The sequence below is a fragment of the Zingiber officinale genome, chromosome 4B (genome assembly GCF_018446385.1).
Source record: "Zingiber officinale cultivar Zhangliang chromosome 4B, Zo_v1.1, whole genome shotgun sequence".
Lineage (NCBI taxonomy): Eukaryota > Viridiplantae > Streptophyta > Magnoliopsida > Zingiberales > Zingiberaceae > Zingiber > Zingiber officinale.
In genome coordinates this window covers 99,761,623-99,833,711 of record NC_055993.1, presented here as the reverse complement: position 1 = coordinate 99,833,711, position 72,089 = coordinate 99,761,623, and the positions used below count along the sequence as shown (strand labels likewise).

The 72,089-nt window shown below is 41.5% G+C and overlaps 3 protein-coding genes and 1 pseudogene across 3 annotated transcripts; 1 reads left to right on the top strand and 3 right to left on the bottom strand.

The window, feature by feature from the left end:
* Nucleotides 1-50,478: 50,478 nt before the first annotated feature.
* On the bottom strand, nucleotides 50,479-52,407 carry LOC121978452 (L-type lectin-domain containing receptor kinase IX.1-like). The gene has a single exon (XM_042530793.1). The coding sequence runs from the start codon at nucleotides 52,405-52,407 to the stop codon at nucleotides 50,494-50,496; it is 1,914 nt and encodes a 637-aa protein (XP_042386727.1). The 3' UTR covers nucleotides 50,479-50,493.
* A 1,166-nt stretch (nucleotides 52,408-53,573) lies between these two features.
* Nucleotides 53,574-55,761, top strand: LOC121975709 (L-type lectin-domain containing receptor kinase IX.1-like). Its single transcript, XM_042527528.1, has one exon. The coding sequence runs from the start codon at nucleotides 53,620-53,622 to the stop codon at nucleotides 55,642-55,644; it is 2,025 nt and encodes a 674-aa protein (XP_042383462.1). The 5' UTR covers nucleotides 53,574-53,619; the 3' UTR covers nucleotides 55,645-55,761.
* LOC121975708 (protein MICRORCHIDIA 6-like) lies at nucleotides 55,731-65,034 on the bottom strand. The gene is made up of 20 exons (XM_042527527.1): nucleotides 64,979-65,034; nucleotides 62,698-63,019; nucleotides 62,543-62,620; nucleotides 62,415-62,449; nucleotides 62,270-62,348; nucleotides 62,079-62,168; nucleotides 59,844-59,919; nucleotides 59,680-59,758; nucleotides 59,453-59,587; nucleotides 59,278-59,376; nucleotides 59,105-59,206; nucleotides 58,886-59,032; nucleotides 58,660-58,752; nucleotides 58,482-58,533; nucleotides 58,057-58,168; nucleotides 57,548-57,813; nucleotides 57,337-57,434; nucleotides 56,361-56,437; nucleotides 56,226-56,268; nucleotides 55,731-56,113 (listed from the first exon to the last, which is right to left on the bottom strand). Exons 1-20 carry the CDS (start codon nucleotides 64,985-64,987, stop codon nucleotides 56,012-56,014), a joined length of 2,094 nt encoding a protein of 697 aa, XP_042383461.1. The 5' UTR covers nucleotides 64,988-65,034; the 3' UTR covers nucleotides 55,731-56,011.
* Nucleotides 61,510-61,683, bottom strand: LOC121978947 (annotated as a pseudogene).
* Nucleotides 65,035-72,089: the final 7,055 nt, after the last annotated feature.

Here is a 72,089-nt window from a genome sequence, read left to right as displayed (position 1 = left end):
AGAAATTTCCTTTATCAACCATGAAGAGATTTTAAAGAGAAATTTTATTTTTTAAAATTTTCCGAAACAAATTAGGAAGTTTTAATTTGTTGATTAAAACTTGTCTAATTTATTTCCTCTAGAAGTGGCGCCATTAGAGATTAAATTGGGAAATTTTATTTAATTTTTCTCAATTAAATCATGTCAAGGAAATTAAGGAAATTTTATTGTAATTAAATTTCCTAGTTTGCCTAGGCCAAGGAATATAAAAGAAGGGGTGAGGGTGCCTTCACAAGACACAACATCTATTATTCCTCTCCTCTTTTGTTCCTTGGGCCGGCCAATCTCTTCCTCTCTTCCTCTTGTGGTGGCCGAACCCTACCCTTCTATTGGAGCTCTTGTGGTGGCGGATACTACTCGGAGAAGAAGAAGAAGAAGGAGAGAAAGCTAGCATCTCTTGGAGCTTGGTTAGTATTTTGTTTTTCTTCCTTGGTGAAGCTTCCTCTTTGTTGGCCGAACCTAGCTAGGAGGAGAAGAAGGTGATTGGTGGTTTCTCGTCTCGGAAGATCGTTGCCCACACAACGTCCGAGGTTAGAAGAGGAATACGGTAGAAGATCAAGAGATTTTTCTACAAGGTATAACTAGTAAATTTTATTTCCGCATCATGCTAGTTATTTATGGAAATAATACCAAATACAAGAGGCTTACGCTCTAGAATTTCAATATGTTTTTCGAAGTTGTGTTCTTTGTTTCTTGCTTTTCCTTGTGATTTGATTGTTCTCTTTGGTTAACCTAAAGTTATTTTAGGAAATTAAATATTAGCTTTCTATTAAAGGTTTTGTCTAGTCGGTGGTGGTTGCTCCCATATCCAAGAAGGCCATGTGCCTCGCCACGTCACTACTGGGAACCTTTTATGGAAATTAATATTTAATGGAATTAATAACTTAAGGAGACTTGGGTCGAACGTGTTAAGTTCCGCAGGAGATCCAAGTCAAAACCTAAAAGAACAAATAGATTAAGTTTTGGATCAAACGTGTTAAGTTCCGCAGGCGATCCAAAATTTAATTTAAAAGAACACATGGTAGCTAGGAAAAGGTTCAGACCTTTGTACAAAATTTTTGTACAGTGGAACCTCTAGGTTTTCCGAGTAGCAACCAACAATTGGTATCAGAGCTAGGGTTTTGCCTCTGTGTATTTGGTATTTAGTTTAATTATGCACATGTCATACATAATTTAGGCAGGATAATAGTAGGATGTGCTAACTTTGTGGATGCAGAATCCAACTATTATGGCTTTTAGTTAATTATGTGTGTGATTGGACCCTTGGACATGTCAAGGGCAATTTATATGTGTGTGCATGATTGTATTAAAATACAGCAGGAGCTGTATTTAGTTTTATTAGGATTTTATTTTTGATCTAGATACATGTACATTCCTTTTATGGAATATAGGATCAAAAATGTAAAATTCTATTTATGTCGCGGATCGAATCTTGCAAAGCGTGGAACCTTCTAAGGACCAGAGGCGCAGCGGAACTAGGAGCAAGATGGATGCGACAGCTAGACCCGGTGGCGGTGGCCAAATATGGCAGCAGCTTGGGATGACAACACACGGAGAACAACTAGAGATAAAAGCCATAATAGTTGAAAATTAGATTTTCTATTTATTGCTTTTATATTGTGCTGTGTGTGCATGTTAGTATACATGACTAGTAGGCTAGCATAGTTAAAATTCCTCGTTTATAAATAACTAAGTGGGAGAGGGATTTTTAAATAAATCCCATGGTCTCCATTACTGGTTTGTAAGTGATACAAACAAGCTTGCGCGTTGGCTCTGAGTGCCTTCCTCCATAACGGATGAGCTTGTTTGTGGATCACTAGAACAGACTTCCATTTTTGGATGACTATAGGAAGTTAATTAAGAGCGTGTGATCTTCCCCAACGGAAGGGGCATAATCTTATTAATGGACTTAGTGTCAAGTAATGGTATACACTTAGACACATCTAATAGTATCCTCCCCATCGGAGTCACTGCTATTATTTGTGTGACCAAATGAAACCAACTATTAATTTGTCATAAAACTAGGTTGACAAGATAATAAAATTAAAGGGTTAAAACCCCTCTTACAAATGATTGATTTTGTATACGTCCACACTAACGTGGCATACAAAATTAACGATGTTTGAGATAATTTTATTTGTCATAAAGATACGTTGACAAGATAGTTAATGGGTAAAACCCTCCTTTTACAAATGTTGAATTTGTATACGTCCACACTAACGTGGCATGCAAAATTCACGGTGTTTGAGGTGTTGGTGAATTTAAATAATATTGTTTGAGGAATCAATATTTTATTTTAAATTCAAAGAGTTTTGACCAAATATTTGATCAAAGACAGATCAACTATTAATTTTATTCGTCATAAAGTAAAGTTGACGAGATAATAAAATTAATGAATAAAATCTCTTCTTCGATTTTGTATACACAAAAATTCATGGAGATTTTAAGGAGTTGATCTTGACCAAATATTTTTGTGATTCTTAGGATGTCTGTCAATCCCTAGTAGTCATACTATAGAAAAAGACTTATTAGTCCCAATTGTAATGATTGGAAATAGGACTTGGACATTAAGGTAGACTGTCTTCTTAGAACTAAGAACAATTTAGATGTATTTAATTCATTAGTTGAAACATGTCCAGTGATGTTATCTACCAGAACCTGGAGTGTAGATACAAGATGCCATTAATCATGTCTGCAATTCATTGCAGGGTTCCAGGAAACCCGACAACTAAATGAAAGGTAAATCACCGTCCACATGGGCACTACTGTAAAAGTGGTAGCTGTTGCAGTGGGAGATGTTTATCCTTTGATAAGAATAAAATATGAATTTTAAGTAATTGTCTTTACGTACCAAGTTTGGAAAGAACCTGATTTCAGTTTCTAAACTATTATAGATATTGTGTCTATTTTGATAACAAAGTTGTTATCAAGAAAAATAGGAAAGTTATCTATTCTGGTATGATGGTTGACAATTTATAATCCAATAACTCCCACGATGCAACAAATGGAAATTAGTAACACATCTTCTAATTTTAAGAGAAAGCAACCTTCGGAAATGAACCAATTATATCTTTGACATATAAAGCTAGGTTATACTTGAGTAGGATTCATTGGTAGCTGATGAACTTTTGGGTTCATTGGTAGTGGAAATCTTTCCAACCTGCGAGTCTTACTTGGAAGAAAAATAACCAAGAAGCTTTTAAGTCCAAGGGGTATGGAGTCAAAGATATGTTGAAATCGGTTCATTCTAATTTGTGTGATCCTATGACTATCCAGTCAAGAGGTAGTATTGAATATTTTGTCTAATTTATAGACAACTATTCAAGATACAAATAAATTTACTTAATGTACCGCAAGACTAAGTACTTTGATTAGTTCAAAGAGTACAAGGTTGATGTGGAGGAATAAAGTAAAAAAGTCACTATGGAAGATCGTAGTGGCAAGTACCTCTTGAGAGATTTTAGGAGTCACTTATCAGAAGTTGATTTCAATCCCAACTAACTGCATCTGGTACACCCCAACAGAATGGTGTAGTAGAAAGAAGGTAAAGAACTCTTATGGAATAATTAGATAGATGATGAGTTATTCAGAAAATTACCAAATTTGTTTTAAGGATAAACTCTGAAAATGAAAGTGAACATAGTGTCTTCCAAGTCATAACTCTCTACTCATATAGAATTGCTGAATAGGCGTAAGCTTATTTTGAAGCATATTCGGATTCAGGTAATCCAACATATATGTTAAAAAGAGATAATGATAAGTTAGATAGGAGTTCACTTGTTTGTAAGTTATCCTAGATAAACAAAAGTAGGTTTATAGTCTTAAAAATCAGAAGGTCATTGATAACATCAATGACTAATTTTTAGAAAAGGACTATATAATGAACCACGTGCTCATAAGTAAATTTGTTCTTAAGAAAATAATAAAAGACATGTCTAATCTAGTACCAACTGTACAAGATGAGATACCACAAGAAAACTGCAACACGTATCACAAATGATACACAATTGCAGAAAATGCCTTGTCGTAGTGGGAGGGTTGTTAAGCAACCTTAAAAGATTCATGTTTTGGGAGAGTTTTGAACTCGATCCCTGAAGGACATGAACCTGATCTCCGGACATATGACGAAGCACTCCAAGATAAATATGAAGCATATTGGCATAGAGTAATGAATAATAGAATTAGAATATATGTATTCTAATAAAATCTGGAAGCTTGTAGAACCACCAAGTGGTGTAAAAGCCTTTGGGTGTAAAAGGTCTATAATAGAAAAAGAGGGATAGCAGGAAGGTAGAAACCTTCAAAGCAAGGCTTGATGAAAAGGAAACCTTTTCACCGGTAGCCATGCTTAAGTCTATCCGGATTCTTTATCTATTTGGAAAGTGGATGTCAAGACAAGATTCCTTAATAGAAGTCTTGAAGAAAGCATCCATATAAAGCAACCGAAGGGTTCATTGCAAAGTGCTAAGAGCATCTTGTGTGCAAGCTCAATCGCCTATGGACTGATACAAAGCTTCAAGGTCTTGGAACATCCAGTTTATCAAAGTAATCCACACCTATGGATTTATTGAGTAAACGGATAAAGTTTTGTGTATACAAAAGATGTGATGGAAACGTGATGGTATTTCTTGTACTATACGTAGATAACATTTTTGGTAGTTGGAAACAATATCAAAATGTTGTCAGAAGTAGGGGTATGGTTGTCCAAATAATTCGATATAAAGGACTTGGGAGAATGTATATATTTTTTTAAGATCAAAGTAATAAGGGATCACAAGAAAAAATATATTTATTCCAAGCTTGATACATCGAAAAAATCCTTGCTCGTTTTAAGCATGCAAAACTCCTCAAAGGTTTCTTACTTTTTAAGCATGGAGTATCTTTATCTAAAGAGATGTCTCCGATGACATTAAAGGAGATTGAGGACATGTAGGCAGTTCTTTATGCTTCGGCAGTTAGACAACCTAATGTATGCTATGCACGAGATCAGAAATCTGTTTTGCTAAGAGCATAATTAGCAGATATCAAAGTAACCCTAGACAAGGACATTGGACTGCAGTAAAGTATATATTAAAGTACCTTAGAGGCACTAAAGATTATATGCTAGCTTACAAGGCAGTTAATTTGGTTCCTATGGGTTGTATGGATTTTGACCTCCAATCGGATAGGGACAATAATAAGTCAACTTCAGGGTTTTTGTGTTTATTTTAGGAGGTAAAGTCATAACTATGGAAGAGTGATAAGCATAGGTGTTTTTCTGGACTCCACCATAGAAGCTTAGTATATGGCAAGCCTCTGAGGTAGCCATTAAAAGTTGTATGACTCAATAACCTCAAGATAGACTTAGATATGATTTCTGGTTTGTCCAAAGATTATTACAATTTATTGTAATAATGTTGGTGCAAACTCGAAGAAACCATAAGTCTATAAGGCAAGTAAACACAATAGAGCGCAAGTACCACCCAATACGAGAAATCGTATAAACGAGGAGAAGTTGTTGCCGCCTAGATTACATCAGGTGATGACCTATTGATCCTTCCACTGAGGTCCTTAAGGCAAGAGCTTTTGATAGGCATGTTGAAGGGTTAGGAATCAGATGTATGGCAGCAGATATAGCAGTCTTTTTAGTATAAGTGGGAGATTTGTTGAGTGTATACTAAAAGCCTAGCTTTTGGTATAAACATTTATCTAGAAATAAGAATCACATTGGTCAAATGTCTACATTTATGATAAATGTAGTTGTTCAATTAATTTATATTGTAGATGACATGGTGTGTGGTGTCACACACAGAAGATCATGTTATCAGTAGCTTATAAATTATAAACAGTAGCTCACGACCATGATGGAAAGGAACAAACCATTGGAAGGTCGTAGTGTAATTAGGTATTAGTTTATCTTGACTATATAATTACACTAGTACACTCAGAGTGTATTGAGTAGGACCATTTGAGGTCGTTTCTTTTATACTGACTTTATAAAGAAACAAAGACCTCGGTTATTATGGAAGTGTGTGCTCTTAATCCTAATGTAATAACAAGCACATATATTTGATATTTATTTCTTTAATTTATCAATGGGTGAGATTTAGTTCGTTGAATCAATAAACCCGATAAGTTGAGAAATGATATCACTTATAGTGTGTGTTGTTGATTATAGAAGGAAACTGTGTCCTAGAGATACTAGGTTGATAATGTCCTCAAGAGGAGCTCATAAAGATTGTCATGTTAAACCCTGCAGGTGGACTTAGTCCGACATGATAATAAGGTTGAGTGGTACTACTCTTGGACTTAGATATTAATTAAATGAGTTGTCAGTAACTCACTTAATTAGTGGACATTTGATATCTTAAACATAGGGAGACTAACACACTCATAATAAGAAGGAGCCCAAAAATGTAATTTGGGATTGGTGCGGTAGTTCAATGATAATTCTCTAGTGGAATGAATTATCATTGATAAAATTAAGTTGTGTGTTAGCACGGGATGCTTAATTTTATCGGAGCCCAAAACCAATTCCCCCTCTCGGTCCCTATCGTAGCCTCTTATTTGTAGAAGTTTTATACCCACCTATACCCACCTTCTATACCCACTAATAAGGGGCCGGCCAAGCTAGCTTGGGAACCAAGCTAGGGCCGGCCTAGGTATATTGGGTGGTCGGCCTAGCTTGAACCCAAGCTAGTGGGCCGGCCAAATTAAATTAAAAAGGGATTTTAATTTTAGTTTTATTATGTGGAAGAAATAATTTTTAAAGAGAATTAAAATTAAAATATCTCTCTTGTAAAAGATCTACAAAGATTAAAGAAAGAGATTAGATCTCTTTCCTTATTTGTAGATTGATGAGTTATTTTATTTTCTCTTTAAAAATTATCCACATGTTGATAAAATTAAAATTATAGAAATTTCCTTTATCAACCATGAAGAGATTTTAAAGAGAAATTTTATTTTAAAATTTCCGGAAACAAATTAGGAAGTTTTAATTTGTTGATTAAAACTTGTCTAATTTATTTCCTCTAGAAGTGGCCGGCCATTAGAGATTAAATTGGGAAATTTTATTTAATTTTTCTCAATTAAATCATGTCAAGGAAATTAAGGAAATTTTATTGTAATTAAATTTCCTAGTTTGCCTAGGCCAAGGAATATAAAAGAAGGGGTGAGGGTGCCTTCACAAGACACAACATCTATTATTCCTCTCCCTCTTTTGTTCCTTGGTGTGGCCGGCCAATCTCTCCCTCTCTTCCTCTTGTGGTGGCCGAACCCTACCCTTCTATTGGAGCTCTTGTGGTGGCCGGATACTACTCGGAGAAGAAGAAGAAGAAGGAGAGAAAGCTAGCATCTCTTGGAGCTTGGTTAGTATTTTGTTTTTCTTCCTTGGTGAAGCTTCCTCTTTGTTGGCCGAACCTAGCTAGGAGGAGAAGAAGGTGATTGGTGGTTTCTCGTCTCGGAAGATCGTTGCCCACACAACGTCCGAGGTTAGAAGAGGAATACGGTAGAAGATCAAGAGATTTTTCTACAAGGTATAACTAGTAAATTTTATTTCCGCATCATGCTAGTTATTTATGGAAATAATACCAAATACAAGAGGCTTACGTTCTAGAATTTCGAATATATTTTTTCGAAGTTGTGTTCTTTTGTTTCTTTCTTTTTCCTTGTGATTTGATTGTTCTCTTTGGTTAACCTAAAGTTATTTTAGGAAATTAAATATTAGCTTTCTATTAAAGGTTTTGTCTAGTCGGTGGTGGTTGCTCCCATATCCAAGAAGGCCATGTGCCTCGCCACGTCAGTACTGGGAACCTTTTATGGAAATTAATATTTAATGGAATTAATAACTTAAGGAGACTTGGGTCGAACGTGTTAAGTTCCGCAGGAGATCCAAGTCAAAACCTAAAAGAACAAATAGATTAAGTTTTGGATCAAACGTGTTAAGTTCCGCAGGCGATCCAAAATTTAATTTAAAAGAACACATGGTAGCTAGGAAAAGGTTCAGACCTTTGTACAAAATTTTTGTACAGTGGAACCTATAGGTTTTCCGAGTAGCAACCAACACCTTGGTTGGTGGCTGACCCCTCTCTTCCTCTCCTTCTCCTATTCTTCTTCCTTAGCCGACGACATTTTCATCTCAAGGAGCTTGGTTGGTGGCCGGATCTTGCTAAAGGAAGAAGGAGAGATAGGAGACTTTGTTTCTTAGCATCCCTTGGAGCTTGGTGGTGGCCGAACCTCATCTTCTCTTGGATTTCTTGTGGTGGCCGAAACTTGTTTGGAGAAGAAGGAAGCTTGGGTGGTTCTCGTCTCGGTAGATTGTCGCCCACACGACGTCCGAAATAAGAAGAGAAATACGATAGAAGATCAAGAGGTTGTTGCTTACAAAGAAAGGTATAACTAGTAATTCTTTTCCGCATCATACTAGTTTTCTTTGTATGGATTTTAAAATACCAAACACAAGAGGCATATGATTCTAGGTTTCAAATTTGTGATTCGAGTTTGTATTCTTTTATTTTTTTTTTTTTTTGATCTTGTGATTCGATTGTTCCTTTTAGTTAAACCTAGGGTTACTATAAGGAAATTAAATATTAAATTTCATTAAAAGGCTTTGTCTAGGAAGTGGTGGATGCTCCCATACCCAAGAAGGCCTAGTGCCTCGCCATGTTTAACCTGGAAGCCAATCTCTGAAATTAATATTTAATTAAATTTGTAACATGGGTAGATTTGGATCAATAATGTTAAGTATTATTTGCGATCCAAGTCTAAACCTCTAAGAACAAATAAGTTAAATTTGGAATCAATAATATTAAGTTCCGTTTGCGATTTCTAATTTAATTTCTAAAAAACACAATAGGTTGTTAGGAATGGTTCAGGACTTGTACAAAATTTTTGTACAGGGGAACCGGTATGATATTCCCAGTATCAACCAACAGAGGCTCCCCCTGATTTGGCAGGAGCTTGACATTAGGATCCATAGGGTTGTCGACTGTCTTTGAGTTTAACATTCCTGTTTAGACTGCGCTACTTCTATCCCCAAGAAATATTTGAGTTTGTCGAGGTCCTTTGTATGGAAATGTTTAAAAAGATATTGTTTCACCTATAAAATCCCAAGATGATCACTACCTGTGATGACAATATCATCAACATAAACCACTATGTAGATGCAACTTGTAGATGAGTGGCGATAAAAGACAGAATGGTCAACCTCGCTCCAAGTCATGCCAAACTGTTGAATTACAAAACTAAATCTACCGAACCATGCTCTAGGTGATTGCTTAAGGCCATATAAAGATTTCCACAGGCGACATATAGGACCAGAAGACTCCCCCTAAGCGAAAAAATACGGAGGTTGCTCCATGTAGACTTCCTCGAGCAGATCACCATATAAGAATGCATTTTTGATGTCCAATTGATAAAGAGGCCAATGACGAATCGCAGTAATTGACAGGAATAGGCGTACAGAAGACATGTTTGCAACAGGAGAAAAAATATCCCCATAATCCAATCTGAAGATCTGAGTATATCCTTTAGCGACGAGACGTGCCTTAAGTCTGTCAACCATACCATCTGGACCAACCTTCACCGTATACACCCATTGACAACCAACAACTAACTTCCTAGGTGGTAGAGGAACGAGATCCCAAGTCTCACTACTCTGTAAAGCACAAATTTCATCGAGTATAGCTTGTTTCCATCCTGGATGGGCAAAGGTATCACCTGCAGTCTTAGAAAGAGAAACAGACGATAAGGAAGAAAGACAAGAATAATAGGAAGGAGAAAGACGATGATAACTCAAAGAAACATAGTGAGGAGAAGGATTACGAGTGGAATGCATACCCTTTCGAAGTGCAATAGGAATATCAGAGTCAGGACATCGGACCGGAGGAAACGGTGAAGGACTTGGCTCTAAAGATATGTCCATGGCAATGTCAGGGTCGGTCGGCGTCAAAGCGGGACGAGGACAACGCTAATAAACCTGCAAAGGAGGAGACGAGGTTGGGGATGATAGAGGCGCCTCCGGAGGATAAAAGATAGTCAATGGTGCAGGTGGAGAGGGAGTAACCTTAGACTGGGAAGCAGGAGGCCCAAAAAATGAAACCGAATCAAAGAATGTGACATCAGCAGAGATGAAGTATCGACAAAGAGTAGGGGAATAACACTTGTACCCTTTCTAAGACCGTGGGTACCCAAGGAAAACACACTTATGTGATCGGGGAGAGAGTTTATCAATGCTAGGATCAAGATCATGACCAAAACATACAGAACCAAAGACCTGATCTGGTAAAGGATGAAGAGGATGATGAGAATAGAGGATATAATGAGGTATTTTACCCTAGAGAGTGGAGGAAGGCATACGATTGATGAGATAACATGCAGTAAGTACAACATCACCCCAAAACTAATGAGAAACATGAGAATGAAGAAGAAGAGTTCGAATGATCTCAAGAAGATGACGATTCTTGCGTTTTGCAACCTCATTCTGTTGAGGAGGATGAGGGCAAGACATACGATGCAGTACACCATGAGATGCCAAGAAGGAACGAAACTGAGTAGAAAGATACTCGCGTGCATTATCACTTTACAAAGTTTGAAACGAAATACCAAACTGAGTTTTGATTTCATGAAAAAAAAAGATTGAAAAATAGAAAACAATTCTGAACGTTCCTTCATCAGATATAACCATGTACAATGGAAAAAATCATCTATAAAAGTAACAAAATATCGTGATCCCAATGTAGAAGAAACATGACTCGGACCCCAAACATCATAATGAACCAAAGCAAAGGGGCATGTAGTCCGACATACGAACATGCTTACCTAACTGACACGACTCACAAGACAAAGACTCTAAGTGAGAAAGACTAGGATGTAATTATTTTAACTTATCAAGACATGGATGCCCCAACTGAGCATGAATAAGAAGTGGAGATGCTACCGCCGAACCAATAAGAGAGGGTTGTTGAAGCTGATAAAGTCTATGAGACTCACATCCGAAGCCAATCATCCTCCCCGTACTCCGGTCCTGTAAGGAAACAAACGTTTTAGTAAAAGAAATAACACAATCAAGAGATCGAGTAAGTTGACTTATTGAAAATAGATTAAAGGGAGCTCCGAGAATATAAAGAACATTATGAATGGAAAGAGACAAAGAAGGATGAACAATACCAATACCCTTGGACTAAGTTTGGGAACCATTGGCCATGGTGACAATTGGTAAATAACCAGAAGTAGTGAGAGAAGAAAATAGAGATTTATTACCAGTAATATGATCAGTGGCCCAAGAATTAAGAACCCAAGGACCAAAAGAGTGAGATATACCAGCAAAGGGATTACCAATGTGTACAACAACAGCAGTGGAATAAGAAGCCTGACGATCCTCAAACCATTTTAGAAAGTCATTATAGGAAGGTTGTGGGGTCGGATCCAGTGGCGACTATCAACAGAAGCTGAAGAAGCGACAGAATTCTGAACGACCTGAGCAGCACGAGGAGGTCAACCATGTAGACTCCAACACTTATCATTTGTGTGTCCTGGTCGGTGGCAGTGATCACACCAAGGACATCCTTTGCCACCCTTACGAGGTGGAGGTCTGTTGTTGTTTCGAGAGATCAAAGCAGACAAGTCACTAGGAACGGAAGGAGACAACATCAAGACTTTGGCAGGGACATCGAGGAGAGTCGCCCAGGTACTGTCCATGATAGCTTCTGTGGGGATGCCCAGGATCTGATCACGAACATGAGAATAATCAGAGAGCAGACCATATAAAGCCAGAGACATAAAAAACTTCTTTCGATTTTCAAGCTCTGCAACAGGAGTGGCTGCAGGTGGAAGTAGTTCATTGAAGTCACACAGAAGGCTAGAGACCGACCCCAGATAAGTTGACATTGAATCCTTAATTTGATGGGCACTGAGGATGGTCATGAGATCTTCACAAACTTGATAGAGTCGTCGAGAGGTGTTTGTAAAGAATTGTTGAGCCTGTGTCCAAACATCTTTATAGATTTTGTGAGTGCGGAAGACATCCTTAAGAGATGGATGGATGGTGGCTCAGATAATGCAACACAACTAGGTGTCAACCTTTTTCCATAGAGAACAATCGGTGACTTGGACATCCTCTTCGGTTTGAGAGAGATGTGTCTTATAACCCTGTCCAACAAGCCAAAGCTCAATGTGAGAGGCCCCAGAGTAGTTCTTACCATCCAATTGCTCGGAGGAGAGTGGTGCAGTGATGTGGTTGGTAAAGATCGAAATATCCGGCTTTGGAGTGCTGGAGATAGCCATTGATCAGCTCGATGAAAGAGGGCAGCAGTCCAACCCTTCGGCAACGTCGCAGCACCTCGGAGACAGACACAGAGTTTCTCTCCGTTGTCAGACTGCAGGAGAATTAAGGGTTTGCTGCGGCGCTGGAAAATTTAGGGTTTACTGTGGCACAAGGATGCTGCGACGCAAGGATATTCCATGCAGAAGGAAGAGCAACAACGGCTTGTGCTAACGATCGAGAAAGAGATGCCTCTGCTGGCACGCAAGGAATGGAGGCGGTGGCTTGTGCTCGCGAGCGATGTGAGAGGGAGAAGCAGGCGACACGCGAGGGAGAAGCAACGGCTTGTGCTTGTGGACAACACGAGAGGGAGCAACTTTCTCGAGACCGAGGAGCAAATCATGGTTGCGGAGGCAGGCGTCGGCGTCAACGGCAACCACGGAGGAAGCGGGCGACGCAAGAGGGAGAAGAGGGATCGGGAGAGATTTTCGCCCGTCCAGGCCTGACTAATGGTGGCAAGAATTGGTGGTGGCGGTGAAAAAATTAGGGTTTGGCTCTGATACCATGTTAAGAGAAAATCGTGTATTAGACACCACGAAATTATTGACTTATATAAAGAAGGATATACAACATAATTACAATAATACCCCTAGTTATTATGTTTACAATATTCTAATAAAAATAATTTAAAAGATACCAAACAAGAAATAGATAAAGTATCATTCCATATGCACTAATAAAAATCTTTGCTTATTGCCATCCAAGAAGAAATGTGCCATTAATAACAACAAAAATCTAAAATTCCAAAACTAGCATGCTTACAAGTTTTTTTTTTTTTTTGGTACCATATTCTCCAATGTTTGTCTATCATAAAGTAGCTTGAATTCTCTATTTGAGGGGTTACTTAAATTGTAAAGTCAACTCAAAAATAAGATAGATAGGAGAGGCAAATGATTGGAAGAGTTGTATCAAAAAAATGAAAAGTTGAGAAGTTAGCATTTGTAGTTTTGTGTCATTCTTCCTTGGTTGGAAAATAAAAATTGTCCCTGAATCTTTATTTAATAATAAGACACAAGTTAAAGATAAATGAAATACAAATTTTCTTAAAACATTGTCTTGTAAGTATTTTCATTAATTATTTAAAGAATTATGAACGTCAATTTACTTGAGGCTTGAGTTTGCCATGATGACTGGAGGAAAGAATTCCTACATGGAATCCAAATAAAATCTTTCTGTGTAAGCATTAGGCTCCATAGAGATTGTTTTTACTTGTCTTTTGGCATTACTGATAATGTTTTGAGTAATAGAAAGAAAAGTTGGATCAAGAAAGTAGTTGAATTGCAAAAATACACCACCTCAAAGAGTCCAAATGGTTATTTGACTTGCCTAAGGAAACAAATTTAGCATGAGTCAACAAAAAATTATATTGACAAAGATTTTTATCAACTAAGTGTCTTGAGATATTTCTCAAACTGACGGTGACAACTAAATTGAAGTAAAGAACTATGTTTAATACATAATATGTGTAAAAATGACCAACTTGGGATCATGGTAAGATCAAATATTTTGTGAAACTCTATAGTTTCACTATTTTTAAAAATAAAGATTGACTACATTAGAAAGTACCCAAATTATTCTTCAAACAATTACAATTTAAGCTATCTTAGACAACCTTCACCATAATATAATCATTCTACCTTTGAGTGCGTAGTAACTAGTCAAAGACAAAAACAATTCTAACTTCTTCCATGGTGCATTAGATATTGGCAAGGGTGATTAAGGGTAAAGATTTGAAATGTCCTTTAGCAACATGGCAAGTTTGATATCTTTAGGTAAAAAGGGCATATAAAAATATTTCTGCAACAAAGTCAAAATTTTATCTATCCAAAAATTTCATTAAGTCTTTCTTCACATGTTTATTGATAACAATTATTAAATCACATCAATTATTAAACCTAAGAGAAGGCAATTAAGGGGCAAGTACTGGTAGCAATGCAAATATTCCTTCAGGGCAGGTTCACTTGGGCTTGGGGCATCCGGATCTACCATGATCTGCAAAATAAGCATGCATGAACAATAACACACTGGAAACTAGATGGTATTTAATTAATCAGTGGTCATAAAGTACCATGACTTGATGTAGATCAAGAATAAGAAATGCCCCCATAAATTCTCCATAGAGCCAAAAGAAAACCATTACAAGAAGAAATAAAATTTATAAAAACAATTAACATTGCCAAATATTCATGTCTCCATAATCTAACTAAATGTAGACGATGAAGTGTTGGTCTACGGAAGCATCATTATGATCAAAATATAGCTCAATATAGAGAAACAAAGAAATAAGACAAATTCCCAATGAGAGCATCTAACTTTTACTATTTTTTTACAAATCACACACCATACTTAATTTTTCCCCCAAAATCATGTTATGGTATCTCATAATTTATCTCACCTAAGAAAAAACAACAGCAGAAAAAAAAAAACAAAAGGTAACAAGGAAATACCTTCCATCGTATGCTTCCTAGCTTCAGTCCCTTTTGCCTCTACCGTTCCTGCAATTGAAGAGGTTTTAAGGTTGCGGAGGAATCGCGGTGGATGCAGTGCTGCGGAGGAATCATGGAGGAGAAGCGCAATGGAGGCCGGCGGAGGTTGTTCTCTCACTGGTCGAGATAGGAAGGTGTCGGCCGGCAGTTGGCAGCGCAGGCGACAGGGATGCGTGGGCGATGAAGATTAGGAACGACGGCGATGAGTGCAGGTTAGGGATCGAGGAGAAAAAGAATTGGCACAACAAGTGGAAAAAAAGCAGCGAGTGCGGGTTAGGGATCAGGAGAAAAAATCGGCACATGGAGAAAAAATAGAATGGGAGGTAATTAGGTTATTAGGGTGTTTATAAACTTATATACGGTGACATTGATAAAGTTCGTCGTGATAAACAGTTTAATATGATGTTTAATTTTTAAAATAAATGTCATTAAAAATTATTTATAATGACATTTCAAATCAAATGTCATTAAGAAAGTATAATAATAGGTCATATTTCTAATAGTATCGATTGACTATTCCAGACTCTCATCACGGCTATGAGTTATAAGTGTACGTGACTCACACGCCCAACGACCATTTGGTCGACTATTCCAGACTCTAGCCATAGATGGAAGTTATAAGTGTGCATGGCTCATATGCTCTCAATGATTACTTAGTTGGTTGATTTAAACTCTCGTCACAGCTATAAGTTATAAGTGTGCATAGCTCACGAGCCCAACGACCATTCAGTCAACTATTCCGGACTCTCGCTATAATTGAGTTATAAGCATGCATGGTCTGCACGCCCAACGAACATCTGGTCGGTTGTTCTAGACTCTTGCCACAACTACAAGTTATAAATGTGCATAGCCCACACGCCCAAGGACCATCCGGTCGGCTGTTCCAAACTCTCGCCACAGCTGCAAGTTATAAGTGTGCATGACCCATGCATCCAACAATTATCCGATCGGATGTTCACGACTCTCGCCATAACTACAGGTTATAATTGGGCATGTCTCCTAGTACCAATTCACTTGGGTATGACTCCCAGCACCAATTCACCTGGGCATAGCTCCCAGCACCACTTCATTTGGGCATGGCTCCCACCTGACCGACACCTTACCTTGCATTTCAAGCGCTTAACATGCATTTTTTGAGAAAGATAACATTAATGGTAACATTGAGGGCAATAGTTAGAGTCGTCGGCCGATCGGATTATCAGACGATAGTAGAACTCGAGTCTAGTCAGTCGATCATGAACCTCCTTCGACTAGATTTAAAGGGGAGGCTTGTGATATGGAGTGTTGAGAGTGGCCTCAATAGTCAAGACAATGTGACAATCAAAGTTAAGGTGAGATGGCAGTGAAAGTCAAGGTGTACATATCCGAACAGACCACTTTCAATGGGACTTAGCTCCCCACTCCTCACGGTCATGACTGTAGGAGTCAGGCGGCCGGCAAGAGAGGGGTGAATTATCTGAAATCTACATTTAAAAAAATATCTTACTTTTGCTTAGCAAGGATGCACAATTAGATTGAGAAAATATATATAATTAACATTAAAGAAAATAACTTTAAAAAATAGATTAAAATGCCAGAATTTACTTGATTATAATCTAAGTGGTTGTTAATCCAAGACATTGAAAAACTCACTAAAAATTTCTTTGTTGAAGGTAGATAAGCCTTTTGCATACGTTAACAACTCAGAAAGACTAAGAAAGTTAATACAAAAGTTGTTGATTAATTTCTAAATCTAGGGGGTTTTTATAGCCTACTGAGATGAACTATTCGTTGTTTTTCGTCGCTCGAAGGCGTCTCTAAGGAGGTCTAAGGTGCCTCAAAGAAGATAAACTTTATCCATTGACGATAAAGCTTTATCTTCTTCCAACGGTAGTCTAATGGCTATTGAAGGTGCCTCCAAGAGACTTAAGGGCACCTTCCATGAAGGTTATAGGGTACCTCTAACCTTGTTAGAGGCCCCTTCCACAGAAAGGCGCGAGGGTACCTCCAACCTTTTTGGAGGCGCCTTCCACAAGGCAGCTCGCCCAGTTAACCTTCAGAAAATGGTTAACTCTTCCTCACTTGCTTGGGCGATGCTCCAGGCATTTGGAGTTGAGCTCATTCGAACTCAACTCCGACCTTCTCTTCGAATAGTCTTTCGCTCCGGCTTCTCGTCCCTCAAAAATGTTGTGCGCTTCCTTCTCGTCTATCAGCGTACTCTTCCACAGCACCTCGTCCCTGGGACGCACCGAGCTTGTCGACTCCCTTCCCATGTCATCCTTCTTGCTAGCTGCATCTTCCGCTCAACTTCTTTTGTTAGTAAGCTCCTGCATATTTAGACACAAGGATCAAAAACAATAGGACCTAACTTAATCCAGTTGACCACATCAAAATCAACCTGGGGTACTTTCAATGACTTCCAACATAAACCCGATCTGCTTCAGAGCAAATCGAACATCTAGGGCTCAGTTGCCCACTTCTCATGGGCATGACTCCCAGCATAAACCCGATCAGCTCCAAAACCGGTTGAATCTCCTGAGTTCAGCTCCCCAATTCCCATTGGCATGACTTCCAACATAAACTCAATCAGCCCTAAATCCAGTCGGATCTTCGGAGCTCAGATCCTCACTTCTCATGGGCATAACTCACAGCATAAACCTGGTCGACCCTAAATCCAATTAAACCTCCAAGGCTCAACCCCCGACTTCTTATGGGTGTAACTCCCAGCATAAATCTGATTGGTCTAGAGTCGGTCGGACCTCCGAAGCTCAGCTCCCCACTTCTCATAGGCATGACTTCCAGTATAAACCCGATCGACCCCAAAGGCGGTCAGATCTCCCAGGCTCAACTCCTCGCTTCTCATGCATAACTCCCAATGTAAAATACCGAAAAATGACGATTAATGATAAGGTAATTTTCTAGAATTTTTAGGATTTTTTCTGGAATTTTTCGGAGACCATATTGACGAGTTTACGGGGATAAAATTAGGCCCCAGGAGAGCATGTTTAGACTACCCATTTAAGCGAGAAAAAGTTTAATTTTTCTTTTCCTTTTTATTTTTCTATTTCTTTTCTTTTTCCCCGTGCTAGTGCCGAACCCCTTCTCCTCTCACGCTCGATCTTTTCCTAACCGACGCTGCACGGCGGTTCCTTCTTCCCCTGAGCCCGATCGACTTCCTCTCCCACACAAACAAAGTCTCGGCAAAGGGGAGAAACCGAGCGCTCTCCCTTCTTCCCTTTGTGCTGCAGCCGACGTCGATTCACAGCCCAAGCGCCAGCGACGCTCGAGTCACCGTCGGTTAAGCCCTTTGCCCTCTTCTGATTTGCTGCGCGCCGACGCCACTGTGCGCCGCTCACCGCCGACATCTACTGGTGCCGACCTTCCCTTGTGCCCTTGCGCCGGCTGCCACCACTGTGCCTGCTGATGCCGCCGCCGTCTCTCGACCCAGCGCCGGCCTTCTCCACGCTGTGCCCTAGGTTTCTTCTTACTGCTGGATCCAAACAAGATAGCAGTAAGGTGAGCAAGCATCAGTGATTTCATTAGGAAGGTGTCACGGTTCCGATCGGTTGGTGCCACTGTCGTTTTCGTGAGGCCGACATCGTTCACAGGCGAGCCACGACTCTGATCACCCTGTTCAGGCAGAGAACCCTTCGATCGTGAGTTAACAGAAGGATATTTGGATTTAGGTAAGTGTTGGTTGGGGTTCGACTTTGTTATGTGATATTGTCTAATTGTGATGATTGTACTATAGGGTACTTGATTTGGGAAATCAGTGGATCCACCTAGCTCAGGCCAGCAGTAGGGTTCTTTGGTTGCGAGTCCTATAGCAGAGCATTTAAATTTGGGTGAGTTGTTTGGTTTGGTTTGATTCATTATGTAGTTATTGATAATTTAGGGATGGATTGGTTATTGGTTAATTGATCGATGGATTAAGGTTTCCTGGTTTAATAGGATTAGCTAATCGAGTTAGACTTACTCATACTGAGATTAGCTATGCAGGAAAATATGGACAATCCAATGGAAATAAAAACATAGTTTTTTATTTGGATTAGGATTTTTAGTTTAGCTATTTTATTTATAATAAAACTTAGCTAAACCGTACGGTTCATTACAGGATTCGGATTCGGGACGAGCACATTGACATAGAGGTTAATTAGCTCGATATACATTGGAGGCGGGTACCTTGACTTATCTTTGATAATGTCATGTTGATATGTTTAGTAGGTTATAACCTTTAGTAATGATTATGTTCGTCTTTGCTTCGGTTGGTCACTACCCGATACCTGTCACATGCTTGTTTTGTTTACCTATTATGCACTTTTATGTTAGTACCTACCTGATTATACATGCTTATAGGGGTAGTGACACAATCATGTTATTTATCATGTTCATGACCTAGGGTTTTTGATACCTTATCTGATCTGTGTACCTTTGATTTGGTTCATTGTCCTATGGTACACATTTTATATATATATGGATATTTCTATGCTGTTTAGGATATTGTCATGTTTAGTGTCATGCATCATCTCGCATGATTGCATGCTGTGTGATAGTCTGCTCCATTATTGTCGAGCACATCGCCAGTTACATGTATCTGCACACACAACCACTCATGGGTTAGTGGTATATCAGACAGGTGTGTGGCAGTTCTGTTGTTTGGCTCCGTTGGTCTGGTGACTCAGCGTGGTAGCCGGCAGACAGTTCTGCTCTATTTGGCTCCACTGGTTTAGTGTAGCAGCGTGGTAGCCGGCAGGCGGTTGGACTTTGTTTGGCTCCGTTGGTCCGCTCATGGGTAGTGTGACGTAGCGTGGTAGCCAACAAAGATTCCTTCCCGTCATCGTGTACCGGGAGATGAGAGCATTGAGCTCCCCCATTTATGATTTGGGGTAGGAGGATAGGTGTACTCCGACAGCATCCCGTCTACTCGGTCACTCATCAGGAGCAGTGATGTCAGAGTGCACGGTTGTCACAGCCCTACTCACTCGGTCTCACCATTGTGTGTGAGATGGCTGGTTGGCGTCAGGGGTGACCATGTCATTGACATCATATGCATTGATGCATATACTGATTGTGTTTGTTGCACTTATATGCTGCATTTGGATGGATGCATATGTTTGACATGCATAGAGGATTTAAGATACTCTCGGTCTGACGACCTGACTATTCTAATAGGAGGCCCTAGTGAGTACAGTTCTCTTCAGCCTATTCTATTGTGCATTTCCAGCTTTTGTCCAGGAGACTGTACTCCATAGTTATTACTGTCTGTTATATCTTATTATACATGTCAACTGGTATTTGCTGAGTTGTTGAACTCATCCCCGTGGACACTATCTTTTTCAGGTACCTGGTTGTTTATGGAGTTACTTGGAGTATCCTACCTGCCGGTCCTCACGTCATATTAGAAGATCAGTCTCCGAAATTTTGTTTATTTTTATCTTGGTATATGATATGTGTGTATTTGGCTTTGTGTTCCGGTTTTATTTCCGAAGTATTGTGTTGTTGTGTGGTGTAAGCCTAGTAGGCTAGCAGTCTTCGTTTATAGTTGAATGTGTTGTCTATTGGATTTCCGTTGTGTTTGGTTTTGGTACAACCTAGTGGGCTATTAGATTTACATATAACTGCGTGGTTGTATTTTTGTGGTATTAGCCGAGTAGGTGCATATAAACTGCGTGGTTGTGTGTATGTTCCAGCCACCTGTGGCTGATGTATATTGTGTCTGTAGAAATATTTCATATTATCACCCGTATAAGGGAGGTGCTGCCGAAATTTATTCGGACAGGGACTTCCCCGGGGCGTGACAATTTAGTGGTATCAGAGCCAGGTTTACGATACTTGCTATGTGTTCTGGATTTTTAAGATTTATCTGATACCAATTTATTTGTATCAGAGCTCGGTTTACGAGTCTTATATCTCGTATTTCGAATTTCGTGTTTTAGTCTTCTCGATGTGACTTTTCGGATTTTGGAACTTGGCAGCAGCAGGACATCTCCAAGTTATAGGAGGTATGTTGATATATTGTCATCCTACCTTTTTGTTGGTATATGCATTGTTGACTATGATAGTTATGACATGTATTAGCACTTTGTATTTGGTATCTGTCTGATGTTATAGCCCATATTACATGTGATGGGTTAGCCACTGATGATTATCGACCCTATTAGAGATCAAGGATTACAGTTTCTGGTGATTTTTCATATCATACACTAGTAGTTTTAGCTTCTATTACTACTAGTTGGTTAGCAAATTGAGACACATACCAGCCTCTGCTATTATTAGCTGGGTAGTGGATAGTATCTATATCTTCATGTTGACCTAGCCAGTAGTATACCATTTTATCTTAGTTAATTTCATCAGTAAATATTGATTTACTCTTGTTAGATCGGTCAATAGAAGACAGATTTACGCTTGTCAACTTGGGTAGTCGTAGATCGATTTACCTTAGTTGCTTGTGGAGGATTGATGTACGTTTGTTAGATTTAGATAGTCGACGACCGATTCATTTTTGGGTTGGTCCGATTAGCAGGGGATCGACTTACTCTATTTTATAAAAAAATGTTGATCTTTGGGTGATTCGTGCTTAGTTGGATATCTTGAGCACATTGGGTACATGACTTGTACTTGTTAGGATCCTTTGTACGGCTAGAGAGGGGGGTGTGAATAGCCGACTCCAAATCGCTCGCGTTTCTTTCTACAAACTAGGGTTAGCGCAGCGGAAAATACAACAAAGAAACGAAAGAGAAGAAAACCAAACCTTAACACAAGGATGTAACGAGGTTCGGAGATTAGGGCTCCTACTCCTCGGCGTGTCCGTAAGGTGGACGAGCCCTGTCAATCCGTCGGTGGATGAATCCCCGGAAACCCGGCTAATAAATACTCCTTATGGGTGGAGAAACCTCGCCACAGTCTTTTGCAACAGCAAACAAAGGAGTACAACAATAGAGACAACAAACAAAAACAACAGAAATTGTAAAACACTTGCTTGCCTCTTGTTGTCGACTGGAACCTTGATGAAGCGGCTTCTCGGATCCAGCTAGAACACCAAATAGAAACTCACGCAGAGCTTGCAAGATGAGAGCTCAGAAAGCTCAAGAGCACACCAGCTGATCGCAGAAGAGAAGAGGAAGAAGTAGTAATGCGGCAGCAGCTCGACCCCTTTATACTGCGAAGAAGAAGAAAGAAACTAGCCGTTGCTACGCAACTGCTAGTGCGTGGACCGATCGGGATTTGCTTCTGTTCCGTCCCCGATCGGTCCATGGACCGATCGGAACCTCTGATCGGTCCACGCATCGATCAGGAACTCCGATCGGTGCGGGGACCGATCGGGCCGATCGGTCCCGGACCGATCAGCCCTCTGCGCCTCCTTCTGATCGACTCTTGATCGGTCACCAGACCGATCAGTTAACACACAGTAGGCTACTGATGTGTTACTGATCGGTCACCAGACCGATCAGAATATTCTCGGTATCACTGGATCGATCACCAGATCGATCCAGCTCATGGTTTTCGCCCAAACCAAGTCCAAACCAACATCCGGTCAATCTTGACCTGTTGGTACATTGCGTCTAGCATCCGGTCACTCCCTTGACCTGCTAAGACTCCCCACCAAGTGTCCGGTCAATCCCTTTGACCCACTTAGACTTTCCTCTTCGTGCCAAGTATCCGGTCACTCCTATGACCAACTTGGACTTCCCATCACCAGATGTCCGATCACCCTTGATCCCTTGCCTGGCTTCACTCACCAGGACTTGCACCTAGCTTCACTCACTAGGGTTTTCACCTGGCTTCACTCACCAGGATTTCCAATCTGCCTAACATCCCAGTTAGGACTTTCTCACTGCCTGGCTTCACTCACCAGGACTTTCCAACTGCCTAACATCCCAGTTAGGACTTTCTCACTGCCTGGCTTCACTCACCAGGACTTTCCAACTGCCTAACATCCCAGTTAGGACTTTCCCGCTGCCTGGCTTCACTCACCAGGACTTTCCAGTGCCAAGTCTCCATACTTGGACTTTTCCCGTGCCAAGTCTCCATACTTGGACTTTTCGCGTGCCAAGCTCCCTGCTTGGACTTTTCCAGTGCCAAGTCTCCATACTTGGACTTTTCCAGTGCCAAGCTCCTTGCTTGGACTTTTCCGTTGCCAAGTCTCCATACTTGGACTTTTTCCCGAATCAGGTCAACCAGGTCAACCTTGACCTACGGTTGCACCAATAATCTCCCAAACCTCTATTCTTGTCCCATATCAAGAATACAACTCTTCCACGAGTGTCAAACATCAAAATACAACTCAACTAGGTCAACCTTCAACCTTGACCTAAGGTTGCACCAACCATCTTCCTAAGTCAAACATCAAAATACAACTCGAGTCAGGTCAACTCGAGTCAGGTCAACCAGGTCAACCTTGACCTACGGTTGCACCAACCATCTTCCTAAGTCAAACATCAAAATACAACTCGAGTCAGGTCAACTCGAGTCAGGTCAACCAGGTCAACCTTGACTTAAGGTTGCACCAACAATCTCCCCCTTTTTGATGTTTGACAAAACCCATAATCAAGTTAGGTTAACCCGATAACCTAACTTGGGTTCTCCAATAATTCTCCCCCTTTTTGACACACATCAAAAAGAATTCCAATGTTCTTTTCTTGAACATTCCTTGACATTCTTTCCCTAGCTTAGGTTAACCCGATAACCTAACTTGGGTTCTCCAATAATTTCTCCAATGAACACTCTCCCCTTTTTGACACACATCAAAAAGGAAAAAGAGGGTATCAAGGTCAAGAGTTTCTTCCTAATGAAAGTCCCATACCTTTCATTGACACTCTTAATTTCCCCCTTGATACTAAACTCAACAATCAACTTAGTGATAATCTCATATCACTCAAGTCTTTAAGAGTAAAAACTCCCCCTAAAAGTCAACTCCCCCTTGACTAATAGGTAAAACTCCCCCTAAAGGTCAACTCCCCCTTGACCATTGCACCAACAATGTCTTGGAGAGTTCCAAACCTTTAGAAATCCAAAACACCAATTCCCAGCTGAAATTTCAGACAAACAGTCAGAAAATCAGCATTTGGCACGCCCTGATCGGTCACCAGACCGATCAGGCTTCCTCTGGATCGGTCACAGTGACCGATCCAGCATCCCCTGGACCGATCAGGAAACCTCCTGATCGGTCCACAAGTCTGATATCAGATTTCTGATTTCTTCTCCCGAAATTCAAAAACCTCTAGAAAATCACAAAAAATTCGAAAAATTGTGAAATTTTGAGGATACATTCCTCATAACATACATTATCATGGAAAAATAATTTTCGATGAAAATAACTTCCATTTTTCAATCTTGATACAAAGTTCAAGAACTTTGAAATAGTTCAAGTTTAACTCAACTTTGTATCACAATGTTCAATGATGAATGCTATCACTAGGAAAGCTTCATCAAGGTTTTTCAAATCAATTTTAAAATGCTTTTAAAACCATTTGAATTTAGGACCATAATCTTAGGGCTAAATGTACATGACTTGTACACAAGCTTTCCCTATGATCCCTAATTTCTTGAATTAGGGTCATCTAGGTACAAGGACAATGCACCTTGATCCTAACTCATGATCCTAATATCTCACACACATCTAAGGTGTATCAAACCACATTCAAGTCAATTTGATGTGAGATATGGGTTTAGGTCATCTTAGGCTAAGTTCTCATGTATTTTCTAAACTACACTTTGATCTCAATATCAAAATGTGTTTTTATCCTTAAATCAATTTCATTGATTATTAATGCAAGAGATGATGACATGACATAAATTAATAACATAAATGAAAGCATGTGCCAATGTCATGATGTCATGGCATAAAGTTTGAAAACTTAAATAAAGCATGACATATAAACTAGCCTAAGCATTATCATGACATTTCAAATGATAATAAAATAAATATGATGTCATGGCATGGCATATGGCAACCAATCATGGAAAGTTAGCACAAATAAAATACCTAAATTCCCTATCTAAGTATCCTTAGCCTTAGCTAACTTAAAATCTAACCCTAGATTGCCCATATATCCCTAAGAGAAAACCAAAATCCCAGTTATGATATTTCTCTAGGTTTTCTTAAATTGTGCCAAATAAGGTTAAAATCGATATTTTTCAAATATGGCACAATTTACTCTTCAAGGAGTAAATAATAATTCTTTTTCATTTTCAAAGGTTATCAAAACCTTGAAAATGCTCCTTGAGTGTCAATTTCCTCAAAGTTGGGTTAACTACCCTTCTTATTGGAGTTGACACTCTCTAACCCATTTATGGGGTAGAGAAGATGCTCCTAGGAACCCAATATCTATGTGAGCTCATTGGGTTCACTAAATATTCACTAGGGATAACTTCCCTAGCAACCCTCCTAATGACCCTCTTAGGCTTTGAAGCCTTGGTCATTTGGGACTCATCAAGATCAACTCTAGGGGTGACTCCCCTTGTGACCTTGGTGGTGGTCTTCCTAGCCCTAGGTTTTGTTCCATAATCGAATGGAACACTATGATAAGTGAGCTTGACCACTTGGGACTTAGGTTTGTGACCCAAACCTTTCTTGTCCTTGGACATTGGTCTTTGACCCCTAGACTCTAGAGTCAAATCCTTAAGAACCTTTTCTAAGGAGTCAAGTCTTGACCTCAAGATTTGATTTTCCTTTTCTAATACCTCAAATTTTGATTTGTCATTGTTTCTTGAGGTGTTCCTAGGCATATGTCTAGTTGATTTGGGATTCCTACCTAGGTTTTCCTTAGCCTTAGATGAGTTAATTCTAGGGTTGGCTTTCCTAGTGTTATCCTTATCTAGGCTCACATGCTTGGCACCTAAGCACATATATTGATTCCTAAGATTATCATGCTTATTATTCTTGACAATTGCAATAAAACTACTAGCATGAGTCTTATTATTATTGCAAGAATGTGCCTTAAATGTTACCTTAGGGTTTGCCTTAGCTCCCCCTATCGACGTGCCCGGTCTCTTGCCCTTGTGAGGTTGCCTCCCCCTCAGACAATGGCTCCTATAGTGTCCCCTTTGCTTGCATTGGAAGCACACGATGTGCTCCTTGCCCTTGCGTTTCGGGACTCCGGCTTCCTTGACCTTTGGCGCCGGTTGAGTCTTTCTTACCCTCTTTGGACACTTACTCTTGTAATGTCCATGTTCCCTACACTCAAAGCACATAATGTGTAATTTAATTGAGCTTAAATTGCTTGAGTTACCTAGGGTTGAGGGTGGATGCGAGCTCTCTTCTTCATCCCTTTCGGAGGTAGAAGCTTCTTCTTCTTGCTCCGAACTTGAAGAAGAACTCTCCTCCTCTTCGTCCTTAGATGTTGAGTAACCCTCAACTTCTAATTCCTCTCCTCCATGATGTGAGCTACTTGATGACTCACTTGTCTCCTCTTCATGGCTTGAAGTGGAGCTCTCCTCATGGTACTTGGCCAAGTTATCCCATAATTCCTTGGCATTGTTGTAACCTATCTTACACAAGATGTTAGTAGGCAATGAAAATTCAATTATTCTCGTTACCTCTTCGTTGATTTCGGATTTGTGAATTTGTTCTTTCTGTTGGGACCTTAGATGGCTAGAGGGGGGTGAATAGCCTCTTTGAAAAAAAACACTAAACAACAATTTCTTCAAGAACTTTGTTAGCACAGCGGAATTAGAAAACTAAAACAAGAAAACACAGCACACTAACTCAGAGATTTACGAGGTTCGGGGATAACTTGCCCCTACTCCTCGGCGTGTCCGTAAGGTGGACGAATCCTCTTGATCTTTCGGTAGATCACACCCCGGAAGCTATCCGGCTAAAGGATTCTCCTTCTCGGTGGAGTAACCTCTCCACAAAGTCTTTAACAGCAGTAAGAAATTAAGCACAAGACTTACAGTAGTGGCTCAAGTGAAATGATCAAAGGAAGCTCACAGCCACAATCAGCGAAGAACAAGCGCACTGCTTCAATCTTCCAGAGAGTTTTTTTTTCACAGTGTTTTTCACAGCAAGAGCACAAAAAGCATTGTCCCGAGAGCCTCTCCTCTCCACCTTCATATGCCTCTCTGCTCTGTAACGGATCTCTGCCAAACTGCAGCAAATCCCTGCAAATCCCTGCAACCGTCCACGACGTCGCCAATCACACTTCTTCCTTGTCTGATTGTCTCAGCTCCCACCAATGGCATCATCGTTTCCACTGGTACCTCTGAGCTTGAACCTATCAGCACAAGTCAAGCTGATTTCGACCAAACGGCTGCCAGCAGATCGCAAACGAGACGTTGCTACCAAAACTGGTTTGTCCGCAGCGAGACACAGCAAAAGCCTTTTGTTGCCTTCTACTAATGATCCTTAATTTGAATTCACCCAACATCGTAATCTATAACCTGAAACTTCGAGAAAACTTGCAGCAGATGGTTAGAAACGAAATAGGTAAAAGCAATTGCGAATCAGAAACAATAAGAGAAAGCGCATGCAAAACAAGCCATACTGTGGATCGGTCTGCAGACCGATCGATATCCATGCATTCTGTTTGATTACTGATCGGTCCCGGACCGATCAAATGACCCACAGTGATATGCCCTGCTCGATCGGTCTGCGGACCGATCGAGAACTAATCGATCGGTCCCCGCATCGATCAGATGTCGCCGTCCGGTGCTTAAAGCCTCTGATCGGTCTCGCACCGATCGGTGAAATCTCGATGAACTTCGATTGATTTCGATCGGTCCGCCGATCGAAAAAATGGCCATCGATCGATTTCGATCGGTCCGCACCGATCGATAACGCTCGAGCCATCGACATTCTGATCGGTCGGCGGACCGATCAGGCACTAATCTGACCGATCCAGCCACACCTGGATCGGTCTGCCGACCGATCCAGCTTCTTGACTCAGTCCGGGTCGAGCCCTCTCTGACCTAGTCCGGAGGAACGAGCTCCCTAGCTCTCTCCGACTTCGCATGCCAAGCTTCCTTCTTGGACTTTTCAACACCAGATGTCCGATCACCCTTGATCCATCTGGATTTTCCCTTGCCTGGCTTCACTCACCAGGACTTGCACCTAGCTTCACTCACTAGGGTTTTCACCTGGCTTCACTCACCAGGATTTCCAATCTGCCTGGCTTCACTCACCAGGACTTTCCAACTGCCTAACATCCCAGTTAGGACTTTCTCAATCAGGTCAACCTAGTTCAACCTAGATTAGTAATTAATCTGAGTTAAATATCTGATACAAACTTAAATCAGTGTCAACAGCAAAACAACATCCAGGTCAGACTGTATCAACAATCTCCCCCTTTTTGTTGTTTGACAACACGATTTAAGTTTAGATCAGAAATGCTCATTTACCCATAATTTTAGGGAAATCAGGATCCTCCCCCTAAGACGGATACACCACCAAGTCAATGACGGGAATCAAGATCCTTCCCGTTATCCTCTCCCCTAAAATCAAGCTTTCATACATTTCTAAACTTAGGTATCCTCTCCCCCTTTGTCAAACACCGAAAAGGTGCAAATGAGGTGACAAAAACTAGAAAAGGCTCCCCCTTAATCCATACTGCCTTCTTTTAACTGACCTAGAGTTCCCTCTAAGGTCACAATACGACAGTAAGAAAGACAAAAGATACAATCAAATCATGGCATAGGAACAGCATATATATATAAAAAAAACATAGAAAATGAAGCATAATAAGGAGCAAGCAAATATAAAACCGAGAAGAATAAATATATGAGTAGCATCAGAAGTACAAATATCCAGGTCAGACTAACACATAGCATCCAAAATACATACAGACTAGGTGACACACAGACTACATCAATCAACGTCCTCAACATGAGGAGCATCATCATCATCGGCAGGAAGGGTGAAATCCTGAGGCAGCACGCTGGAGGATGGATAGCCTGGGTAAGACTGCGGAGGCGGGTAGCGTGCCATCCATCCGAGTAGCAACTGCTGTGTCACCACCTGATGACTACGCATATCATCGAAGCGCTGGTCATCGTAGCGCTGGTCTATCCGAATACGTAGTCCATCGAACTCAGCAGCCACCATCTCCTCGTGTCGATCAAAGCGACTCTCCAGCTCGGCGATCTGCCAGCGCAGATCAGGATCCGCCTCGCCATTGTCAGCAGCAGGAGGAGCAGCAACAGGAGCAACCTGTCGTCGTGGTAACTCACCAAGTGCCCTATGATTCCAGACTTGGAAAATGCCCGTTTCCCAAGTCGGCAATCCTGCCTGACCATTTTGATTATTCTACCCTTAGAGACATCAACCTGAAGAGTCTCAAGCCAATCAGTAATTATATGCCCATAAGGCATATAAATAGTGAAGCCGCTAGGATGAGAATAGGATATGATTGAGGAGTAGATGCTCGACATGATATCAAAATCGAGACGCCGACGCAAACCATAGAGCATAAGACAATGATATGATCGGATCTCAGATAAGGGTTTAGATGTGATAGGTAGAAGGCAGTTCGTGACAATTTTAAAAAGAATGTAATCTTGAGGAGATAATCTCAAGGCTGCAAAAGTAGGGAAGTCAACATCTAGCTCATCTAGCCCTTGTCTAGGCTGTCTGAAGAAGTACTCATATATGTCGTCAGATGAGATATCAAACGGTGGAAGTAATTGTTCTGGTAAGTCAGGAAATATCGAAAAAACCTCACCGGAACACCTCCGACAATCGAGATACTCAAAGAAAGATGAGATACTGAAATCAAGAGTCCGCTTAGCAACTCTTGTTTTAAAACCTTGATCACTAGTCTCATGAAGGTTATTATAGAACTCAGAGACCAGGTCATAGTTGATATCTCGTTCCAAGTAGACTAGTGAATCGAGTTTGTAGTATGCTATGATTTCGGACACTTGTGGGCAAAATTCGTCCATGAATTTTCTATCCACGGACCTACAAGGGAGTAATTTGAAAGTCCTTTGTTGAAAAGCTTGCTCAGACTGGCGGTTTGGGAATCTACTGGAACTAGCTGGTTGGGGTCGAGAGGGAGCAGGAGAAGTTTTGGATTTGGATTTCTTGGTTGATTCCTTAGAGGTTCCCTCACCATCAGTGGGTTTCTTCCTAAGGGGATTCAATGTGGTAAAATGGGGCAATGAGTGAGCACCGGAGCCACCAACAAATACGAACCGAGACAAACACAACAACAGAAGATGAGAAATGAAAACACAATGCCAAGTTCTATAGAGGTAGGAGTTACCTTGGAGCCATGGAACTCTCGGCTAGGGCTTCCGAGGGCTGGAGCTTCGGCGTGCAAGGAGAAGAGAAAGGGAGGACTGGTGGGAGAGTCGGCTAGGGTTCGCGTGAATGAGGGAAAGAAGGGATCGGGAGGTTTTAAGGGTTAAGATAGGTGTACAGTGAAGAAAGGATCGGACGGTTGTCCGATCAGAAGGTGATCAGTAGCATTCAGCGAAGCTGATCGGTCCCCGGACCGATCAGGGAACTTCCTGATCGGTCTGTAGACCGATCAGAGATCGATCAGAAAGGTTGAAGAGGTTGAGACTCTCCTGATCGGTCCCTGGACCGATCAGATGTGAATCGTCGCGTGAGATCCTCCTGACGGTCCCTGGACCGATCGGTGTCGGAGGAGATCTGATCGGTCCTGGACCGATCAGATGTCTGTCGCGTGCGAACCTCCGATCGGTCCGGACCGATCGGTGAGCCAATGTAAGCACGAAGATATTCGGAGGACCCTGATCGGATCGTGGACCGATCAGAGTCTCTGATCGGTCGTGAGACCGATCGATGTCTCGATAATTCAGATTTCGATATCTCAATTCGAGCAACCGATTTCGATCGTTTCTCGAGAATTCGAAAATTCGAACTTCTCAAATTCGTAACACGTAACTTAAACATCTACGAACAAGAACATTTCCTAATTGCAAGCTCTGAAAGTCCTAACATTCTAGGTTTTTTTTATTAAGTTACAAGTTAGTTTCAGACATTTCAGAGTTTCAAAACCTGAAATATCCAACCCTGTCATGTTTAGTTTCAAATTTATCAAAATATATCCTAAATTACTATTCTTACATTATCAACTCATCTTATCATTAAAGATACCAATCCAAAGTGTCAATCAACACATCAATCATGATTAGATAATTTCTAGACAAAAGTCCAACCAAGATTCCTTGGTTGGAATATATGAGTAAGATCTAGGAGTCAAATACACATGAATTATGTAATGACCTTCCCCATACTCAATTTATGTCTCTTCAACCTACTTATTCAAGGGATGCATAATACATTTTGAATAAATTGGTTGTTCCTAGCATCTCACCCCATTTCTAGCAAACAAAAACAATTTGTTAAACCTTATCGTTTGTGTGAGATGTCCCCAAATTGCCCAAATCAGTTTCCCAATTACTCTTGTCATTTTAATAGTCCTTATTGATCATGGTGAAGTTCTAATGACCTAAGGAGCCAAACACATTCCCAACTCCCTCCTTAAATGACTAAATTCATTCTCCGGAAGGGGTTTTGTGAAGATATCGGCTAGGTTTGACTTTGACTCCACATATGTGAGCACAATTTCTCCCCTAGCTACGTGATCTCTTATGAAGTGATGACGCACTTCAATGTGTTTGGTCCTCGAATGATGGACTGGATTTTAGTTAGGTTGATTGTGCTAATGTTGTCGCATAGCACTTGTACACCCTTATAAGAGAGTCCATAATCCTCTAGGGTGTGTATCATCCACAACAACCGTGATACACTCTCTCCCATGGCAATATATTCGACCTCGGTCGTGGAGAGAGCAACACAATGTTGCTTCCGACTTGACCAACTAACTAAACATGAACCTAAAATTGGCAACCCCCACTGTGATTTTCCGATCCAATTTGCACCCAGATAATCGGAGTCGGTATAACCTATCAAGTCAAATGATTCAGTACGAGGGTACCAAAGACCTACTCTAATTGTGCCTTTAAGGTATCTCAGAATTCTCTTAACTGCAATTAAGTGAGATTCCTTGGCACAGACTTGATACCTAGCGCACATGCCCACAGCAAAGAGTATGTCCGGTCGACTAGCTGTGAGATATAGAAGACTACCGATCATGCTTCTATATTGCGTTAGATCAACTGATTTTCCACTCTCATCATTGTCAAGACGAGTGCTCGTCGCCATAGGAGTGGATACTTCCTTAGAATCACTCATTTTGAATTTCTTAAGCATCTCTTGAGTGTATTTTGCTTGATGGACATAAATGCCATCTCTAGTTTGTTTGATTTCTAGTCCAAGGAAGAATGTCAACTCTCCCACAAGACTCATTTCAAACTCACTTTCCATGTGAGTGATAAATTCATTTAAATAGCCCTTGTTACTTGAGCCACAAATTATGTCATCGACATATACTTGGGCTACAAAAATATTTTCACCATCTCTACGAAGAAATAGTGTTGGGTCTATTTGACCCTTACAAAACCCTTTTCTAATAGATAAGTCGACAACCTTTCGTACCAAGCTCGAGGTGCTTGTTTTAGCCCATAAAGAGCTTTCTTGAGCTTGAACACGTGGTTTGGAGCTTCGGTATTCACAAACCCCGGTGGTTGTTCAACGTAGACTTCTTCTTTAATGAAACCATTTAAGAAGGCCGATTTAACGTCCATTTGATAGAGCTTGAAACCTCTATGTGCAGCAAAAGCTAGCATTGAACGAATGGACTCCAATCGTGCCACAGGAGCATAGGTCTCATCATAATCGAGGCCTTCAACTTGACTATAGCCCTTGGCTACTAGTCTTGCCTTGTTTCTTACTACCTCTCCCTTTTGGTTTAACTTATTTTGAAGACCCATTTAGTTCCAATAATGGTGGTCTTCTTAGGTCTAGGAACCAAGTCCCACACTTGGCTTCTTTCAAATTGACCTAACTCATCTTGCATAGCTATGACCCAATCAGGATCATGCAATGCCTCATCAACTAGTTTAGGTTCGATTTCTAAGATCAAAGCAACCTCATTCGACTCATTTCTAAAAATGATCTAGTCCTAACCCTTGTTGGATGTCTCCCACAATCTGGGCTGGTGGATGACTAGAGACTATCCTAGATTGCCTTGGGGTTGGCGGTGCCTCATGAGTGGTCTCACTCGGCACAGGCAAGAGATCAGATTGAGCCCTTTCTTGCCTTTGCTCATCATCTTCAGAGTCAACTTCGACTCTTCCAATGTTTTGATCATTCAAACTTAGATTTCTAAGTTCGAATTGAATTTCTCCTACATCCCTTGATTGATCATTTGATTTAGGGATTTCTTCAAATGCTACGTCTGAGGACTCTTCAATCAATTTAGTCCTCTCATTGTAGACTCGATAGGCTTTGCTGGTAAGAGAGTACCCGACCAGTATCCCTTGATCAGCCTTAGCCGTGAACTTCCCAAGATGGTCCTTGGTGTTTAAGATAAACACTTTACAACCAAACACCCTAAGATGTTTAATTGTAGGCGGTTTCCCAAACCAAAGTTCATGGGGAGTCTTTCCTAAAAACCTATGTATTAAAACTCGATTTTGCACATAGCAAGCTGTATTCACAGCTTCAGCCCATAAGTAGGTACTCATGAAGCATGCTTCGTGCAGCCTCTTGTAGGACTCGGTTCTTTCTCTCCACAACCCCATTTTGCTGTGGGGTCCTTAGAGTAGAGAACTCATGCCTATATCCCTTTTCTTGACAAAACTCTAAAAACCTATGATTTTGAAATTCCCCACCATGATCACTTCTAATGGTTTTAATTGTTGTCGATTTTTCATTTTCAGTTCTTCTACAAAAGGAAATAAAAATATCTATAGTTTGGTCCTTATGTTTCAAGAAGAAAGTCCATGTGTATCTAGTAAAATCATCAACGATTACCAAACAATATCTACTTCCATTCAATGATATTACACTACTGCAATCAAATAGGTCCATGTGCAATAAATCTAAAGCAGTAGATGTACTTACATTGCTTTTACCTTTATGGACAGCTTTTGTTTGCTTACCCTTTTGACATGCATCACATAGTTTGGTCTTGTGGAACTTGATGCTTGGTAAGCCTCGCACTAATCCTTGGTTGGCCAACTTCGAGATGTTCTTCATGTTTACATGTGCCAATCTTCTATGCCATAACCAAGACTCTTCTTCTTTCGACATGAAACACTTAATCAAAGCATTAGTAGCACTTTTAAATGATACTTGATAAATATTGTCAACCCTTGTGCCTACTAGTACCGTGTCAAGTGTGTCAATGTGTTTAACCAAACATTGACTTGAATGAAATTCAATTGTGTAACCCGTATCACACAATTGGTTGACACTTAGGAGATTAAAAGTCATCCCCTTGACTAGAAGGACATTCTTGATATGAAGACATTCGGATATATGAATGTCTCCAATTCCTACAACCTTAAGGCTACCATTATTACCAAAAGACACATTACCTCTACTTTTGTTTTGAATGGTAGTAAACAGTGATTTGTTCCCAGTCATGTGCTTGGAGCATCCACTATCAACAAACCAAGTTGATAGATGCTCCCCCTCGACCAATGCCTACAATACACGAAAAATAGAGGTTTTAGGTACCCAAATCTTGGGACCTAATGCTTCTACAACGAAAGACCTAGGAACTCATGCCTTGGTCATACCTTTCCTAGTTCCATGAACTCTAGAAACATGTGATCTACTATTTTGAGTTCTAGACATTAGAGAAATGAAACTCGACTCCTTGGGTTGATACCCTAACCCGGCTTTGTTGTAAACTGCCCTTTGGGCATTTAGAATCATGTCTAGAGTCTTAGAGCTAGTTGAGAATTTCTCAAGCATTTTCTTGAGTTTCTCAACCTCACCCTTTAAGGCCTTGTTCTCATCCTCAAGGACTTCTAGATGTAGGTCATCGACCTCATCTTCCCTAAGGGTCCTTAAGGTTTTTACTTCTTCTTTCAACAATTTATTTTCTGTTTTTGACTTTTTAAGCAATGTAGATAAGTGAGTGATAGTTTTATAACACTTTTCTATATGAGAAGGGGTTACCTCTTCATCATCCGAAGATGATGAAGCCGTGGTTGAAGCGCTTGAGTCATCACTCTCGGATTCGGACTCTTCCCTTGCCATGAGTGCCAATTGCCGAGTGCTCTTTTCCATCTTCTCTTCTTCCTCCGATGAGCTTGATGAGGACTCATCCCAAGTGGCCTTGAGGGCCTTCTTCTTCTTGGCTCTTTCCTCCTTCCTTTTGACTCGTTCCTCCTTCCTCTTTAGTTTCGGACACTCGCTCCGAATGTGTCCTTTCTTGCTACACTCATAACATGTAACATTAGATTTATCAAAATTTTGATCATTAGTTTTACCTTTTCCTTTGTATCTTCGGCCTCTTCTCATAATCCTCCTTACGAAGTTCGCCATCTCGCTTGATGATGATCCACTTTCATCATCGGATTCGGAAGAAGAGGTGGATGAGGAAATCTCCTTTTCTTTCTTCTTTTCCTTCTTCCTTCTTCCATCCTTGCTCTTTGGTCCTGCAAATAAAGCAATACCCTTCTCTTTTTGACCTTTGTTAGCAAGCTCATGAAGTTCCATCTCACAGAAAAATTCATCTAGTTTAACAATGGAAAGATCCTTGGATACCTTGTAGGCATCTACCATGGATGACCACAAGGCATTCCTAGGAAAAGATTTAAGAGTACCTTACTAAGTCACGGTTTTCTACCCGTTCATCCACGGAGTGGAGACCATTGATGATCTCCTTGAATCTCCCATGAAGTTCACTCACCGTTTCATTGTCCTTCATGGTTAGATTTTGGAGCTGATTCAAGAATAGGTCCCTCTTGGCAATCCGAGAATCCCGAGTTCCCTCTTGGAGCTCGATGAGTTTGTTCCATAGGTCTCTTGCACTTGAGAACGGACCTACCTTGACGAGTTGGTCCTTGGCGATTCCACATTGCAAGGTGACCATAGCCTTGGCATCGGCTTGTGCTTTGCGGAGTTGTTCAGTAGACCACTTTGACGACTCGAGTTCCTTACCTTCTTCATCCTTTGGTGGTGTGAAACCTTCCTTGACTGAGAACCACATGGCTATGTCGGTTTTGAGGTAGTACTCCATGCGGCCCTTCCAATATTGAAAATCTGCTCCTTCGAAGTAAGGTGGACGGTTGGTGCTAAATCCCTCCTTCATGGCCATTGTTTTGCTCTTTGGGTTGTTAAGCCGAAATGAAGAGCACCAGGCTCTGATACCACTTGTTGGGACCTTAGATGGCTAGAGGGGGGTGAATAGCCTCTTTGAAAAAAAACACTAAACAACAATTTCTTCAAGAACTTTGTTAGCACAGCGGAATTAGAAAACTAAAACAAGAAAACACAGCACACTAACTCAGAGATTTACGAGGTTCGGGGATAACTTGCCCCTACTCCTCGGCGTGTCCGTAAGGTGGACGAATCCTCTTGATCTTTCGGTAGATCACACCCCGGAAGCTATCCGGCTAAAGGATTCTCCTTCTCGGTGGAGTAACCTCTCCACAAAGTCTTTAACAGCAGTAAGAAATTAAGCACAAGACTTACAGTAGTGGCTCAAGTGAAATGATCAAAGGAAGCTCACAGCCACAATCAGCGAAGAACAAGCGCACTGCTTCAATCTTCCAGAGAGTTTTTCTCCACAGTATTTTTCACAGCAAGAGCACAAAAAGCGTTGTACCGAGAGCCTCTCCTCTCCACCTTCATATGCCTCTCTGCTCTGTAACGGATCTCTGCCAAACCTGCAGCAAATCCCTGCAAATCCCTGCAACCGTCCACGACGTCGCCAATCACACTTCTTCCTTGTCTGATTGTCTCAGCTCCCACCAATGGCATCCTCGTTTCCACTGGTACCTCTGAGCTTGAACCTATCAGCACAAGTCAAGCTGATTTCGACCAAACGGCTGCCAGCAGATCGCAAACGAGACGTTGCTACCAAAACTGGTTTGTCCGCAGCGAGACACAGCAAAAGCCTTTTGTTGCCTTCTACTAATGATCCTTAATTTGAATTCACCCAACATCGTAATCTGTAACCTGAAACTTCGAGAAAACTTGCAGCAGATGGTTAGAAACGAAATAGGTAAAAGCAATTGCGAATCAGAAGCAATAAGAGAAAGCGCATGCAAAACAAGCCATATTGTGGATCGGTGCAGACGATCCATGTTTTCTGATCATCTCGATCGGTGCGGACCGATCGGGAATAATCTGATCGGTCCCGGACCGATCAGAGGTCGTTCAGTGCGCTGATCGGTCCGCGGACCGATCGAGAACTAATCTGATCGGTCCCCGATCGATCAGATGTCGCCGTGGTGAAAAGCCTCGATCGGTCTCCCGATCGGTGAAATCTCGAGATCACTCGATTGATTTCGATCGGTCCGCAGCCGATCGAAAAACTGATGGGCTCGATCGATTTCGATCGGTCCGCACCGACGAAACGCTCGAGCCATCGATAATTCCTGATCGGCCTGCACCGATCAGGTACAAGGATCGGCACCGATCCAGGTGTCCAAGGTTTCACTGGATCGGTCTGCCGACCGATCCAGCTTCTTGACTCAGTCCGGGTCGAGCCCTCTCTGACCTAGTCCGGAGGAACGAGCTCCCTAGCTCTCTCCGACTTCGCATGCCAAGCTTCCTTCTTGGACTTTTCAACACCAGATGTCCGATCACCCTTGATCCATCTGGATTTTCCCTTGCCTGGCTTCACTCACCAGGACTTGCACCTAGCTTCACTCACTAAGGTTTTTACCTGGCTTCACTCACCAGGATTTCCAATCTGCCTGGCTTCACTCACCAGGACTTTCCAACTGCCTAACATCCCAGTTAGGACTTTCTCAATCAGGTCAACCTAGTTCAACCTAGATTAGTAATTAATCTGAGTTAAATATCTGATACAAACTTAAATCAGTGTCAACAGCAAAACAACATCCAGGTCAGACTGTATCAACACTTTCGTCCACTCCTTCTTCTCAAGAGGTTTTCCTTCCTTATCCACCGGAGGAGTAAAACCTTCTTGTATACAAAACCAATTCATTATGTTAGTCATAAGAAAGTACTTCATCCTTACCTTCCAATACGCGAAGTCGCCGCATTCGTAGAAGGGTGGAATGGTGACGTCTTCTCCATAGAGATCCATTCTCTAGCTTTGCTCCCACGGGTGTTGATCCGATGAAGAGCGACCTTGCTCTGATACCACTTGTTAGGATCCTTTGTACGGCTAGAGAGGGGGGTGTGAATAGCCGACCCCAAATCGCTCGCGTTTCTTTCTACAAACTAGGGTTAGCGCAGCGGAAAATACAACAAAGAAACGAAAGAGAAGAAAACCAAACCTTAACACAAGGATGTAACGAGGTTCGGAGATTAGGGCTCCTACTCCTCGGCGTGTCCGTAAGGTGGACGAGCCCTGTCAATCCGTCGGTGGATGAATCCCCGGAAACCCGGCTAATAAATACTCCTTATGGGTGGAGAAACCTCGCCACAGTCTTTTGCAACAGCAAACAAAGGAGTACAACAATAGAGACAACAAACAAAAACAACAGAAATTGTAAAACACTTTCTTGCCTCTTGTTGTCGACTGGAACCTTGATGAAGCAGCAGCTTCTCAGATCCAGCAGCTAGAACACCAGCAGGAAACAATGAGAGCTCAGCAAAGCTCAAGAGCACACCAGCAGCTCAATAGCGAAGAGAAGAGGAAGAAGTAGTAATGCGCAGCAGTTCGACCCCTTTATACCGCGAAGAACAAGAAACTATATGCTTGTCTATGAACCCTGATCGGTCCGTGGACCGATCGGGGTTTCTGTTTCGTCCCTGATCGGTCCATGGACCGATCAGGAACCTCCTAATCGGTCCGGGGACCGATCAGGGCGTGCCGAGCCCGATCAGCCCCTCTTGCGCCTCGCCCTGTTCGGCTTCGATCGACTCTTGATCGGTCACACCGATCGGTTAACACATGAGGCTACGATGTGTTCTGATCGATCACCGCACCGATCGAATATTTCAGATCACCGATCGATCACCGATCGATCCAGCTCATGGTTTTCGCCCAAACCAAGTCCAAACCAACATCCGGTCAATCTTGACCTGTTGGTACATTGCGTCTAGCATCCGGTCACTCCCTTGACCTGCTAAGACTCCCCACCAAGTGTCAGGTCAATCCCTTTGACCCACTTAGACTTTCCTCTTCGTGCCAAGTATCCGGTCACTCCTATGATCTACTTGGACTTCCCATCACCAGATGTCCGATCACCCTTGATCCCTTGCCTGGCTTCACTCACCAGGACTTGCACCTAGCTTCACTCACTAGGGTTTTCACCTGGCTTCACTCACCAGGATTTCCAATCTGCCTAACATCCCAGTTAGGACTTTCTCACTGCCTGGCTTCACTCACCAGGACTTTCCAACTGCCTAACATCCCAGTTAGGACTTTCTCACTCGTGCCTCACTCAGGACTTTCCAACCGCCTAACATCCAGCTTAGGACTTTCTCACCGCTCGGCTTCACTCACTGACTTTCCAACCGCCTAACATCCAGTTAGGACTTTCCATCGTGCGGCTTCACTCACCAGGACTTTCCAGTGCCAAGTCTCCATACTTGGACTTTTCCCGTGCCAAGTCTCCATACTTGGACTTTTCGCGTGCCAAGTTCCCTGCTTGGACTTTTCCAGTGCCAAGTCTCCATACTTGGACTTTTCCAGTGCCAAGCTCCCTGCTTGGACTTTTCCGTTGCCAAGTCTCCATACTTGGACTTTTTCCCGAATCAGGTCAACCAGGTCAACCTTGACCTACGGTTGCACCAATAATCTCCCAAACCTCTATTCTTGTCCCATATTAAGAATACAACTCTTCCACGAGTGTCAAACATCAAAATACAACTTAACTAGGTCAACCTTCAACCTTGACCTAAGGTTGCACCAACCATCTTCCTAAGTCAAACATCAAAATACAACTCGAGTCAGGTCAACTCGAGTCAGGTCAACCAGGTCAACCTTGACCTACGGTTGCACCAACCATCTTCCTAAGTCAAACATCAAAATACAACTCGAGTCAGGTCAACTCGAGTCAGGTCAACCAGGTCAACCTTGACCTAAGGTTGCACCAACAGTACTGACGTGGAAAAGACTGAATTAGCGGTATACCATTATCGGTTTGGTCAGTTTATAGAGGATCGATGTATCCTATTCCATGTGGACTTTCATTTTTTTGACTGTATGTACCTAGTTGGATAACATAGAAGGTAGCATGGGGAATGCCAGGTTGATTTGGGTTATATATGCTGATTATTCATAGCTATGTTGCATGTACATATGATTGTTATGCGTTGTAGGAGTCCTGTGGTAGACTGTCCATTTGCAAGTAGTATATGTATACATGTTCTGATATGGTTATTGTAGGTTCCTTGTGGATCATAGCTATGTAGTTAGGTGTACGTGTCTGATTGTTTTATTGGAGGTATCTTATCGATTTAAATCTGTGTTGTGATATGTACATATGTGTTTAGTGTGGTATCTTGTTGATTATGTTTAATTTGTGAGTGCACATGGGTTTAGTATGATTTATTGGAAGTATATGTTGATTATACTCTTGGCATAGGTGTATATATGTCATGTGAGTGTTGCTTGAGGTGTATTGTCGATTATACCTACGATGATTTATGCACACGGGCTCGGTATGTAATGTTGGAGGTATCACACTGATTTTTTTCCTTGAGTATGTTTGGTGTGTACTAATTGGAGGATTATGTCAATCATATTTATGTTGTGTGTGCATGTGTGCCAGGTGTATTGTTGGTAGCATCATGATGATTCTACTTATGTGGAGTGTCTACATTATGTTATTTGTTGTATTGCCCTGTCAACTAATTTTCCTATTGGTGGGTGACCCACTAGGATATTGATAGAGTTGACGATGGATTTGATTTGCTTACTAAGTTGTTATACCTTGACTACCCACAGTGACCTGTGGTAGAGTGACCTCATGCAGTCTCTAGCTAGATAGTTAGGTGCCTTGGGCACTTATGTATTGTTGGTGGTGGAGTGTAGCTCCCATATATTATTGTTTGTTTGTGGTAGAGCGTAGCTCCCACATATTTTGTATTATTTGTGGTGGAGCGTAGCTCCCACATATTATTGTTGGTTTGTGGTAGAGCGTTGCTCCCACATATTTTGGATTGTTGTGGTGGAGCGTTGCTCCCACATATTATCGATTGTTCGTGGTGGAGCGTTGCTCCCACATGTTTTGGATTGTTGTGGTGGAGCGTTGCTCCCACATGTTATAGATGGTTGTGGTGGAGCGTTGCTCCCACATATTGAGGATTTCTTGTGATAGAGCGTTGCTCCCACATATGTGGTATTTCTTGTGAGGGAGTGTTGCTCTCACACTGGAGGATCTATTCTTTGGTGATTTATACTGTTGGTGATTAGATCTCAGACTTATTATCGGGGATCTTATGATTAGGAATGTTTGTAGTACAGACATTATGAGTTCTTGATATTACCATTTAGGTTTATAGTGCCCTAGATGTTTTCATGGACTCGATGATTTTGGTATTCCTAGGATGTTTGGATCGGTTTCCATTGTTTTTGTTGACAATGTTGTGATCTATTTCAGATCCAAGGTGAGTCACGTACATTATCTTCGCATAGTTCTAGAGATGTTTCGACGAGAACATCTATATGTGAAGATCAGTAGTGCGTATTTTGATTGTCTTATGTGTAATGTTTGGGACACACGGTCTTCCGTAGGGGTATACGTGGTTCCACATGAGATAGAGGTTGTTATCGTTGGGAGTTGATGGAGTCTATGCAGGAGGCTCGCAAAATCCTTTGTTTGGCTCGATATTTCTGGAGATACATTGAGGGTTTCTCTTAGATTGTTATGCCGCTGACACGCTTGACCCAGATAGGCGTGAAGTTCACTTGGACAGAGGACTGCGAGACCAGCTTTCAGGAGCTGAAGCGGAGATTAGTGTCGACTTCGATTTTGGTTTTTACCTTCTAGAGAGGATGACTTCGTATATTACACCGATGCTTCTATACAGGGTTTGGGCGCTGTTTTGATGCAGCACGATAGAATATTCTCATATGCTTTTCGATAGTTGAAGGAGCATGAGAAGAACTACCCAGTTCATGATTTAGAGTTGGCCGCTATTATTTTTGCTCTGAAGATTTGGCGGTATTACCTGTATGATATTACATTGAGATTCTCACTGACCATAAGAATCTCAAATATCTGTTTACTCAGAAGAAACTTAATCTCCGACAGAGGAGATGGATGAAGTTCCTGAAGGATTATGTCTGTACCTTTAGTTATCACCCGGGAAAAAGCGAATGTGGTTGTCGATGCACTTAGCCGGAAGTCCTGAGGGACTTTAGCTTGCCACCGAGTTGTGGTTATAGATTTGATTCAGGGTTTCTCCGAGTTAGGCCTTGAGGAGCATGGACGGACAGAGCAGGGTATTCTGGTTACCATGGTTGCTCAATCGTCGATCAGGATGAGGATTCAAGAGGCCCAGATCGGAGATCAGTATTTACAGTCCATAGGTCGCCAGATAGCTTCCGGGCAGCAGATCGAGTTTACCCGAGATGAAGCGGGTATTATATGTTTCCGAGGTCGCTTATGCGTACCTCCATCTCACCCGGTCAGGGAGGAGTTACTTTAGGAGGCTCATCGCTCTCGATTTGTGATCCACCCAGGCGGGACCCGCATGTATCGAGATTTGAGGCATTCCTACTGGTGGAACGGTATGAAGAAAGACATCGCGGAATTTGTAGCGAGATGTCTTGTCTGTCAGCAGGTGAAGGCTGAGCACCAGAGACCTGCAGGTTTACTTCAGCGGATTCCTATTCCTGAGTGGAAATGGGAACACATTACTAGGGACTTTGTGGTGGGTTTGCCGAGGACACGACGAGGCCATGACGTGATTTGGGTAATCGTTGATCGATTAACCAAATCCGCGCACTTCTTAGCAATCTGGAGGACAGATTCACTGGATCGATTGGCAAATCTGTATTACCGGGAGATCATCAGATTACATGGTGTCCCTTTGACTATTATTTCGGGCAGAGACCCCCGGTTCACATCTCGTTTCTGGCAGAGTCTGCAGCAGGCCTTGGGCACTCAACTCCGTTTCAATACAACTTTCCATCCGCAGACAGATGGACAGTCAGAGCGGACCATTCAAACTCTAGAGGATTTGCTGAGGTTATATGTATTGGATTTTGGAGGCAGTTGGGATGACCATTTGCCATTGGTAAAGTTCGCCTACAACTACAGCTTTCATTCGGCTGTCCAGATGGCACCGTTTGAAGTGTTGTATGGTAGACCTTGACGGACACCCACCCTCTGGGATGAGGTTGGGGAGGCCCAACTGTTGGGACCTCATAGAGCTCAGCAGGAAGCACAGTTTGTCTGTACTATCAGACGGAGGATGTCATAGGAGCAGGACTGCCAGAAGAGTTATGCTGATCGGAGTCAGAGACCCTTAGAGTTCTCTACAGGCGACCATGTTGTTGGTGCAATATTCCCTAGGTCAAGGTTGACCTGGTTGACTGAGCTTGATTGGTTCAAGCTCGAGTCTTGATGTTTGGGTTTCAATGTTTGACAATACATGGAGACAAGATATGGAGATTGCAGGTGCAATTGTTCATGTGATGAGATTGTGAAGGAGAGTCAAGTAGGTCAAAGTTGACTGGATACTTGACTGGAAAATCCTGGTAAGTGAAGCCAGGTGAAAGTCCTAACTGGGAGGTTAACCAGACTAGAAATTCCTGGTGAGTGAAGCCAGGCAAATGAGAAATCCTAGTGAGTGAAGCTAGGTGAAAGTCCTGGTGAGTGAAGCCAGGCAGAAGGAAATCCTAGTGAGTGAAGCTAGGTGAAAGTCCTGGTGAGTGAAGCCAGGCAAAAGGAAATCCTAGTGAGTGAAGCTAGGTGAAAGTCCTGGTGAGTGAAGCCAGGCAAATGAGAAATCCTAGTGAGTGAAGCTAGGTGAAAGTCCTGGTGAGGGAAGCCAGGCAGAAGGAAATCCTAGTGAGTGAAGCTAGGTGAAAGTCCTGGTGAGTGAAGCCAGGCAGAAGAAAAATCCTAGTGAGTGAAGCCAGGTGAAAGTCCTAGTGAGTGAAGTTAGGCAGATGGAAAGTCCTGGTGAGTGAAGCCAGGTACGGGAAATTCAGGTGGATCAAAGTTGATCCGACACCTGGTGAAGAAAAGTCCAAGTAGGTCAAAGGGATTGACCGGATACTTGACACGAGGAAATCCAGATGGGTCAAGGTTGACCAGACATCTGGTGGAAGTTCAAGTGGGTCAAAGGGATTGACCGGACGCTTGGTAAGGGAGTCCTAGCAGGTCAAGGGTGACCGGATGCTAGGCATGATGAACCAACAGCTCATGATTGACCATATGTTAGTTTAGGGGACTTTGGACTTGTTTTTGGGCAAAATTAGAAGCTGGATCGATCAGCCGATCGATTGGCACATGCCCAATCGATTAGCCGATCGATTGGGTGAGTCCCCACGACAAGCTTTCTCCCAATCGATCAGTGGATCAATTGGGGAGAAGTGTCGCGCGAACAGAAGAGCTCTGGATCGATCGGCTGATCGATCCAGAGCCCCCAATCGATCGGGCGATCGATTGGGAGGTGCGATTTCGCACAATAAGCCCTGGATCGATCAGCCGATCGATCCAAGCAATTCCCGAGAGCACAAAGGTGCTCTGGATCGATCGACCGATCGATCCAAAGCCTCCCCGATCTATTGGGAGCAATCCAATCGATCAGGATCCGTCTGTTGGCGTCGTATTTAGCTGTTGGCGAGTTGTTCTCTCGGTAGAACTTCTACGGCCTTCTTCTCCTGCGAGCACAGATCTTCACAGAGCTTCTCCACAGAGTTCTCACCGCCAGTTCTTGAAGTTCTTGGAGATTCTTCCAAGTCAAGAGGCGAATCTACAGCAAGAAGAAGAAATCTAGGGTTAGGGTTTTTCTTGTGCTAACTTGTAAGCTTTTAGCTTGTATTTTGTTCCCTTTCCCTTTCTTCTTGTAGTGTGAATTTGTAGGGCTTCTCCGCCTTTGGTAGTTACCATAAAGGAGTGTTTTATTAGTGGAGGGTGTGTGAGTGTGTGGATCCTTGGATTAGTCACCTCTTGTGAGGTGGATACCAAGTAAATCCTTGAGTTAGCGTTGTTGTATTTGTGTTCTTGTATTTTACGCTGCACATCAATGCAAGAAACAAGCAACGACGAGCACGAGATCGCGCCAAGCTATTCCCCCCCCCCCCCCCCACCTCTAGCTACATAATTGGTCCCAACACATGTATTTCTACGAATTTCACCCACGAAAAAGGTAAAGAGATTTGACCTCAAAGGTAAGCTAGCTCCACGATATATTGGACCTTTCCAGATCTTGGAGAGAGTTGGAGCGGTAGCTTATCGTGTGGCGCTAGGATCGGCTCCGGCAGGCGTGCACGACGTATTTCATGTATCTATGCTAAGGAGATACATAGTCGACCCAGCACATGTGCTGTCTGATATACCAATACTCCTTTAGCCTGACGTCACTTATGAGGAGGTTCTGGTACGGATTCTGGACCGGAAAGAGCGTCAGTTGCGGAACAAGACTATCCGGCTGGTTAAAGTCGGATGGCAGCATCATTCCGACGAGGAGGCTACCTGGGAGCTCGGGGATACAATCCGAGCTCAATACCCCCACATTTTCACTTGAGGTATGTAAGTTATGGTTCCGTTCAGCATATATACTGTTTAGCTTTTGCTAGTACTTGTTGATGGTAGATAACGAAATTTGGGGACCAAATTTTTATTAGTGGGGGAGAATGTAAAATATCGAAAAATGGCGATTAATGATAAGGGAATTTTCCGGAATTTTTAGGAATTTTTTTGAAATTTTTTGGAGACCGTATGGACGAGTTTACGGGGATAAAATTGGGCCCCGGGAGAGCCTGTTTAGGCTACCCATTTAAGCGAGGAAAAGTTTGATTTTTCTTTTCCTTTTTATTTTTCTATTTCTTTTCTTTTTCCCCGTGCCAGTGCCGAGCCCCTTCTCCTCTCACGCTCGATCTTTTCCTAACCGGCGCCGCACGACGGTTCCTTCTTCCCCCGAGCCCGATCGACTTCCTCTCCCACACAAACAAAGTCTCGGCAAAGGGGAGAAACTGAGCGCTCTCCCTTCTTCCCTTTGTGCTGCAGCCGACGTCGGTTCACAGCCCAAGCGCCGACGACACTCGAGCCACCGTCGGTTAAGCCCTTCGCCCTCTTCTGATTTGCTGCGCGCCAACGCCACTGTGTGCCGCTCACTACCGACGTCTTCTCGCCGGTACTCAAGCACCGCCGGCATCTACTGGTGCCGACCTTCCCTTCTGCCCTAGCGCCGGTTGCCACCACTGTGCCTGCCGATGCTGCCGCCATCTCTCAACCCCAGAGCCGGCCTTCTCCACGTCGTGCCATAGGTTTCTTCTTGCTGCTGGATCCAAACAAGACAGCAGTGAGGTGAGCAAGCATCAGTGATTCCATTAGGAAGGTGCCACGATTCCGATCGGTTGGTGCCACTGTCGTTTTCGTGAGGTCAGCATCGTTCACAGGCTAGCCACAACTCTGATCACCTTGTTCCGGCAGAGAACCCTTCGATCGTGAGTTAACAGAAGGATATTTGGATTTAGGTAAGTGCTGGTTGGGGTTCGACTTTGTTATGTGATATTGTCTAATTGTGATGATTGTAATGTAGGGTACTTGATTTGGGAAATCAGTGGATCCACCTAGCTCAGGCCAGCAGTAGGGTTCTTTGGTTGCGAGTCCTACAGCAAAGCATTTAAATTTGGGTGAGTTGTTTGGTTTGGTTTGATTCATTATGCAATAGATTGATAATTTAGAGATGGATTGGTTATTGGTTAATTGATCGATGGATTAAGGTTTCCTGGTTTAATAGGATTAGATAATCGAGTTAGACTTACTCATACTGAAATTAGCTATGCAGGAAAATATGGACAATCCAATGGAAATAAAAACATAGTTTTTTATTTGGATTAGGATTTTTGGTTTAGCTATTTTATTTATAATAAAACTTAGCTAAACCGTACGGTTCATTACAGGATTCGGATTCGGGACGAGCACATCGACATAGAGGTTGATTAGCTCGATCTACATTGGAGGCGGGTACCTTGACTTATCTTTGATAATGTCATGTTGATATGTTTAGTAGGTTATAACCTTTAGTAATGATTATGTTCGTCTTTGCTTCGGTTGGTCACTACCCGATACCTGTCACATGCTTGTTTTGTTTACCTATTATGCACTTTATGTTAGTACCTACCTGATTATACATGCTTATAGGTGTAGTGACACAACCATGTTATTTATCATGTTCAGGACCTAGGGTTTTTGATACCTTATCTGATCTGTGTACCTTTGATTTGGTTCATTGTCCTATGGTACACATTTTATATATATATATGGATATTTCTATGTTGTTCAGGATATTGTCATGTTTAGTGTCATGCATCATCTCGCATCATTGCATGCTGTGTGATAGTCTACTCTATTATTGTCGAGCACATCGTCAGTTACATGTATCTGCACACACCACCACTCATGGGTTAGTGGTATATCAGACAGGTATGTGGCAGTTCTGCTGTTTGGCTTCGTTGGTATGGTGACTCAGTGTGGTAGTCGGCAGACAGTTCTGCTCTATTTGGCTCCGCTGGTTTAGTGTAGCAGCGTGGTAGCCGGCAGGCAGTTGGACTTTGTTTGGCTCCGTTGGTCCGCTCATGGGTAGTGTGACGTAGCGTAGTAGCCGGCAGAGATTCCTCCCAGTCATCGTGTACCAGGAGATGAGAACATTGAGCTCCCCCATTTATGATTTGGGGTAGGAGGATAGGTGTACTCCGACAGCATCCTGTCTACTCGGTCACTCATCAGGAGCAGTGACGTCAGAGTGCACGGTTGTCACAGCCCTACCCACTCGATCTCACAATTGTGTGTGAGATGGTTGACTGGCGTCAGGGGTGACCATGTCATTGGCATCATATGCATTGATGCACATACTGATTGTGTTTGTTGCACTTATATGCTGCATTTGGATGGATGCATATGTTTGACATGCATATAGGATTTATGATACTCTCGGTCTGACGACCTGACTATTCTGATAGGAGGCCCTGGTGAGTACAGTTCTCTTCAGCTTATTCTATTGTACATTTCCAGCTTTTATCCAGGAGACTGTACATGTCAACTGGTATCTGCTGAGTTGTTGAACTCACCCCCGTGGACACTATCTTTTTCAGGTACTTGGTTGTTTATAGAGTTGCTTGGAGTATTCTACCTGCCGGTCCCCACGTCACATTAGAAGACCAGTCTCCGAAATTTTGTTTATTTTTATCTTGGTATATGATATGTGTGTATTTGGCTTTGTGTTCCAGTTTTATTTCTGGAGTGTTGTGTTGTTGTGTGGTGTAAGCCTAGCCGGCTAGCAACCTTCGTTTATAGTTGTATGTGTTGTCTATTGGATTTCCGCTGTGTTTGGTTTTGGTACAGCCTAGTGGGCTGTTAGATTTACATATAACTGCGTGGTTGTGTGTATGTTCCAGCCGCCTGTGGCTAATGTATATTGTATCTGTAGAAATGTTTCAGATTGTCACCCGTACAGGGGAGGTGCTGCCGAAATTTCTTCGGACAGGGACTTCCCCGGGGCATGGCAATTTAGCCTTTTTATTGTAACGTCACGACCCCACGACCCCTTGGGCGGCCACACTAGCGGCCCAATCTGGCGGTCCCTTGGGCGGCCACAATGGCGGCCCAACTGGCGACCCCTTTTGTCGTCGACCGATGACCCTCGGGCGTGTGTCGTTACTCACAAGGTCTTTCCACCCCTGGCCAGTGGATTTTTGCCTTCCCCAGGATTCGAACTCTAGACCTCCAGGATAAGTAATAGAGTTTATGAATCCTGGTAGCCAAGTGAGCGGCACTCACTTGGCTACCAGGATTCATAAACTCTAGTATTTAACCTAGAGATCTAGAGTTCGAATCCTGGGGAAGGCAAAAATCCACTGGCCAGGGGTGGGAAGACCTAGTGAGTAACGGCACGACCGAGGGTCGTCGGTCGACGACATAAGGGGCCTTCAATTGGGCTGCCCATGGGGCCGAGTCGTTACACCCAACATAAACTCAATCAGTTCTAGAATTGGTCGGATCTCCGGGACTCAATTCTCCATTTTTCATGGGCATGACTCTCAACATTAAACCCGATCAACCTCGGAGATCCGACCCCAGAGCCGGTCGGATCTTCGGGGCTCTATTCCCCACTTATCATGAGCATGACTTTTAACATAAACCCGATGACCCACACTGATCATGCTTTAACGAGGCTTGGCTCCCCACCTCACATGGGCATGGCTCCCAACCTAGACCTGGTCGACTCCATGCCAATCAAACTCTCTCTAGATGATAGCATTATCAGAAAATTACAACCACCTGTTAGAGAATAACGGTTGCTCACTAGAAAATATTCCACTACTCTACATATACACACAACGAAACCTTCCTTTGCTTAGGAGAAAGTTATTGTACATCCTCCACTACCTGACATATTTTAACACTAGTCATTATTTGGCGCCTCATTATTGCGGAGGTTATGAGAGACGGTATAAAAAAAGTTCTCTTCGTTGGCTAAGTACGCTCACGCACACGCATCCACACTACTGTTCTATTATTCATCTTTTCTCAATTTTTTGTCGGGCTACGATTTTGACTTCAGCATCGAAGTCTCTGCACTAGAAATCCTTCCCTATTCTCGCTTTGATGTTCCTGTTAGTTGCACAGGGCCATGGTTTCTAACTCCAAATCCTTCCTTTATCATTATTTTTTCATTCTTATCGACTACTCATCTACTTAGCTTTAGAACGGAATTATCACATGAATAAGAGAAAAGACATACATTGAGATCTTTTGAAGAGGAAGAGAATGTAAGAGAACTCAACAACACTTGTTTTAATCTTATTAATAATTATAAAATATTAAATACAATTAGAAGTATTTATATATACAAGAGATACTTCAAGTGGTACACTTTATCATTTTTATACTAGAAATATACTCTAAATACCGTAAATATACCGTAGATACTAAGAATATTCTCTATTCATTCATATCTAAAAATTAAAATTTATCATTGAATATCCTCCTTTAAACTTAAATTTAGTTATTTCAAATTTTGCTTTTAATCTTATAAAATCTTCAAACTTGAAATATTAAAATATAAACAATTTGATCATATAATTCCACGTAGTTAAGTTAAACTTCATTTCTACTGATATTTTCTTTAATGAAATGATATCTTTATCTATATGTTTGATCCTATAAAAATAAGATTATTTTTTTTTAAATAATAGCTGATTTATTAGGAATAAAATTTTCAATAATTTCTCATAACAAATGCATCATTTTGAATAATTTTCTTAGCAATGTAGTACTAAACATTCTGTGATACAATGGTAATACACTCAGTAGATTAACAAAGTATTCATAGTTTGAATTATACTATAGGATATATTCCTCCAACAGAATAAAAAATTTGAAACGTTGAGAGAATAGCTGACACCCATGAATAGCTGGCATTCAAGGCAAGATGCGTCTGGTCAGACCAGTACCAACCAGGGTTAAAGTAACAGACAATGACAAAGAGAAAAGGTCCATAGTTATATATGGATAATTCTCTTTAATCCTGGACTATCAATTCGTTGTTACCAGATTTGATACAGCCGATGAGAACACCTCCTCCGACGGATGCCGAAACACTTGCCTTGGCCTCGTCGGAGGAAGCTCCGGCAACCGCTTCTCCGACCTGAGAACCCGGATCGCCTCTTGGATTGTCGGCCGCTGGTTGCAGTCCGGGTGCGCGCACCATAATCCCACGACCATCAACCGCTCCATCTCGCAGCCGTCGAACTCGCCCGTTAGCCTCCGGTCAGCCGCATCCAGGATTTCTCCCCTTCCGTAGAGCTCCCAAACCCACTCCACCAGCTGCATCTCCACCTCCCGCGGCTTCCTCCCGCAGGCGATGTCCAACGCCACGATCCCGAAGCTATACACGTCCGTTTTGGTGCTAAACTTCCCGTCGTGGCAATACTCCGGGGCCATGTACGGCCTCGTCCCGGCCAATGTCGACGCCTGCCGTTGGTCTCCGTCGCAGTCACCGTCGAGCAGTCTCGCCAGCCCGAAATCGCCGAGCTTGGCGTTGTACTCAGAGTCGAGCATCACGTTGCTGGGTTTCACGTCGCGGTGCACCACGCTGGGCTTGCACTCGTGGTGCAAGTAGCGGAGCGCCGCCGCCAAGCCCAACGCGACTTCGCGCCTCCGGGGCCATGGCATGCACTCGCTGGAGCTGTACAGGCTCTTGTCGAGGCTCCCCTGTGGCATGAACTCGTAGACAAGGAGGTACTCCTCACGCTCGCGGCGGTGGCACCACCCGACGAGCTCCACCAGGTTGCGGTGGTGCAAGCGGCTGATGATGGTCACCTCCGAGATATACTCTGTTATCCCCTGTTCGCCCTCCCGGGCGACCTTCTTGATGGCCACGTGACGGTCATTCAGTTGGCCTCGGTATACTGACCCGAACCCGCCGCCGCCTAGCTTGACCTCCGGCGAGAAGTTACTCGCCGCAGAAGCCAAAACTTCGTAGTTGAACTCCCTCGGTCCTGAAACCTCTCTGGCAAACCAAACACTGAGAGCGTCATCGATACGTGGCTTCCTCCACCACCAAATTAAGCCACACGCAATCATCACCGCCATGGCAACCACTCCGGCAGCCGTGCCGACAGTAATTCCGACTACCTCTTCTTTCTTGCTTCCTCTTTCATCTTGGGGAAGCTGCAAGGTTGAGTTGAAAGACCAGGACAAGATAGTGTGCGTCGCCGTCAAGTTACCTGTCGTCGCTGAGAACCCGATTCCGACCATCTCCGGCAGGACATCTCGCAGGTCCACGATGAGGAATATGCCTGCGGTGGAGGTCGGATCCGATGCATAGCCCACCAGCACGCTCAAGTTGTGTGTAGTGGAATTGTAGCTCACCCACGCTGTTGCCTCTCTGCCGGCCCTGATGCCGGCGTCAGCGTTCCACGGCGCCGTCACATTCGACACGATCGAGTCGACATCGATCCCGATATGGACGCCCTTGGGATCCCAGTCGTTGGAGAAAGTGTCGAACTCGACGGCCACCTCGACGGCCGTGTAGTTAGTGAGCGAGCTATTGCTGAAAAGACCGAGGAAGCCGCCACGTGAATACGGCGGCTTGCTGGAGTTGAACGGCGAGAGGAAGAAGGCGATGCCGTCGGCGTACTCGGAGCCGTTGAAGGAGTCGATGACGAAGGAGAAGCGGGTGGTGAAATCGGTGAGGTTGCCGGTGCCGGAGTCCCACAGGAACAGGGGATCGCCGTACTCCACTCTGCCGGTGGCGTACTGCATGGGGTACTGCGTCAGATTGATCTCGGAGCCGTTCAACGTCGCATCGCTCTGATTGAGCACCAAATTCTCACCCTGGCCGAAACTGCTCAGATTGAAGGAGAGGGAGCTCGCCGGGGGAATCGAAATGATCACAGCTGAGAAAAATAACACAAAAGAAAAAATTAAACTCCAATCCTTCTCCATGATCATGAGAGCGATAAGCAATCTGTCGAACAAGGCCAAAGTTCTAAAGCAAAGTCAACTCCGAATCTAGCAAACTAGCTCATTTTATAAATAACTGGCCATGGCTGCGCAGTGTAATGCCTGGAAAATCCACTTGGTATTTTATAACAACTAAAGATTAAGCTTCAAAGAAGGCTGAACTGTGTTCTTCTCCTAACTGTGTTGAATACTTCCAAAGAAAGCCACGGAATTGCTTACTGAACTCAATGGAAGTCAACTGTACTAAAATACATATTTTAGAGAGGTGATTAGACAAACAACTTCAAAAATACACAATTTATCCCAAAAATGATCCATCACATTAGTCGTCGTCAATAATCGCCTTCTATAAGCTCTTTACCTGGACATTTCATTTGTGTATTTTCTTAGCGTGTGGAACGATGGAGAGAGGAGACTTGATGAATTAGTTGGTGACAAACTCCCCCAGGGAAAAACATTCTGAATTAATTAGAACCAAAATGCCAAATATATATTTTATTCATCAGAAAATTCTAAGAAAAACTAATGATACAAGACTGACCATTTGCAACCTGGAAAATTAAATAAAATTATCGTGATCTGAATTAATTAAAAGCCTTCAAAGAAGCTTCGCAGATGAATATGAGTGGACTTTGTCAAAATTTCGTGAAAGAAGCGACTAAAAGTATACATTACCTTCAACAGTTAGCCATCTTTTGTTTTTAATTAAAAAGGGAGATCTTGCGAAATATAAAGTTGTCTGGCTTTTGCTGAAAAAGATTTAAAGTTTGAATCTGTAATTAGTTATTGGAGTCATTTAACGTCTTTACCCTTTTTGAATGACCTGGATGGCACGTGGTCTCAACTCTCAATTCAACTTAATACTTTAAATTAAAAATAAATTTAGATACTCCGCGTGAATCCATGAGAATAGGTAGACTTTAAATTTTTTTTCAAAAACAAAAAAAATTTCTCCCTCTGAAAATCCAAGAGAATACCTAGACTTATCCTACCAACAATAATGAATAACACAGAAAAATTTGTGGTCGACCTTAATTTTTATTTTCGAGTCATTAATTTTGAATTTATATTTATAAATATTAAATTAAAACATTTGTTACCCCCAAATTAAAGCATTTTAAAAAATAAAAATGTCTTTAAATATTCTGGTGCAGCTACTCAATACTGCAGCTAAGTGAATTCCTGTCTGTTTCCATGGCGCGGCGCAAGATCAAAGCTTTATTTGTTTGCCTGTGCTTGTCGGCTTTACTTCCTCTTCCGGCGAGCTCCCTCTTCTTCAACTTCGACGATTTCAGCCAAGCGTCCAATTCATTGTTGTTGTTGCAGAGCGACGCAAGTCGGGACGGGTCCAGGATCGTCCTCACCAAAGACCCCATGCAGTACTCCACCGGCAGAGTGGAGTACGCGGAGCGACTGCGGCTGTGGGACTCTGGCACCGGCGAGCTCACCGATTTCACCACCAGCTTCTCCTTCGTCATCGACTCCTCCAACAAGTCGGAGTTCGCCGACGGCCTCGCCTTCTTCCTGTCTTCGGAGCAGACCGCGCCCAGCTACTCCCGGGGCGGCTTCCTCGGCGTCTTCAGCAACAGATCCGTCTCCGTCCCCGCCGCCATCAAGGTGGCCGTGGTTGCCGTGGAGTTCGACACCTTCTCCAACGACTGGGACCCGCCCGGCGTTCATCTCGGGATCGACGTCGATAGCATCGCCTCTAACCTGACCGTGTCGTGGAACGCCGATATCAGGGACGGCAAGACGGCGACAGCGTGGGTGAACTACGACTCCAAAGCACACAACTTGAGCGTGCTTGTGAGGTACGGCCTGGACCCGGCGACCGGCCTCCCGTCCGCCACCGCCCTGTCCTTCGTCGTGGATCTGCGAAAGGTCCTGCCGGAGAAGGTGGCGATCGGGTTCTCGGCTACCACGGGTAACTTGACGGAGACGCACAGCCTTCTTTCTTGGTCATTCAACTCGACCTTAAAAGAAGTTAAGAAGGTACCAACGGTCGCAATCGCCGCCAGCATAGCTGCCGGAGTGACTGCGTTCGTAGCGGTTGCGGGGTTCATTTGGTGGCTGATTATGAAGAGCAAGCCCGCTGTTAGCGATGTGGTAGACGACCAGGACGATGACGAGGACGAAAACGACGCCATTGATGGCCAATTCGAGAGAGAAAGTGGGCCGAAGAGATATCCTTACCAAGAACTCGCCTTGGCGACTAGGAATTTCGCAGAAGAGGGCAAACTCGGGGCAGGTGGATTCGGATCGGTGTACAGAGGCAGATTGAACGGCGAGGATGTAGCAATCAAGAGGCTTTCCAAAGAGGGCAACCAGGGAAAGAAGGAGTACATCTCCGAGGTCACCATCATCAGCCGCCTTCGACACCGCAACCTGGTGCAACTCCTCGGCTGGTGCCACGACCGCGGCGGCGAGTTCCTCCTCGTCTACGAGTTCATGCACAACGGCAGCCTCGACTCGCACCTCCACCGCTCGGCGGAATGCCTGCAGTGGCCGGCGCGGCACAAGGCCGCGCTAGGGCTGGCGTCGGCGCTCTTCTACCTCCACCACGAGTGCGAACCGGGGGTGGTCCACCGCGACGTCAAGCCCAGCAACGTCATGCTCGACTCCGCCTTCAACGCCAAGCTCGGCGACTTCGGACTCGCCAGGCTCGTCGCCAACGACGGCCAGTTTCTGCAGACGACGTTGTTGGCGGGGACATTGCCCTACATGGCCCCCGAGTACTACCACGACGGCAAGGCAAGTAAAGAAACGGACGTGTACAGCTTCGGGATCGTGGCGCTGGAGATCGCCAGTGGGAGGCGGCCGATGACGGACGCCACGCTGCTGGTGGAGCGGGTGTGGGAGCTCTACGGAAAAGGAGCGATCTTGGAGGCGGCGGACGAGAGGCTCGCCGGAGACTTCGATCGGAAGGAAATGGAGCGCGTGATGGTGGTGGGATTGTGGTGCGCGCATCCCGATTGCAAGCTCCGGCCGACGATCCAGCAGGCGTTCAACGTCCTGACAATGGAGAAGGAACTGCCAAGTCTACCGCTGGCGAGGCCGCGGCCGATGTATCACCAGCCGTCGTTCAATTCGGCTTCCGCGTCGACCAAGTTCCTGAGTTGGGCGATGACTGGAACTGGAAGCACTACTGCTTCTGCCTCTTTAGTGAGCTCTCTGGCAACGACTAACATTGCTGCCCCAACAGAGCTCGAAGCTAATTGATATCGCAACATGAACACGCCTGAAATCTTGTTTGTTCCCATAATTGTTCGTAATTGATCGAGGACATCGAAAATACCATTGTGATGTGATTCAATAACAATTCAATTCTCATCTCCAATTTCATTCTTACATTCCTTACTAATCTAAACCTCAAAGAAGCTCCGGCAAAAGACTATACTCTCGTAGTCGATTACCCGAAATAGAACTTTTCGGAATACGACTAACCTAAGTACACAAATTGTGAGTGATACATATACATTTACAACACTATTTTTTCCATTTTTTCTTTGAACTAGTGGTCTAATCTACTATGTACCGGTTCTCGTAAATTCGAATTTGCTATCACGAGGAGGTGTGGTCTCAAACTTCATACTTTCTCCGTCTTCATGGCATTGCTAACTAGGAGTCCGCTGAACAATCTCTCGTGCTGTTGCTGAACTTGCTCAAGCTCATGCTTGAGCGCCTGAATCTGAAATACAAAAAATGGTTTTCATATTTTGCATTGTTTGTCACAAAATCTAGTGACATTCTAACAAAGAATTTTACTCCAAATGGCTTTCTGACCAGCATTACGAAATTACCTTGAACAAGAGCTCCCTCTGTATCTTTTCATGCTCTAAGCAGCTGATCAAAGAAAAGGCAAAAGGTAGATGAACTTTAGACACAGCCAGGTTCATATTCAATAAGGAAAACAGAATAACTTTGGATTCACTCACTCTTTCTCTATTTCCTTATTCTGTTGCATCAAGGCTTTTATATCCACAACTTGTCGCTGTCCAACACAATTATGTAGCTGCAAGGACATCCAAATATGTTTCAACATTAGAGTCATATGCCAATCAGTGATAATTCAAAATGTAAAATTTAGGCAACCTTGCCAAGAAACTACAACTATACCAAGATAAGTTTGAAAAAAAAGAGTATTAGAAAGACATTTTGGATTGGAATAGACCATCAAAAAGCAAGTCAGTGTTTGGGAAAAGCCTCAAAAGTGATTCAATGATTTAGGATGCTTGACAAGGTTGTCATGGAAAATCCAATGTGTACATCTGACCACTCAAAAAGAAGATAAAAGTTAACAAAATAATGACATGTTAATGAAATTTTCTTCCCCATTTAGTTTTCTTTTTTAAAAAAAACAAAAAAAAATCAATATTCCTTCTGAATTGTCTTTTAAGTTAGATTTTATAAGTCAAGTGCTGGTCATGCAATAGCAAAGTGAGTAAATAAGTCAAAGCATGGGGTACACTAGAAATATTTTGAAAGTATATTTGCAAAAAGGACAGTGTAAATGGAGGAAAAACTCACAATAACTAGAGATTAGTATCGCAACCTTGTTGTTAGGCCTACAATATTTTACTTTACGGAGTGTAACCTAAATTAGGGTGTTATGATCTCTCCCTTGTAATATTTGCATCCATGTTAGGACCCTAAGACTAATCAACTGCATATGAAGCTCACTAAGTGGTAGTAAAATTGGGTATCGTATTTGGGACACTAGATTTAATATTTTTAGTCGTCAAGAACAAGTCTTGATAAAAATCTAAAGAGCTTATTGTAGCGGAAGTTATTCACCAATGACTTCAAATGTTCCCACTACAGTGGCAAGTTTCTTTCGGTGTAGTTTCAGAAATTAAATCAAACGAACTTTTGTAGTGAAAAGAAAGACTACCAAATATGAGTCTTACTAACCTCAACTTCTGTCCCAGTGCTACTACAACGTGCCTGCTTTTGAAGAGGTTCAGTTTCAGCAAGAGACTCTTCATGTCTCCTCTCTCTTTTCATTCTAACTGTTGAACACCAAAATGTAACCAAGTGTTAGGCTAATCACTTGCAGGTAATCTTCGGAAGCATGTTTATCAATCGAAAAAAGCTGCAAAAGAAACCACTCTAGTTTAGTTACCTTGTACTGGACTTGCAATCTGCTTGGTGATAGCTTGTCCATGGTTGAATGTGTTGGGATCATTAATTAAAGACATATTTGGAGTAATTGTTGATGATTGAGAGGATTTGCTAGTGTTGTCTGTTAACATTTGAGGGTTAACCGCGACGGGCTTAATGTCGCAACCGGAGGAAGAAGAGAATGGCAATGGATGGGCAATGGCAGCTTGAGGTGTTGATGAATCAGAAACTTTCTTTGTATAACCAATCAGATGGGAATAACACCCCCTGTCACAGAAAAAACAAACAAAAAACCGAGTTAGAGCATCCTTTTGACGATAATGAAAATAGAATAGAAGGCATTCTTTTGATTTTTGCCCGACATACTAGCCGAATCTTTGATCCAAATACATCATTTGTAAATCAATTTAGAAGGGGTTGAATATGGTGATGATGTTATTTGATAAAAAATGAAGAGAATGGTGATGATGATTTAGTTGAATGCACTAAGTAAATTGGAATGGGAATTACCAATATTCATTTGTCATTTCTCTCAATCTAACTTCAAGCTTTTGATAAAGATTTGATCTTTCAAAACCTTGCTTATCATGTGTAGGTTTGATAAAGTTTGCTTCAAGTACACCTAAAAAGGGCCAAATGCATATGAGAACCAATCAAAATAGATGAACACCTCAAAATCAAACAAATTATGTAAATGATTGATAATATGAATGGAAGGCCAATGAACAACAATATGACAAAGAGTGGGCAAGGGTAAAAATTAAAAAATACCTTTTATATTTAGTACAATAAAAAAAGTGTTGATTAAAATTGTTTCAACTTAATCAAAATTACTTCAATACTAAAACTGCTATAATATGAATGTAACAAAAAAAAGGAGATATTCTTTTGATTTTTACCCTAGAATTAAAGATGAAAAGTAATGAACTTCTTACCGACAACACCTCGACTTTTGCTTCCCGACTGAGATGCCACTCGATGAAAGGGCTACAAATAGAACAATAATTAGGATAAAATACACTACACTAAACATAAACTCATGGCTAATTGAAAGACATGAACAACTCAAACAAGGAAAACCATAGAGAGAAACAAAGTAATGATATATCTTACCAAGATTAAACGGTTCTTATAATATATATTGAATCCATGAATATCGACAAATGGAGCTTCTTTCAAAAATCCAATTGTGGTGACAACCTCACCCTGCATTTAAAGACCACAACACTTTTACTGACAATGAAAACTATAAAAACTCGAGATTATGGTTTGACACTGAAAGATTAGGGTGAAGAACCACTTCAAAAGTGCTAAAGAAATGTCCATGTTCAACAAATACCTCTATCTTTCCACCAACTTGTGGTCGATACTTGACGCATTCGCAGTATTTGAGATCTCTAGCTATGTAATGGTGCTTGACCTCTGAACCACGCAAGATGATCTTAAAGTCACCAGGTACATGCAGATACAGAATTGAGCAGTATACCTGCAAGATTGTATATGATTAGGGAGATTGTATATTCCGATTAGTTGAGTTCATAGACAAAAATTTATTTACTCGAAGAGAGTAGCGAAGTGTCTTTGCGATATGGCTCTGTGTAACCTGCACAAGGACGTTACGCGTAGCTGCTTTCTTTGGAGCCCCACTTATTAATATATCCTGCAGCCAGAAATTAGCTTTGCTGAATCAAATCATCTATGGAGCAACAGAGTGCAGAAGGAATTACTGACCTTTTCATCAGACTCGAAATCAAGTTCAGTATCCCCTGCGTCATTGTACCACAGATTGTATATGATTATTTTAGTGCCATGAGCCCCGATATCGTTGAACTGCACAGTAGTTCAGTAGTGTATTAGTTTTGTTTGTTAGGTGAACAGAGAAACAGAGTGGTGCAGGTAACTTTACATTCTTCAGCAACTCAGATTCTGTGGGGAAAGGAGACCATTTCAGCATCACTGATAAATTGGAAAAGAATTGTCCTCGATCTTTGCGATGTATTCTAGTTAATACACCGCGGGAGGAATCCAAGGAGTAATCCACCTGATTCAGAGAGGATCTTCAGTAACTTCAAAAGAAAAGAAAATAGGAGAAGAATAAAAAATATCCCTCTATGTAAGAACTATTGAACTTACTGCTGGGACTACGATGTCGTTGTAACCTTCTTGCCTCAGGAATGTGTATGATAGGAGACCAACACTTTGAGTCAGCTCACTGGAAGAAGAGGTAATAGCTCAGAAATAGTAAGACAAATATTAGAGTTGCTTTAAAATTTGTTAACGTCAAAAGTGATTCATACCTTCCCTTCTTGTTGCGAGTGAAAACAATCACATCTGCTCCAAGTCTCATTGTGCTAGTCTTGAAGCCATTTCCATCTGAAACACACGTTAGGAACTTTGCATGAATGACTGAATAACGTGTATACAAACGTATGAATTAAAGTGAGATGGAAGTTGGCGTAAGTTCGACCAACTAAAAAATAAAATAAATAAGTAATGGAAGTTGCCCTCGGGAGAATGGTGTGGCTGGTTGTTTTCTCAGTTTTAGAATTGAGTCTCAATTTCGGAGAATTAATGGATAAATTTTTGACGATTGACCTAAAAATGTAAGATGTGAGCACTTCCTAATTTACCTTTCTGGTCAGTAGGAAACTTTTGTGGAGTCAAATGAATCACCCAAGAATTAGTCAGGTTGAAGGCTAAGATACCTAGTGCCAACAAAAAAATAAATTGATGGAAGTTGTCCTAGGGGAAATGGTAGACGCTTTCTCAGTTTCCCAAACATATAAAGATCGAGTTTCAGCTTTGAAGAATTAACTGATAATTTCTCTTAATGTGTGATTGACCTAAGAATACTGGGCTAATGGGCCACTTGTCATAAGTTGATGTTGGAAGTTTTCTAAACATGAATTCTTAGCCATATGAACCCTAAAAGAAAAGTATGCAAGATCGCCATTGTTTATATGCTGTTCATGAAATCTAGATCCTATGAGAGAAGAATATAAGGTAGGTCTTCTATAGGGATTAGGGTGACGACATTATACCCTTCTTACCAATGAAAAATAGAGAGATCTCATGATCCTCTATCCTACGAGGATCATAACTTATATATAACAATGAATCATAATCCTATTATCATTCCCTCAATAATAACAGAATAGGTTAGCAAGTTTTATTGGTACTAGTCATCTCGCACATACATTATATGTGTAATATAATGTATGAATACATGTAAATTAGTACCCCAGGTCTATAAATTGGATTTAATAAAGGTGCATTAGGCCCATGTAGTAGTGCAAAGCAAGGGCGATACTCAAGAACCCCAACAGCAAGTTACTATAAGAGACTTTTTCTTATAAAAAATTAATTTAATTTTTCGGTAAATTAGAGAAAAATCCCCAATCACAATGTTAACTTTGCATGTAATCCCCATATCCAAAAAATTTTGTTTCCACTCCCTGCATGCAAAGTATTACTTGTTTCAACTCTCTCATGCAAATATTATTACCTAAATTGCCCCTCAGATTTTTTAGGTACAAAAAGTCCAAAATTGAATACAAAAAGTCCAAAAACGAGTATAATTCTTCTTAAAGTCAGCATTTTATATTAAAATCGAGTATATTTTCTATCAAAATTGTCCCTCTTATTTTTTAGGTATAAAAAGTCTAAAAACAAATATAATTCCTGTTAAATTCAGCACTTTACACTAGAATCCAGCACTCTATACTAGGATCGAGTATATTTTCTATCGAAATTAACCCTCATATTTTTTGGTACAAATAGTCTAAAAATGAGTATAATTCCTATTAAATTCAGCACATTAAACTAAAATCGAGTATATTTTGAGGTGAAAAAAGAATCGTACTCAATTTGATAGAAAATATACTAAATTCTAAGTTAATATACTCAATTTAAGAGGATTTATACTGATTTTTAGATTTTTTTTACCTAAAAATATCATGGGCAATTAGGTAAATATGACTGGGAGTGAAAACAAAGATTTTCATGGATGGGGACTGCATGCAAAGATTTGTTTGCCAATAGGGGTTGCATGCAAAATTACCCTTAATTTTTTATATCAGATATTAAACCGATAACAGATATTACACTTGATCTTAGCCAAAAGGCCAAGAAAGGTATACTTCCTAACGTCACCTTCCCAAGATATTTATAGAAACTTCCCCGCTCTCAGTGTTATCAATCTTAAGATGTGTGACTAAAGAGAACCATGACCATGCATATTTTTTATATAAAAAACAACCAAAGAAAATTACTAATTAGGCTTAAAATTATTTTCAGTGTGAAAAGAAAAAAATATTAACATAATTGAATTTTAGACTTCACCAAAATTAATTATTAAAGGTCCAAATTCTTAATTCAATAGTAAGATAAATTCACATCTAATAACACAAATCCTAATTACCATTAATTAAATGATTTGAACTATTATTTTTAAATATGTGTATTACAAAATAACATGTAAGTGCACCAAATAGTGAGAAAAAAAAATCCAAGCAATAATAGAGAGCTCATACATTGTCCAATGTTTGAAGAAGCTTGTTTATCCGAAAAACCAAAGCTCATGCAACGCCGCAAGAATTCTGGGTCCATTCCGCCACCATCATCTAGAAATAAACCCGAAATCAGCTTATAAATTCAAGTATCTGTTTGATCGAGGAAGATGAACTTTGATCGACTTCGAATAAGACTAGAAGACATAGATTACCTTGAACTAGCAATGCTAGGCTGCCTGTATGTGGACTAATAAACTTATCCACTTTGACAAAGGTAGCTCCATTCTGTATCTGGATCACATAATGAAACATATAAACAAGTTCCCTATATCGATTAGAGTAAGCTATAGGTGTTACCTCATCGACTGCGTTATCGAGAAGTTCTGCTATTGCTGGAAATCATACAGAAGAAATAAAGCAAGGTATTCAGTAAAGGTTTAAGAAAGTGAAATCATACTGAACAGATACAAACAGTGGGCACACACCTCCAAAGGCCCATTTGTGTGAAGTAGCATTCGAATGCAGAAACTTTGGATGGACACACAGACGGTTTCGACCATCACCTACACGAGAACACGGTTTTTTTGCATCAGTTTCTGTAAAGGTTTGAAGAGAAACTAAAGTGTATCGAGTCACATACTGCGGTGTGCTAGTCCAGTGTTTGGTAGATCTTCATACTCCCCAGCACTCCAGAATTGCCTGTTCCGTGGGGCAGAATTGCCACTGGAGGAACCTACTGTGCTGCTTCCATGAGCAGTGTGACAACCTTGTGCTGTGATTGCCAGTCGAGTCGAGAAACCGTCGGAGATTTGCAAGTTTCTGTTTCCTTCAAATCCCTGACTTACGCAAGAATCTGGAGAAGGTGATTGATCAGTTGCACCTGATGAGTGTGCTGCAGCTTCAGAGCCAACAACTGACAATTGCATTTGCATTTGTTGTTTGGTAGAATCTGAATTGCTCACCTGAAATCAGACATTATCAAGTGTCTTGCAAATATGAGATTTTGTGACAAGAGAAGACAGCAATAGAAACCATGAACAATTGATTGTTTAAATGTGATTATGACAAAATTACATCCATGCAATCGCAATGTTTTTTTTTTTTTAAAAAAAAAAAGGAGAGTGCATCGTCACGCCCCGAAGTGTAACACAGAAACATGGACCTTTGCAAGTCAATTTTAACGAGTATTAAAAGGTGGCTGTGCTAGAACAATACCCTCCATGATTTAACCCTTTCAAGAGAATGTGTGGTCGTCCTAGAGAGACAACTAAGATAATAACTTCTACCTTTTTGCTCCAATACTATGTAAATGTTTTTGCCCCCATGAATGTGGTGTAGAGGTTAAATATTTAAGGGAATAAATAAGAGGATCAGAATTAAAGTCTCAATAGGGATAAATATTCTAAAGGTAGCTTTTAAGTATATATAAATTATATTTCAAATAGGCGAATCAGAAGGGAAGATTAGATACTTGAATTAATCCAACGAAGTATGGACACTTACACTATGCAAATATTTATGCTTCCACAAAGTGGTACAGGTTAAGCACTCTAAAGAACAAATAAGAAGATTAGAGTTTGAATATCAATAGGGATAAATATTCTAGAGGTCGATTTTTGAATGAGTATAAATTATGTTGCGATTTATTTGGTAGCTTTCTATAGAGATCTTGAACTCAGATTTATCTGGGATTACAAATCCCAAGTATATCTATAAAGAACTGATTTAATTGTTTAAAGAAACTCTATCTACAACAAATACGCTCACCCCCAGCGCCCCCGTCAACCCGTCTCAGGGCAACACGGAAGAGTACAACTGAGCTTTATCTCATTATGTGAGATAGTCTTAAACAAACTCTATCCTATCTCATAATTTATACTAGAGGTCGATTTTTGAATGAGTATAAATTATGTTGCGATTTATTTGGTAGCTTTCTATAGAGATCTTGAACTCAGATTTATGTGGGATTACAAATCCCAAGTATATCTCTAAAGAACTGATTTAATTGTTTAAAGAAACTCTATCTACAATACGCTCACTCCCAGCGCCCCGTCAACCCGTCTCAGGGCCAACACGAAAGAGTACAACTGAGCTTTATCTCATTATGTGAGATAGTCTTAAACAAACTCTATCCTATCTCATAATTTATAAAATTATGATCTCATAATTTATATAATATTTTCAACCTAATTTTTAGGGATATAAATATTTTTCCAGATAAATCTATTTTGGTAAGACACTTTTTTCCATATCATAAAGATCCTATCTTGTGCGATAAGGATTTTTTTCTTCAAATTCGAATCCTTATCTTATGATTATAATTCTATTCACACTAACCAACTCAATTCTAGGGGAGACTATTTTTTTTATAGAAATACGAGAGGAATTAAATGAATACCATATCATGCGAAAAGGAATCCAACCTTCGTTAAACCTCTGTTTTTTATAATAAAACTGACAAAAAAAATAAATCACCAGTACATTATATTTTAATTCCTTTTATAAACCCTAAACCCTAACACGCTTATTTTTTATAAAATAAAAGACTACCAATAAAAAGATTTGGGAAAAAGATAATGAAAAAAATATTATCTCAATGTCTTCCTTTCATCTTTCCCTTCCTCTGCTTTTTATTAGGTCGTAAGATCCAAATAATAAAAAATAAATAAAATAAAATAACCTAATTCAGATGCAAGACTCTAAGAACCAAAACTTAGAATACAATCTTGTCTACAATCCCAATGTTCCATTTATATCAAAATAAAGACCGAAAAAAAATTTAAGAGAGGACGCCCAAATTAACTTGCTAATGTTCAAGAAAAAATCAATAGAAAAGCAAAGAAGGTTCTTCTCAACATGCATTAATTCTAAGCATAAAAGGATAATGAAAGACAACAAAAGATGAGAGAAATTTTTCTCACTGATTCCATAAAAGCAAGCAATTGTGTCTTCTTCTTCTTAATCACCAAACCTAGGGTTCCTTAGGCTCTTCCTAACCAAACAAGGGCCTTATATACCTCTTCAAGAGCCTTGTTTGGTAATTTTATCATGAAAGGAAACTTTTTTTTAGGAAAGAAAAGTCTTAGGTATCATGATATATTCTAAAATTTTATCCATTAATTACTTTCACAATTATTGATATTTTAATTGCAGTGGATATTGGTATATAACCTAAAAGGCCCTATAATTCTAAACAAAACTAAAATTAGGGTCTCATCATAAAAAAAAAAATATATTGTCTTAGCAAAACTTTCATTTTCCCTTTTTAAAGTTTATTTTTAAATTTTAAAATATTAAAGTACCCTAAATATTTTAAATTTTAATCATTTTATACTAATTGTTAACAATATTAATTCATCTAACTGAATGATAATGTGAAATCTATAACAGTATGAACTATTTTATTTTTAGGTGAAGTGATGAGAATTTAAAGTTTTTAAAATAGTTTTTATAAATTTAAAACTATGAGAGATTATTTTGAAAATTAAAATCTCAGATAAATTTTTGACTTTTTCAAGTTTTTATAAATAGGAGATGATATATTTATATTTCTTTATGTGATAGGGATGATTTAATTTGATTATTTTCTAAAATTAATCAATATTTACATATTTACTTGGTCTTATTCTTCCTATTGGAAGAGTGTATCATGTTTTAAAAGAAAGATTTTAAATTTTAAATTTTTTCCTTTTTTAAGACATCCATATGGTTTTAAAAGAAAGTTTTAAATTTTAAAAATCTTTCCTTTTGTAACCATCTACAATGGTTTAAAAGAGATATTTTATTTTTGTTAAAACTTTCCTTTTATGTAATCATGATTTAAAAGAGAGGTTTTAATTTTAAAAATCTTTCCTTTTTGTAGCCATCTACAATGTTTAAAAGAGAGATTTTTAATTTTAAAACTTTCCTTTTATAGCCATCCACAATAGGAAATTTAAAAGAGATTTTAATTGTTGTTAAAATCTTTCCTTTTTAGTCATTACCAAGATTATAAAAGAGGATAGATGGTGCCTTAGAGGAAATAATTATCTACACAATTTCTATTTCTCTTCTATTCTCTTTATGGTCGACCCCCTCATATTCTTATTCTCCCCTTGCTTTCTCACCTAGCCGGCGGCATCAAGAGGCTTCAACCATCTCGTGGCCGGCGGGTTGCCAGGAAGAAAGAAGAACAAGAAGTGGTGTTCCTAATTTTGATCCATTGGTGGTCGAAAGTCGATTAATTTGGTATATAAATTAATCGAATTAATAAAAAATTGATTTAATATTGACTAACCAAATCCAATTAAAATTTTACTTAAATCGGATTAATCAAATTAAATTAAAAATAGATTATATCGATTAACACAGAATTAATCGAATTTATTTAAAATAATAATATAAAATATACAAAATAATAACAAATTAACTGAATACTCACCCATAATTAGAACTATATTCCAAAAAATTTGATAACTATATTTTATTTAATGAATGCTTTGGAACAATTATATTTGTTTTTAATTAGTTGTTATTCTTTAAAAAATTTAGAATTTTAAAAATATTTGTCATAATTTTTTTACTAGTTCACATGATAATTTAAAAGTGAAAATAACAATATAAAAAAATTAACATTTTGAAAACAATAAAAAAAATCAAGTTGACTTTTCAAATATTTTATATTAATTTGCTAGCCAAGCTAATTCAATTATATATATATATAATAGATTTAAGTAATTGTGGATCTTGGAAGATGATGATTAATAAATTTAATGAGTTTAACTTTCAATCGAACGGGCATCCCGTTTGTCTGAGCAATAGATATATCAGGATATCTTTCGATATCTTTTTGGGAGTTAGTACCATCGACGGATGACATGATCAGACAGAAGATCGTACGGTGGAAGCTTCCACTATCATTTCAGATATATGCTCGACCCATTAAGGTACTGTGTCAGGGACACTTTACTGATATGTCTTTTCAGGAAAAGCTTGGGATTGCGTGTCCGCTTTAAGAAGTGTACACACACGATACAAGAGCCCTATATAAAAGAGAGTCCAGGCATTGATAGAGGTATGATTTTCTTGCGATCTCTACAGCTGCGCTACAGTTTTCATTGCTTCTTCTCGCCTCGCCGGAGACTGACTTGAGCGTCGGAGGGCCATCGTCGGGACTCCTTCCCTGGCTCGGCATTGACGCTGCTTGTATTGCAGGCAAGAGCGAAGTCCATCGGAGGTCAGCGAGAGCGCCACGTCCCCAGCAACCGTCTCCTCGACTTTCGGGCAGGATCATATTTGGCACCATCTGTAGGAATCATCACCTGAATCCAAGCCAAGGGAATGGAAGATGCTCGACGGCTAACCACCGTGACGCTTACGCAAGAGGAGTTAGAGATGCTTGTGCAAGCATGGGCAGCAAAAATGATGGAGCAGCAACAACAACAGGTGATAGCCGATCAGCCTGCACCGCAACCACCGACCTCGGCGGTCGATCAACGAACGGGACAAGAAGACTGAGCGGAGCAACTCTCCGTATGGGGGTAGAACAGAAGGTCGATCGGCACCCAAGGGGAAGTGCCGCCCACGCCAATCCCCTTCCATCGGGCTCTATTCCAAACCCCCTCGGAGATAGCCCAAGCCTATCAAGAGCGTGGATCTGTTGGTTGCTACTCGGAAAACCTAGAGGTTCCACTGTACAAAAATTTTGTACAAAGGTCTGAACCTTTTCCTAGCTACCATGTGTTCTTTTAAATTAAATTTTGGATCGCCCACGGAACTTAACACGTTTGATCCAAAACTTAATCTATTTGTTCTTTTAGGTTTAGACTTGGATCTTCTGCGGAACTTAACACGTTCGATCCAAATCACCTTAAGTTATTAATTCCATTAAATATTAATTTCCATAATTGGTTCCCAGTACTGACGTGGCGAGGCACATGACCTTCTTGGATATGGGAGCAACCACCACCGACTAGACAAAACCTTTTATGGAAAGCTAATATTTAATTTCCTAAAATAACTTTAGGTTAACCGAAAGGAACAATCAAATCACAAGGAAAAATAAAACAAAAGAACACAACATCGAAAAACATATTCGAAATACTAGAATCGTAAGCCTCTTGTATTTGGTATTATTTCCAAAAATAACTAGTATGATGCGGAAAGAAAAATTACTAGTTATATCTTTTAGAAAGACCTCTTGATCTTCTACCGTATTCCTCTTCTAACCTTGGACGTTGTGTGGGCAACGATCTTCCGAGATGAGAAACCACCAAACACCTTCTTCTCCTCCTATCTAGGTTCGGCCAAAAAAAGAAAGTTTCACCAAGGAAGAAAAAAAAAACACCAACCAAGCTCCAAGGGATGCAAGCTTTCTCTCCTTCTTCTTCTTCTTCTCCAAGTAGTATCCGGCCACCACAAGAGCTCCAAGCCAAGAGAAAGGTTCGGCCACCACAAAGAAGAAGAGGGGAAGAGAGGTTGGCCGGCCACACCAAGGAATAAGAGAGGGAGAAAAATAACAAAGGTTGTGTCTCATGAAGGCACCCCAACCCCCTCTTTTATATTCCTTAGCCTTGGTAAATTAGGAAATTTAATTACAATAAAATTTCCTTAATTTCCTTGACATGATTTAATTGAGAAAAATAAAATAAAATTTCCCAATTAATCTTATAATGGTCGGCCACATCATAGAGAGGAAAAATTAGGCAAGTTTCAATCAACAAATTAAAACTTCCTAATTTGTTTCCGGAAATTTTAAAAATAAAATTTCTCTTCAAAAATCCCTGCATGGTTGATAAAAAGAAATTTCTATAATTTTAATTTTTCAACATGTGAATAATTTTCAAAGAGAAAATAAAATATCTTTCCAATCTACAAATAAGGAAAGAGATCTAATCTCTTTCTTTAATCTTTTGTAGATCCTTTTAAGAGAGATATTTTTATTTTAATTTTCTTTAATAAATTATATCTTTCACATAATAAAAAATTAAAATTAAAATTCTTTTTAATTTTATTATGGCCGACCCTCTCTAGCTTGGGTTCAAGCTAGGGTCGGCCACCCATAAACCAAGCTTAGGCCGGCCCTAGCTTGATTCCCAAGCTAGTTTGGCCGACCCCCTTTAGGTGGGTATAGAAGGTGGGTATAGGTGGGTATAGTACTCTATAAATAAGAGGCTACGATAGGGACCGAGAGGAGGAATTGGTTTTGGTCTCCCGATAAAATTAAGCATCCCGTGTTCGCCCCGAACACACAACTTAATTTTATCAATAATAATTCATTCCACTAGAGAACTATTATTGAACTACCGCACCAATCCCAAATTACATTTTTGGGCTCCTTCTTATTATGAGTGTGTTAGTCTCCCTGTGTTTAAGATATCGAATGTCCACTAATTAAGTGAGTTACTGACAACTCATTTAATTAATATCTTAGTCCAAGAGTAGTACCACTCAACCTTATCGTCATGTCGGACTAAATCCACCTGCAGGGTTTAACATGACAATCCTTATGAGCTCCTCTTGGGAACATTATCAACCTAGTATCTCTAGGACACAGTTTCCTTCTATAATCAACAACACACACTATAAGTGATATCATTTCCCAACTTATCGGGCTTATTGATTCATCGAACTAAATCTCACCCATTGATAAATTAAAGAAATAAATATCAAATATATGTGCTTGTTATTATATTAGGATTAAGAGCACACACTTCCATAATAACTGAGGTCTTTGTTCCTTTATAAAGTCAGTATAAAAGAACCGACCTCAAATGGTCCTACTCAATACACTCTGAGTGTACTAGTGTAATTATATAGTCAAGATAAACTAATACCTAATTACACTACGACCTTCTAATGGTTTGTTCCTTTCCATTTTGGTCGTGAACTACTGTTTATAATTTATAAGGTACTGATAACATTATCTTCTGCATGTGACACCACATACTATGTTATCTACAATATAAATTAATTGAACAACTACAAACAAATGTAGATAATTTGACCAAATGTGATTCTTTATTCAAAACAAATATTTACAAAAGCTTAGGCTTTCAGTATACACTCCAACAGGATCATCTTCTGACGAGGTGCTCGTTCGAGATGCGAGGAAAGGAAAACACCTCGAAACGTCGCTTCTCTCGAACAGATCAACATGCAGTTCTCAGAGGAGATCTTACAAGACCCTCTGCCTCGGCATTACGCCCCATTGGCGATCGGGACGTACAACGGGACAACCGACCCAGATGATCATCTAGATCGGTTCGACAATGAGGCTACGTTGCACCAGTATACGGACGGAGTAAAGTGCAGAGTCTTTCTCACGACTCTCTCCGGATCGGTGCAGCGCTGGTTCAAAAGGCTATCGGACAGTTCGATACGAAGTTTTAAAGACTTCTGAGCTACCTTCCAGCACCACTTCACCAGCAGTTGATGCTACCAGAAGATAAGGGTCAACCTCTTCACCCTAAAACAGGGGTCCAAGGAAGGGCTCCGAGCGTACATTCAACACTTCGACTAGGTGGCCATGGATATCCCCTCGGTCTCATCCGAGACCATGATGAATGCCTTCACCCAAGGACTCGCTGAAGGGGACTTCTTCTGGTCACTCATCAGGAAGCTGCCCCGGGACTTCAACCACATGCTGAAAAAGGCCAATGAGTACATCAATGTGGAAGAAGCCTAGGCAACCAGAAGAAAGGAGGCCCCAATCGAGCATTCAGCGTCGACCGAGCGTCGACCCAACAACCATCTGCCGCCCAAGGGGCCAAGAGCTGAAGGGGCATGGCTACACCAAGAGGCTAGGGCGCACGTCGTATAGCATGTGGCGTCCGGCCAGCCCAAGGCGTCGAAGGGCAAGGTATGGACGCCTATGTTTTGTTCGTTCCACCAGTCGACAACGCACAACACACGGGACTGTCAGGGGCTGACGCCAATCGTCAGTCGACCGGCCACCAGGGGGTATCGCCGTCGCTCTCCATCTCCCGATCAATGGGACCACCGCCGCTCGACCGAGCGGTGAGAAGAGAGAAGGGAGCCCGAGCGCCACCACCATCAGCGGAGGGAGGAAACTGATCCCTCCAGAATCTCGTCCGAGCGGAATAGGTCATTCGCCCGAGAAGAGGAGAACAAAAACAACGCTTCCCGGGGAGAGATAGGCATGATTGCTGGAGGCCCGACCGGCGGAGACTCCAACTTGGCTAGGAAATTGTACACCCTGCGGTTGGAGATCCATGCCGTCGGATGCAGCAAGGAGAAGGTCGAATGACCTTAGATCAGATCAGTTTCGGCCCTAGCGATCTAGAGGGGGTCGAAGTTCCTCACAATGATGCTTTGATCATCCGAGCGATGATCGTCAATTACACCATTCACCGAACCTTCGTCGATACAAGGAGTTTGATGAACATCATTTTAAGAAGGAGTTCGATCAGCTGCAGATCGATCGCGGTGAACTGCTGCACATGGCGACCCCGCTCTACGGGTTCACGAGCAATGAAGAGCTGCCAACCTGGGAGAAGATCTGTTGAGGAGGACCCAGACCACCAACTTCATAGTGGTGGACGCACCATTAGCGTACATCATTTTGGGCCGACTGGCTCTCAACGAATTCTGTGCGGCAGTATCGACTTACTGCCAGAAGATAAAGTTCCCAGTGGATGACCAGGTGGGCGAGGTCAAAGGCGATCAACTGGCCGCTCGGCGATGTTACGTAGAGATGGTCAAGGCTAAGACCAAAGCAGCGCGGAAGGCTCCACGGCTAGAGGTAAACGCTGTTACCGAGAAACCTCCTACCTTGATATATGAAGAAAAGGAAGAGGTACAGATCCACCCAAGTCGGTCGGAAGCCATGACTTTCATAGCTGCCAACCTGGAGAAGCAGAAGGTGGAATTGATCATCTGGCTCAAGAAAAATCATGACGTGTTCACATGGTCGACACATGAACTTCCCAGCATCTCCCCGAGCATGGCCCAGCACGAGTTGTATGTCCGACCGGACGCGGTCAAGCAAAGGAAAAGGGATTTCAGCATCGAGCAGAACGTGATCATCCGGGG

Coding starts and splice junctions, on each gene's coding strand:
- LOC121978452 (XM_042530793.1), bottom strand. CDS start 52,407: ATGGAGAAGGATTGGAGTTTAATTTTTTCTTTTGTGTTATTTTTCTCA.
- LOC121975709 (XM_042527528.1), top strand. CDS start 53,620: ATGGCGCGGCGCAAGATCAAAGCTTTATTTGTTTGCCTGTGCTTGTCG.
- LOC121975708 (XM_042527527.1), bottom strand. Junction 59,759..59,843: donor ACTCGCAACAAGAAGGGAAG/GTATGAATCACT, acceptor CTCTTCTTCCAG/TGAGCTGACTCAAAGTGTTG. Junction 59,033..59,104: donor CACTTCGCTACTCTCTTCGA/GTAAATAAATTT, acceptor ACAATCTTGCAG/GTATACTGCTCAATTCTGTA.